This window comes from Solanum dulcamara, chromosome 11, assembly GCF_947179165.1.
Source record: "Solanum dulcamara chromosome 11, daSolDulc1.2, whole genome shotgun sequence".
NCBI lineage: Eukaryota > Viridiplantae > Streptophyta > Magnoliopsida > Solanales > Solanaceae > Solanum > Solanum dulcamara.
This window is the reverse complement of record NC_077247.1, coordinates 23,753,464-23,814,411: the sequence shown is the minus strand read 5'-3', so window position 1 is coordinate 23,814,411 and position 60,948 is coordinate 23,753,464. Positions and strand designations below refer to the sequence as shown.

At 37.5% G+C, this 60,948-nt stretch overlaps 1 protein-coding gene across 8 annotated transcripts; it reads right to left on the bottom strand.

The window, feature by feature from the left end:
* Positions 1–306: 306 nt before the first annotated feature.
* On the bottom strand, positions 307–30,950 carry LOC129872209 (vacuolar protein sorting-associated protein 54, chloroplastic-like). 8 transcript variants are annotated; one of them, XM_055947103.1, is made up of 21 exons: positions 29,892–30,949; positions 21,893–21,955; positions 21,286–21,365; positions 20,750–20,867; positions 20,243–20,317; positions 18,998–19,154; positions 18,553–18,641; positions 17,352–17,602; positions 15,606–15,777; positions 15,431–15,514; positions 15,080–15,349; positions 14,926–15,011; positions 14,510–14,663; positions 9,263–9,344; positions 7,668–7,747; positions 6,886–7,047; positions 2,236–2,303; positions 1,858–1,902; positions 1,649–1,729; positions 1,185–1,421; positions 307–631 (listed from the first exon to the last, which is right to left on the bottom strand). In XM_055947103.1, exons 1-20 carry the CDS (start codon positions 30,660–30,662, stop codon positions 1,289–1,291), a joined length of 3,021 nt encoding a protein of 1,006 aa, XP_055803078.1. In that variant the 5' UTR covers positions 30,663–30,949; the 3' UTR covers positions 307–631; positions 1,185–1,288. The 8 variants fall into 8 exon arrangements, with proteins under 8 accessions (XP_055803078.1, XP_055803080.1, XP_055803079.1 ...); XM_055947105.1 differs by lacking the exon at positions 6,886–7,047 and having other exon boundaries at positions 29,892–30,950; XM_055947104.1 differs by lacking the exon at positions 1,858–1,902 and having other exon boundaries at positions 29,892–30,948.
* Between the last annotated feature and the right edge of the window lie 29,998 nt (positions 30,951–60,948).

Sequence of the window (60,948 nt, the reverse complement as noted above, 5' to 3'; positions counted from 1 at the left end):
ATTCCAACTCCTTGCAGAAGCTTAGCTTAATAGCTCGAAAAGTTGTATTAACAAAACCAAACCGAACTTTTCAAGGTGGAGTCAAATTGCTAGCATTTTCAAGAGATGGGGACCGATTGAATGAGTTTAGCCAACTCCAAGTCTTTTTTTACAATAGAAAACTAAAAGTAACCTGAATAACAAAAAGTCAACGAAAAATTGTTCTCATCAAGGGCGGGAACAATTAAAAGAAAAACAAGCAACTTTCCAACCCCACCTCATTTCAAGAGAACGGCTGAGAGGCTACAAAAACAGTTACCATTGATATTTGATACAGAAGAAGACATACTCAAATTAAGCAAGGAACTGATACATACAATTATTTTCACTAGTATACACTACAACTGCACTCTATAAATATTATTATTCTGCTTCCACTCTCTGCTGATGTCTTTTTTCCTTTCTCTCTAAAATCTAGGGAAGAGAAAATAATCTAATGTCCAGGCCAAAAGAATACAATCATTAAAAAATATCAAACATCTGACAGATCAAAAGCTGTGTATGATAGCTCCAAATTTGCTGTTAAAGATTCTTGCTCCCTCAAAACTCAATTCAACCGTGGTATTAAGACACCCAGTAAGAAGCTACGCATCTGGGAGCATTGCAGATTGATGTAAAGAGAAAATAAGAGAATTATCCAACAATAATTATCTTAAAAGAATTCTAGACAAAATGCTGATAGCAGTAATTGACACAACTTGAGAAAATCCAACAATTTGACTACAGAAAATAAAACTACGTTACTCTGAATCAGTTAGCAAAGAAACTCACATGAAAATAAAATATATGATTGTGCAAGTGTGAATTAATGAACCTCTGCAGTTCACTTCCATAATTGTTATAAACTTGGGGACATCTTCCAAATCTCTAAACAAGCTTTTATCTCATCAAACATACTCTCCCCTCTTAATTACTAGACACAAATATTTGTTTCAGTTAATCATGGCGCAGTATGAGTTGAATGTAACTGATTAGATGAGCAAAGGCATTTTTGTTAATGGAGCAACAGGAGATGCAACTCATGCACAACTAAAGGAGTTTCGAATGCAGTTTATCCATAATAAATTTTCAGATATCTGCTTCATTTATAGTGTCTCTTACTATTTATTCACACAGATAAAGAATCCAGTAACACAAGATTTTACCTCAAGTTAATTGTACAGTGTCAATGCGTAGTCTTCAGGTGTCCTCGGATTGTTCCAGCACACCTATTCAATGTTTGCGAGAACAGCCTAGTTTTACAAGGAACCTATTGACAAGCTTCTGCACCAAAATTTTGTTCCAGAAACTCATCAAGATGCCCCCAATTGGGAGGATTGGATTTACTATCAGAAGGTAATGATCTGATACATCCAAGAAGATGCTGAACATCACGATACACTCTGTTCCAAGAAAAAACAAGTTAAGTCATAGGAGGTAACAAGTAAGGGAATGGATAAAGAACTCCCACAGAAAGGAAGTAAAAATCAGAAATTTTAACTTATATATAAAAAATAAGTTACCTTGATAAAGAAAATTTTTAGAATTTCATCATTCAAAGACCATTGAATAGTACAAATTATTGAATTATGTCTCGTCTGAATTAAATTTCTGGTTATATAGACAGTACCTTTGTCTAGCGTGTTGACTGCTAATATCCAATCGTGAAAATGCCTCCGAAATTTGTGAGTGAAAGATGATAACCACTTGCCTGCAAGTATCACATTCTTAGGACTATCTGATGGAAGCAAGGACTATTTCCAAGACATACTTATGCATAGTATCTCACACTGAATATTAGTAATGATAATCAGTACAAATATATTTGGTCTCGAATACCTAAAGTCCTTTTTGGAAGCAAGAGTGAAGAGAGAGAAAGCACTTCTTCCAGTTTGCAAAGCCAGCATCCAAGGCATAAAATTAGTTTAACCAGTAAATATAATAAGGAAAGTAGTAACGGAAAGCCATACTTGAGGATGTTGATATCTACAAGAGTTAAAATCACTGCCAAAGTGAAGCTAATATTCTAATTGTAAGGTAAAGTAATCAGACATGTTACTCTACCCTCCACCCGCTTTCTTTGGAAAGAATACGTGAAGACGGATTACTGTAGAAAGAGAATCAAAGGAAGGACATCACTGCTGGTGCAAGAAATCCATGCCCCCCACCCCTCCAAAAAAAAAAGGCTAATTTTTTGTCAAAGTTTCGAATCCTCACCTGAAAATAGCTTGAACATCTACCTCATGCAGAGTACGACATAACACACGTTGGAGAAGGCCAACCTCCTTCAAACAAATGAAGAAAGTAAAATCAGTTTAAGGGAGCTTTCTGATAAACTTAAACAAAGAGAAACAAACAAAAACAGAAGTAACAAGAATGTAAGAGCTAAATAAATACAGAAAGACAGTGGAAACTCACTAGCAAGATTACGGAAAATTAAGAGATAACTCAAGCTAGGAGGACGAGAAAGACAGCCACAGACCATTATTATATCAGATCGAACTATTTCGAGAATGAGCCAAAAAACTCGGCTAATCTAATTAGAGGGTAAATATTCCAAGAGGTGATAGAACTTGGCCGTCATTAATATATCAACTCAATACGGTGATGTTCTGATTCACAGATTGGTCCGTCCACATTCAAATGTGGAAGTTAGTAATCAGTCTTCAATAGTTTCTCTTCCTCAATTCAACTGTTCTTCTCACACCGCCTTTGCACCAATACATTTCATGTTGATAAGCTAGGACATTGTCAATCACAGAAATACCCGCGAAAGGGCTGGTGTAGAAGAGATGAAGGACTTCAGGCCACTATGATTAGTAAGGAGCTTCTGCAAAATTTTATCCAAGATGTTGGCAGCACGAATTAAGAGGTAGATGAATGTTCTGATAGCAGATACACAAATGCCTTCTATCAAAGGAAAGTAACTAAAAGACGCAGTCTTTATTGCTAATGAATACCTACCTATTTCTTAAATGTCGAAAAAACAGAACCAAACCAATCCAAATCGAAAACAACCAAACTGATGGATATGAATTATGTTTGGGTTGGGTTGATATGAATAATTGAAAAAACCGACTTAATTGGTTTGGTTTTACCCCAAAACCGAACCATGAACACCCATAGTCATATCTACTCACATCACTAAAAGATATGAGTTGCGGAAAGTGGATTGGGTGGAGTGAATGTTGAGACGGAGATATTTTTCTTCATCGCCACTGTTTGGCAGTCATGCAAGCACCACAAAACTTCAGTCGCATACCCACACACACGTCTAAGTACTTAGACTGTTTCGTAGGCAACGTATGAACAATAAGAACACAACAGTTTACAGGAACAAGTCCCAACCTTATATTAATCTCTCAAATACCAAAAAGGATATGCTCACGAATTTTTACGGAACACACTCTCTACTGCCTTAGAATAATCCTACCAAGATGAATAAGAAGGAGATACGAGACTGCCTTAATCCCTTAAAAGTAGGAATTAACCCTTGTGGTGCACCATTAATAATTACAAAAAGCTTCACAGTGGTGATTTTTTTTCTTCGTCGCCACTGCTTGGCAGTCATGCACACACTGTAAGACTTCAGTCACACACACGTCTAAGTACTTAGACTGTTTCGTAGGCAACGTATGAAGAATAAGAACACAACAGTTTACAGGTACAAGTCCCAACCTTTTATTAATCTCTCAGATACCAAAAAAGATATGCTCACGGACTTTTCGAAGGCATAGAACACACTCTCTACTAGGAGGAGGTGGACTGCATTATGACTTGATAAAGGAAGCGCATGATGCTCCGTGGGCTGATCATCTGGGTGTAGAACGAATGCTAGCCTTGCTGTCACGTGTGTACTTCTGGCTGAAAATGGAAGATGATATTGAATCTTATGTGAAGACTGGCCATGTTTGTCAAATGGACAAGACTGAACGTAAGGAGGAGGTAGGTTTTTTGCAACCTCTTGCTATTCCAAAAAGGCCATGGTTATCTGTCTCAATGGACTTCATTTCTGGATTTCCTAAAGTTGTAATGCACCTATCATGGTGGTGGTAGACAGGTTCTCAAAATATTCTATCTTCATTGCTGCTCCGGTTGTTTGCTCGTCGGAAGTTGCTGCCAGTTTATTCTATAAACATGTGGTGAAACTCTTTGGTGCGCAAGTGACAATGTGAGTGATAGGGATGCACAGTTCGCTGGTCAGTTTTGGATGACTTTGTTCAAGCCAGACCAAAAGGATCAACCACTTTCTCGAAGAAAACTTGAGGTATTTCGTGACAGCAAGTCAGGGGAACTCGGTAGACTTGTTAGATACGACACAGTTTTGGTATACTCTACACAGCTCTTCACCAACAGAGAAGAGTCCATTCGAACTTGTTCAAGGCATGATGCCCCTTGATGTTGCAACATAGAAGAGTCAAGGACAACCATGAGATGCTTGTCGAGGCACAAGACAGTTTGAGGAAAGCACAGAAATGCATGAAGAAGTATGTCGATCAGCATAGACGTGCAGTTGAGTTCAATGCCAGAGACAAAGTGTTGCTTAAGCTCACTCCCCAAATCTGAAGCAGATTGTGAACAAGAAAAGACATAGAGGGCTGATTCCAAGGTATGACGGAGCGTTTGAGGTAGTTGAAAGGGTAGGTGAAGTTGCTTATAAGTTGAAGTTGCCAGAAAGATTTAAAATACATCCCACCTTCCATGTAAGCTATCTGAAATCGTATTTTGAAGATGTTGATTATCCGGACAGAAACAAGTCTAAGAGGGCTCCTCCTCTGGTGCCAATGCAGTTTGAGGCAAAGATTGAGGAAATACTTGATCACCGGGTTGTTGGAAACAATAAGAAGAATACGAAGACAAAATTCTTAGTGCAATGGAAGCGCAAAGCTAAGGAAGATGCAGTTTGGGAGAAAAGAAAGGATCTGTGGCAGTTTGACAAGCAAATCGACGACTACCACAAAACAGCCTTGATAAGGCCGTCGAGTTCAACTAGTTGGGGTGGTTTGTTAGACCCTCAGTCTCAAAGATAGATGTCGGCAAGGCATGTCAAGGCTTGTGCATTGGTCTTGGCATGAGCTGTGGAAACAATGTACATGGCTGTGGCGACTAAGTGTTGGTGGACAACAAAGTTCCAAGGTGCTAGATTGTTGGCAAAGCAGCCTTGGGCGCAGTGGGCAAGGACAGGCACATGGCACCTGATGAGCATGCGTGCGAAAGTGGCATTGGCTAGGCAAGGCAGTGGCATTGGCATTGGCATTGGCTTGACAACGGCAAGGCATTGGAGTTGGCTTGACGATGGCATGGCATTGGCAAAAGATGAAATAATTCTAAGTGCTGGAAGGACACTGAAAATATTCTAAGTGTTAAAGGCATGGAAATTCGGCAAAGGCTGACTATGTGTGTGGCACATGGAGTTGTTAAGTTCAAATTGTTGTCCAGATGTTAGGATAATCAGTTTGTACTTACTTTTATTTGGATAGAATTCTGTTAAAGTCATGAGCCTGGCATGCTGCTAGTTGTAACTGGTTGTAACCACTGTGTAACTGCCTGTGTACAAATTTTATATGTTGGCAGAATTATTCTAAGACAGTGTAGAGTGTGTTCTATGCCTCAGAAAAATTCGTGAGCACATCCCTTTTGGTATCTGAGAGATTAATATAAGGTTGGGACTTGTTCCTGTAAACTGGTGTGTTCTTATTGTTCATAGGTTGCCTACGAAACAGTCTAAGTACTTAGACGTGTGTGTGAGTGTGAGAATGAAGTTTTGCAGTATGTGCATGACTGCCAAGAAGTTGTGACGAAGAAAAAGAATAACCACTATGAAGCTTTCTGTAATTATTAATGGTGCACCACAAGGTTATATCCTACTTTTAACGGATTAAGACAGTCTCGTATCTCCTTTCTTATTCATCTTGGCTAATGTAAGGGTCTAGTTTGATGCTCAAACAAAGCAATGACTTTACAATGAATTAGGGGCTCCAGAGCTGGGGCATCAAGCTACAATAGAGTGTAAGTCTCTCACATACAATTGCAGATGATCCACTTATTCAATGCAGAGCTGAGGAGTCACAACGAAAGTATCTAAAGGTGCTTTTAATCTTATTTGAAGCAGTAATTCGACCGACGATTAACCTGGGAAAGAGCTCTATGTTCCCTGTAAATATTTTGCAAGATTTACATAGGCTGAGTAATATCTTGGATTGTCAGACCGGTAAACTACCTATGGAATACCTAGGAAGGTCATTAGGGGCTAGATTCGAGTCAACACTAGCGTGGAAAATTCTCTCCCAATTTACCTTATGTCTTCTTTTTTCCAATGCCAGTTTGCGTGAAGAAGAAATTGGACAGGATAAGGTAAAATTCTTTGTGGGAATGTAACAAGGAAGGCCTGTCACTTGATAAAGTTGGATACAGTGGTGAAGAGAGTCCAGGACATTCACACTGTTGGATTAATGCTTTTTGCAATTTCTTGCTTCGACATAAAGTGGGTGTTGATACAGTGTTGAAGCAAGAGTCCAGGACTTGATAAAGTGGGATACAGGTAAGTAATATTTATTATTAATAGAGCATTACTTACCTGTTTAAAAAATCTGCAAAACCTTTAGTTTCTAATGTTTTCAAAAAGATCTTTGAAATGATGAAAACTTATATATCTTGTATTTGTTTTTTGAAGCTGGTAACTTAACTTATATATCTTGTATTTGCAAAAAGCAAGTGGGAAATCATTGAGAAATGATAAAAAAATGGGTAAGTCCACCCTTCCTTTCTCTGTCACAATTGACCAAAAAAATATATATAAAAAAAAGGTAGGGAAAATGGGACAAGAACTGGGGTAAGAACGCAGTCAGACATGTAACAAACTTCTACCTTTGTGATTGAACGAGCAAACTGACTTGGCTGTGAGTCAGTATCTTCCTGCCTATTCCAACTCTCAACAATTTGTGGCAAACTCCGAAGGTGTACCAGCAATCTTTCTCGCATTATCTGAACCAACTTCGAATGTATTTCATCACGATGAACTTTGTAGTCCTAATTCCAGAAAGAGATCATGGTCAAGGATGTCCAGCCAAAATCTTCGATTATGATGCTTTGAAAGTACAATGATCTCAGAATAGAAAAATATTTGACTGGGGCACAGTAAAACCTAATAGCAGTTGATTATCTATTGAGAATGAATGAGAAAAGCAGATAAATGTTAATAGATACAACAAATAGTGTGGGATAGGTATAGCTCGATACGGTCCATACTTGCATAACTAGCAGTAAGCCGGTAACATCTAAAAAATGCCCTCAATTCTTTGTTTTCTTCCACACAATATCATACTCGCATATAGTACAATTAAATAGGACATCCAGGTGGTCCAAAAATACAAGCTTAACAAGAGATAAAGAATAAAACCCTTGAAGTTACACTCCCTCCCTACCCCAACCCCACCCTCCCAAAAAGGAGAAAAAGAGAATCTACATCAAGTTTGCAGACAGAACAGAAAAATGAAAAATACCCAAGGAACATTCACAAACGAAAATGGAACCTCGTTAAAAATCTCGAAGGCTGGCGAAGAAACAGAAAATATTCATTCTTCAAGTAGCTACTCTACTAGGATGGAAGGAATATGCTGGAATGAATATAAGCAAAATTTCTTCATTACCTGTGCTACTCGATCAACCTCCAGCATTAGCAATCCCTTGTGTGTCTCAGGCACTCTCAGAAACAGTATTCTCTTGATTTCTTTCAACACAAATGTCCGAAATAAAAACAAGTTACACAATAGGTAACGAAGAAATTTTTAAAACTTATTTAAGCATGAAAAATACTTCTACGCAGTTCCTTTGCAGTTAAGGGAGAGCATACAGTATTAGCGTATCCAGAACCATATCATGTTTCAAACAATAGTAATAAGAATCATTACTCAAGATGATTTCTAACATCTGCCCTTGTCAACAAATTTAGTTAGACGAACTTGATCCTCCTCTCCTTTTCAGATAAAATGAAATACTTTTGTCTCTTAGGTGCCCCTTGCCAATTTATCTTGGGAATCAGGAAGAACAGCAACTCTAATATCAAGACAAGAAACCCTTTATGGCCTAAAGAAAGTAACGGCTTGGATAGATGGAAAGCAATCACCTAGTATTTTTGTCTTTGCTGGGATTTGAACCTAGGACCTCATGATTCAGCCCCACTAAGTAAGTAATCTAATTTAGAAAGGGTGAAGAAATTATATGTAGCACTAAAGAGCCTAATGAAAAAAGGGTGAAAAAAGAGATGTAGCACTAAATAGTCTAATGAAGAAAGGGTGAAGAGCTGGAGAAAATGAGCACAGTCATCAGAGTTTCAGGTTTGTAATGACTGCATATGGGACAGAGAGATGAAAGGAATATAAAATGGCTGATGAGATAGGTGAGATTCTGCAATTAAAGACACAGGTTCAAGTCGGAAATCAACAATTTTTGACATGATTGTGGTAAACCAGGAGTTTTCAGTACGCATAAGGAATCATACAATATTAAGATTTGATGGAATTTGCTGCTTTCAGAATTGCCAACTGACAGAGATGATCATGTGTAATGCAAAAAAAACCAAGGCAGGATGCATTCACAGATGAAAAAAAAAAAAAAATCTACCGAAAACCTGAATGGATGGTTTCCTCTGAATACTTATTCAGATACTCGGGTAGAAAGATGCCAACACACGGCTTTTTGTATAATGGGCAATGGACTTCCCACTGTTAATGATTTCAACTATACACTGACAGAGGTAGAAAGATAACAATGTAAATAAACAGCATACTTTCCCACCCTTCGGGTGGCCCAGTGGTTTGGGCTTGGGACTTTCATGTTGGAGGTCTCAAGTTTGAAACCTCTTGCCAACGAAAGCAAGGGTATGCCTTCTGGGTCAAGCTCATCGCACCGGGCTTGCCTAGTGCGGGTTACCTCTCCTGTGTGGTTTGCGAGCTATTGCATAGGAGCAGGGGTTTTATCTTGTGCACACCCAAAGGGTAGCAGCTGCGGGTTTCCCTGGTCATCAAAAAAATAAACAGCATACTTTCCCCTTTAAATTCCAACCCCAATTCAGGTAGAAACTTTACACAAATGGTAATGGCATGTTATTACCAGTGGAACAATGTCAGCACATTAATATATCTTAAACCGAAGATCAACAGAATACAACAGTAGACAGGGAACTAGACAAAAGCCAGAAACAGTATAAGAACCATCAGTAAACAGCTTCGTCATCATTGCCTACCTGGAATTATAGTATATGTGAAACCGATGACTTGGCTTGTCAAAGCCAAGTGCTTGGAAGTAATAGACTTCAAACCTGAAACCTGCAAAGTTTTCTCCAATTAACGGCACCAATACTGCATATACAAGATAGAAACTAGAAAGTGCTTAAAGAGAAGAAATTGTGGGGAAAAAAGGTAGAGATGAAAGGAAAATTAAGTCAAAAACATTAGTTCAAGTTACAGGCAAACTATAGAAAAGCTGAAAGCTTCTGCTCGTTGATAATGATTCAGAAGAAAACATCAGTGTAATACTTTTTCTGGCAAGTTTGTGATCTTAAAAACCACCAAAACAAGTCCCAGACCAGAAATATGTGCTCACTAACATACACCCCAGATCCTTCAAGTGGGATACAACAACAACAGAAGTCAATAGTCAATGAGGTGAAATGGCAAGATAAGAGCCTTTATTATTACAAGAAGACATCTTTTGAAGGGAGTAGCTGCAAATTATTGATATGAAATCATCGAGCACAAAAATAATTTTTAGTGAAGTTACAGAAGATTGAAATAGCTTTGATGGTGTACCCATCTCCTACAAATTGACATCAAAAAGGAAAGAAAAATCATGACCATGCTAATGGAGTAAGAGAATAGAGATCTATGATTATCATATTGTGAGAAGACCAATTTTTTAGGCAGATTGTATTAAAATGCCTCGGGAATTAAAAAGATCACGTCATCAACATCCACCAGGAGACCAGAAGGATCGAAATTACTGCAATGCAGAGAGATTCGCAAAAAAGTCATCATAAGATGGAAGCCTGAACATGTCAGAAGAATTATTACAAAGCAGTGGCTATCAATCCAAGACTACCAAAAAGTTCAAATCAGCTTAGCCAGGTCATTGAAGTGCACGTGATAATCGATAAAGCAAGTTCAAGATTCTTGAAAAGTTACTTATCTGGACAATTTGGTGAGTCAATGCAGAAATGGCAAGTGGAGAAGAGTACGCATGTGAGTAATTGGAAACTTTATGTGGGATTTTATGCAAGTGATATGAATGATATGCACTTCCTAGAGGTTTAATGGAGGGTCCTTGGGTAGTATGTGGGGACTTCAATGTGTGTAGGTTCCCCACAGAGAAGAGGAACTGTCAAAGAAGGTCTTCTGCAATGGTAGAATTCTCAGATACCATAAAATACCTGGAGCTTATTGATTTTCCACTTGAAGGAGGAGCACCAACATGGTTCAGGGGAGATATGAGCACTGCTGCATCAAGGATAGATAAAATTCTATTCACATCTGAGTGGACTGAACAATTCAGCAAAGTGAAGCAGATTGCTCTACAAGGACTGACATCAGACCATGTGCCTATAGCCTTACACTTTGGACCATGGGACCTGAACAAATCTTATTTCAAATTCAAAAATTGGTGGCTAAACACATACGGATTTATAGACAAAATCAGGTCTTGGTGAAATTCTTTTGCATATTCAGGGAAACCAGACTACATTTTAGCATGCAGATTAAAAGCTCTGAAAGGGTGAACTCAATGAGTGGAGTAGGGAAGAAAAAGGAAACCTGTCTTTGCAATGGTCCAATCTGTTAAACAAGATGGCAACTCTGGACTCTATAATTGACAGAAGAGCCCTAACAGAGGAAGAGGCTGCATTGAAGTCAACAACCCTCCTGGAGTATGAAGAGCTACTCAAGAATGAAGAGACAGCATGGAGGCAAAGATCCATAATTTTGTAGCTAAAAGAAGGTGACAACAACACCAAGTTCTTTCACAATTCAGCTAATGCCCATAAAAGAAGCAACTGTATTGACCAACTGGAAGTACCAAGGAGAGATAGTGAAGGAACCAGACAGAGTAAAGGAGGAGATCATACAGTTTTATAAGAAGTTGTACACAGAAACAGAAAGATGGAGACCAGTAGGAAACATGATAAACTGTCCTACAAGTTCAAAAGCAGAAAAAGCATAATTAGAAGCAAAATTTGAGGAGGTGGTGCACAGTTGCCTGAAGAAGTGTGCTATAGACACAGCCCCTAGACTTGATGGATACACAATGGGCTTTTTCATCAAATGTTGGGAGGGTCTAAAACATGACATTATAAATGCCTTTCACATCTATGAACATGAGATATTTGAAAAGAGCTTCAATGCAACATATATTGCCCTGATTCTCAAGAAAAAAGGGGCCAAGGAGTTGAAAGACTTTAGACCAATTAGCTTGATAGGCAGCTTCTATAAACTTTTTTCTAAAGTATTGACTGAAAGGATCAAAGGAGTAATGGATAAGTTGGTAGATTCCCAGCAAACGGCTTTCATTCAAGGTAGACAAATTATGAATGCAGTATTGATAGCTAATGAAGCAGTAGATTCAAGATTATCACAAAAGATGCCTGGAATCCTATGCAAATAGGATATAGGAAAGGCTTATGATTATGTGAATTGGGGATTTCTTCTCAACATTCTCAGGAAAATGGGCTTTGGGAGAAGTGGATCAGATTCTGCATCTCAACTGTATAGTTCTCAGTAGTGATTAATGGAGCATCTGAAGGTTTTTTTGCAGCACAAAGGGGAATAAGACAAGGGAACCTTGGTCCCCTTTTCTGTTCATCCTAGACATGGAAGGGCTGAACAATATGATTAAGACAGTAACGGTCAATGGCTGGTTATCAGGTTTTGAAGTGGCTAAAAACAGTGGAGAAAGACTGGAGGTGACATATCTACAATATGCAGATGATACCTTGATTTTCTGTGGTGCAGAAGACGAGCAATTAAAATACTTAAGAGTAATCCTAGTACTCTTTGAAGGCATCTCAGGTTTGCACATTAATTGGGAGAAGAGCCACATCTACCCCATTTACACTGTCCGAAACATAAATCTCTTGGCTTCAATTCTGGGAGAAGTTGGAACCCAACCCTCTATATATCTAGGGATGCCATTGGGGGCCAAATCAAGGTCTAAAGAAATTTGGGACAATGTTATGGAAAGATGAGAAAGGATTTTATCAAGATGGAAAGCCCATCTATTGGGGGGGGGGGGGGGAGGGATTTGATCAATGTTGTATTAGATGCTCTCCCAACCTACATGCTTACTCTTTTCCCCATCCCGGCAGGGGTAATACAGAGGCTAGACAAGACAAGATCAGGAGATCCTTTTTTTGTCAAGGAAATAAAACCAGGAAAGGTAATCACTTAAGTCAAGTGGAAAGTGTTCATATCAAGCAAGAAACAGGGAGGTCTTGGTATTAAAAACCTGAAGAACCAAAGTAAAGCTTTGAAAATGAAGTGGTTGTGGAGATATGCCCATGAGTCACACTCTCTATGGAGAAATGTGATCAGAATAAAGTATGGAGAATTGGATGGGTGGATGACTAAAGCAGCAAACAATCCTTATGGTGTTACTGTTTGGAGATCTATCAGAAACTGGTGGCCCATCTTACTTAGCCACACCACCATTAGTGTCTATGATGGTAATAAAACTGTCTTTTGGAAAGAAAGGTGGCTAGGTAATTGGAGTCTTGCAGAGAAGTTCCCTGATATATTTGATTTAGCTACTCATTAGGACAGAACAGTAGCTGATATGTGGTCTCCCCAAGGCTGGGAATTAAATTTCAGAAGAAGCTTGAATGATTGGTAGATTCCAAGACTGATTGAGTTCTTCAAAATTCATGAAGCTTTCCAAGGTTTAAAGAATGGGATGGACAGACTATGGTGGAATGGTCACAACAAAGGGGCATACAAAGTAAGTTCAGGGTACAAATTTTGAACTTGACAGTGAGCACAGAATTCTTTATGGCCATGGAAACAAATATGGAGAGCCAAAACACCTTTGAAGGTGGCATGTTTCTCATGGTTGTTAGCAAAAGAAGCTGTTTTGACACATGAAAACCTTAGGAAGAGGAACATTATCTTAGTCACACACTGTTGTTTAAGTGGAGAGGCAGCTGAGACAATGGGACACTTGTTCCTGCATTGCAGAATCACTGAGCAGCTATGGAAGATTTTCATCAATCTCAGAGGCATACAATGGACAATGCCTAGCAAGATTGTTGACACTCTATCTAGTTGGGAAGAAGCTGGGAAGGGAGCTAAAAACAAGAGCTACTGAAGAACCATCCCAGCCTGTATAAGGTGGACCATCTGGAAGGAGTGGAATGCTAGGTGTTTCCAAGACAGGAGTAGAACAGTACAGAAAATTAAAACAGATTCTATTTTGCTTTCGTGTTTTTGGTGTACAAAGAACTATCCTACAGATGCAGAAGATATTAGTGTTAGAGTCATGCTAGGATAAGGAGTTCTTTGTTTTATTGCTATGCTCTTTATCTGCTGTAAAAGGGTTTAGCACTACCCAAGTGCTGGTTTATAAAACAAGTGTTACCTATTCAAAAAAAAAAAAAAACTTGGCCTCCAAGTCATTTAATTCCTAAAATATCTTATAAAAAGAAAATCAACTAATCAATATACTATTGTGACGATAAAATAAATGGTTTTATTAATGGTGGGGAAACTCCTGGATCAAAACCCGTATCCAAGTCATATACCAAGATTATGAAAACCTACACAAACATATGTTTCTCAAATAAGACAATCTTTTATACAAATAAGACCTTATTGCTTGCACCAAAAAGAAACTAGAAATAAAAGATTTCTTTAATTGTACAAAATCATTTTTAACCCCTTCAAACATTCTCCTATTTCTCTCCTCCCATACTACCCACATAACACCTAAAAGGGCTAAAGTCCATTAATTATACATGTAATTGGCATTGCTAAGCCCGAGGTACTTGAAATGCCAATCAAAACATATAAATATGAGATGTTTTGAAAGGGATAGCTCAACCTATACATAGATAAAAAGATATTTGTTTGCAGAGATGTATATGCAATAGATAGTCCAATAGATTTTTAAAATTCCCTACGGGCTTAGCCTGCTTTAGTACGTAAATTTCATCTATAAGTGCTCTCTTTATGTTGCTTTTTACAGTAATGAAACATTTACTTTGCCTATCAAGAATAGTATCAATCAACCAATCAACTATCCTCACTCCCAAACTAGTTGGAGCCTGATATATGAATCCTCCATACATGCTCTAGTCTGTTCAGGCCCATTTTATTCTATAAGGCAACATAATTGATGAATAGGATAGGGAGTAGAAGGAATAATGGGCTTGTGGAGCGCATCCAAATTGTTTGATATATCCAAGGAATGATCCATAAGGTACACATCATTGATTTAGAGAGCAAGAGTATACCTGCATGGCTCCAGCTCCAAGTACAAGTTGACAAGTTCTCGTATTGAAAAACTTCAACATGTCAACAACCCGGTGAACTATTTCTGATGATAGGCCAGTTAAACTATTATTTATGTCAATATATTCTGATAACATCTTCACCAAAATCAAGCCACTGAAAAGCAACAGTATGATGTTATTTTTGCAGGTTCCAGCCTTGAGAAGAAAAATGACAAACATGCTAAATGACCAGGAAACAGTAGCAATAAAGGAAAGGAGTAAATATTAAGTACCGGGCAGCATTAAGTATTTAAGAACAAGAGGGCCAAGAAGAGAAACGTTTGAGAGAGAAATAATGACAAAGAAAACTGGAAAAAAAGCTGCAAATTAACTCAAAATAACAGATGAATTTGTCAGAATAAGAAAGAATCACTGACCAGTTTACCATGTGATACGCAACACCCCCAAAGGAAAGCATTCTGGGAGATGATCTTCCGCGTTCTCTTGATTTCGTGTCATTACTCTGAATTAAAATAGTCTCAAATCAGCACTGCTGCCCTTAGTTTATCAGCTCAATTGTGAAAGACTAACCTGTGCTGTATTATCTGGATGTGTTGAAGTAGCATCAGTCTGCTCTGTATTATGTGATAGATTTGGGACTCCAGCATCCACCATTGAAGGATCACTGCTTTTTCGAACCACTTCAGTCTTGCTTGTTGCAGTGTCAGCAGAATCATCATCAGCATGTCCACTGGTCCCTGACTTGGAAGAAAATAGTGATGTGACGATAGTCTGGAACTCGTCGGGGAAATCAATCTCAGCCCAATTTTCCTGGTCAAGTATAGCCTTCAATTTTGCCATCTGAATTAACCAACAAAAACATTTAATAATCCAGGCAAGAGACAGTGGAACCACATAAATTCAGCTGGAAAAGGAGCAAACTCGAGATTCATGTTGGAAATCAATAAAGGCCTTGGCCTGTGATTGTATGGTTCCACGGATACTATACCCCAGCCTTCCACCAATCTGCTTATATTTGAATAACAGAGAATTATAAGCATAGAAACACAAATTAGAATTTGATAAGGATATACTTCATAGAAAGATAAAGCTTTACTTTCTCAGTGGCAGTAATAAATTCCTGAGTGATGTTATATATGTTTAGGAACTCCTGCAACCTCAACTTAGAGTGAATAGGAGCACGGACTCCAAGGATCTTTGCCCATCTTCCATGTGCAGCATCACAAGCTGCAAATACAGCTTCTGTATTCTCTCTCAATATATCAGCTCTATCAAAGAAATAGATAGATGTATAAGTATCTGGCAAATCTATCTGTGCAATTTAAGTTGTCTTCGAAAATAAGACACCAATTTAAAGCACAGAATAAAATAGTTAGCCCATTTTAGTGTGACAAGCAGACTTTGCTAACAAAAAAAAAAGCATGCTTCTAAAGTAGTCAAATTACTAGCAGGGTTATACTAAAGATGAACCAAGTTCAAGCATACTGTGTACTAGCTCAGCTCGCCAAGTAATCAAACAACACTAATGGATGAGTTTGACCTAGGTTGACACGATCCACATAAGTGCTAGTGGAGAAACATCCCACATTCTGTGTCGTTCTCTTCCTTCCTCTAAAAGTCCAGCCAAACAAGACTTCTTTGACTGTACCTGGCATAACCCATTGAACACCAAACCAACACAGTATTTCCCGCCACAAACCAGATGCCCTCCGGCAATGTAGAAGGAGATGATTCGTGTCCTCCTATTCCTCAAATTATCCACCATCAATATTACCCCTCTTGCAGCTAACCAAGAGATAAACCACACCTTCCTTTGTACCTTAGGGATCCACACTTAGAGGTATGAAAATAAACCCTCCCTATCCAAAAGATTCACATAAAAGGACTTAACAGTTCCCCATCCCCATTTTCATACATCATGGCTATCCAGTGTGATACTTTGTTTCCTAAGCAACTCATTCAATCATTGAAAATCTGTTATCTCTCAGTCTCCACCTTGAAGCTTCCGTATATCATTGTACTGACATCTCCTTTTGGCATGAAATCCTCAACATATTAGGAAAAGTAATACTCAAAGAATTGTTCCTGCACCACCTGTGTCTCCAAATACTTACCCACTCCCATCTCCTACACTAAAGATGTATTCCTGTAAAACTCCTCCCGACCCTTTAAGATTTCCCTCTAAAGCCCACGTTCACAATGAAGAGTGATATTTTTAGCTCTCCATCCTGCTTCTAAAACCCCATATTTCTCTGTTATCACTCCCTCCATAGAGCGCTCTCCTCTATCCCAAATCTTCATAACCACTTTTCCAACAGCGCCTTGTTGAAAACTTTTAAATCTTTCATCCCAAGTCCACTCCAACACTTAAGTGTCGTGACAGACTGACAGTCTCCAAATTTACCAGGTGAAACTTTTTCTCCCTACTTGAGAATCCCATAGAAAGTCCCTCTAAGAATTTTCCAACTTCTTTGTAACACTAACTGAAGCATGCATCAAAGACAAAGTATGTAGATGCTCGAAAGTTTACATAGTGTATGTCTCTTTTCAACCCTCTCAACAACAGGGTTCCAAGTTGTTCCTTTAGATGCTCCTAGTGGTTGACCAAGATGAGTAGTAGAAAGTGCTCTCACCCTACAGTTTAACACTTGTGCTAAGATCTCAATGTTCATCATCTCACCAACTTGGATTATTTTCAAATTTTCTGAGATCAATCTTTAGTCCCAACACCACACCACCTGGAACCATGTCAATAAGTTGGTTTTCCCTCAATACAGGTTCCAAAAATAAAAACATAATAGCACAAACATCTAAGAATAACAGAAAATGAATGTACATAAACCTGAAGTTTCTCGATAAATTTGACATGGTTGTTGCATCATTTCTCTTCTCCTGGATTGAGAAAACCCTGGAAAAGTTGCTTGAGGGAGAAAATTGTGAAAAGGTTTGACCGTCACCTTCACTAGCAGTTTCTGCAGCTGCTGCCCCAAGTGCTATTGCAGCAGCTACTGAGTCCGCAGCATAATGATCATCAAGATGGCAGATAATCCACTCAATTGTTTTTTTAACTTCAGAAGCCTGGACTAAGTGCGCCTGCATTCACTAAAAGAAAAATATCAAGTTACATCATACCAAAATTAAATTAAAGAAAGAAAGAAAAAATGGCAAAAACTAGATTGGTAAAAGCAATCTAGTTTGGGTGTAAGGGTAAAATTACCCATTCTTAAACACCAACCAAAGAATCCCCTGCAAAGTTAGGGTCCTTAGGTTGGGCGTACAACAGTTTTAAGAGAAAATATCTTTGAAATGAAATGTTTTACAGGAACAACTATCTTAATCATTTAGGTCTTTAGTTCAAATTCAAGCTATAGTAAATTTTGGCAGCTATGATGGTAGTGAAGAGGTAGTGAGGGGTGAGGGGTGAGGTGATAGTGGTAGCTGACAAAAAGAGTAAAGAATAGTTAGTTGGACTATGATGAAGTGAGTCATAGTCGAAATGACTTCTACTTATAAATGACATTTTCAAGATAACTACGCACCTTAAATGGGATCATATTCATGCCCCAAGAAATGAAGTTGTAAGAAAAAAAACTCGGAAAAAAGTTAAATTGTAACAACTTTAAAACATCATGATCAAGACTAGACGCAATAAGAGATGCAGTTTACCTATAAAGCAGAGATGATATCTCATATAGTTCAACTTATCTACAAAAATCAATATAGGCAGCCATCAGACACCAAATCAACTAATTGTTAAGAGTCTGAACCAGATGAAGGATCTCAGGTACTTATCACCAGTTAGAACAAGTTAACATGTCAAGCATTCATCCTATGGATCTTGGGATCTTATTAACATTGCAATAGAATCCTTTTAGGAATATATATTGCATGAAAATGAACTTTATATGTTTGATTGCTGGGTTTGTTCCACAGTAACTAAAGGAGTTCCTTTGTACATCAAAAAGTGTAAAAAGAAAAGCAACATCACCTGGTTGAAGCACAAATCAAAATAAACAGAGAAAGGTATGGCAAGTACACATTACCTGCACTATCATAAAAATAGCCTTCAAAAGTTGAACAAAACTTTCTGGTGCCAGGCTTCTCAATCTACTGGCAAGAGATGAGCTCCCACCTAAGTCAGAAGATACATGAAATCAGAAACCAAAGCATCAATCCTCCCTTCCCCCCTCTCTGTGCAGACCAAAATGAATCAGCCTCCTGGAGCACCCTTTGGTTTCTAATTAGAAGTCTAATTAAAAGAAAAAGGAAATAAACCCTTTTGCCTATTGAAAATCTATGCTGCTCGAATCCTCCAAAATTGACACTACACTGTGTCGGATCTTTCACAAAAAGTGCATTTCTGGAGGATCTTACAGGGTGGGGATGCATCTTTGGAAGATCCGCGTAACATAGTTGAAAATTTACTTTTCTATCAAAGCTCTTCAAGTCAAAGTCAAGTAACTGTGATATATTAAATTGTTAACCCACCATCTGTATCAACTACTCGCTCTCCTGCAACAAAATCTGAATCTGAAGGTTGGGCAACAAGAACACGAAGCAGCTCTTCAACTGCTGTTTTAATGGCAGTTTTCATGTCAGCTGTAAGAGTGTCACGATATATTCTCAACACAGCAGGGAGTTTTGCCTGGAATTTATAAAATTCAAACATAAAATGTTCGTACAAAAAATTCTCTGTGTAACTCCAAATTCTCAAAAAACATTTATGATAATAGATCCATAATTTATTTATTTTTTGATGAAGAAATTTCATTGATGGCATCAAGAGGATGCAGAATTACAAAAGATATAAGTTAGCAAATAACTAACAAGAAATTAAGCAGAGAAACCAAAAGTAATTAAGCAATTAACAAGACAAAAAAAACCAAAGAAAAAAACCAGTAGTGCCTTTTTTACATTATAAATTAATATACATTTAAAAGTAAAATGATAGGGGTGAATGTGTAATTTACCATTTTAATACATGTATAACTTATACCCACATTAACTTATTTCACCTTCTTTCCCGCATAAATTATACATAGAATAAGTTATGTAAGTATTAATTATGTAGGATTACAAAAAACGCAACCAAACACCGTATAAAATTAATACATGAATAACTTTTATACAACATTTGGAAACCTAACAACCAACATTGTATAAAATTGATACATGAATAACTTTTATCCTATATGCAAACCAAACATGGTATAAAAATAATACATGAATAACTTAGGTGTAGCTTAAACCAGCTACCGAACGACCCCATGTGTTTTAACAACAAAAGATGAAAAGTTTGGCAGATTCCAACTTTAATCTCCATCTATCCAGAAGCTTTTACCGTTTCTAATATCCTCTTATGTTATTCTCTATGTTCAGAGCTCCTTCACATCCAATTCCTACCTTTTACCTTATGACCTACATACCCCGATACTTCACCTAACATGCTAGAGTAACAATTTAACACTTCTCAATATGATCTGATCCAGATTTATGCAAACATTTTTGCTTCATCAAAATTACCCCAGATTCTAAGAGAGGGTATAAAGTGAAGTGGCGTGTGTGAGTCGTTGGAAGAGACTGAACTATGACCTAGTCACCAGTACATGATATGACATTGAATAGTCACCACCTCAAGGAAATTGTGATCAACCCAAAACTTCAACAACTCATATAAGCAATGATGCCACAGATTAACCATAGAGAAAACTCACAGCCATAGAGAAAACTCACAGTTCTAAGTAATCCAATAACAAATGGAAGAAGCCGGTCACGAAAATTTGAGGTTTCTTCTTCATCCAATTTAACCTGCAATACTTCAACATCAATTTAGTTTGACCTGTTGCAAGTTGCCTAAGGCGCAGCCTTCAGCCGTAGAGTGCATTGCTACAGTAGGCATTAATACCACAACTCTCTCATCGACAGATATTTTGAAATTCAGGATGATATAAAGAGGACATGTGTAAACCCTCCGCCCCCTCTACCCCCACTTATTTGGATTATTGAAAAACAGAAGATATATAAACTACTCAAGCATGAAGCAAGTTTTGAACAGTCGCTGTGTAGGATTCCTTCATCTTCTGGCTAGAGTTTCATCAAGACTAAAAACCTGTTCTTTATGCAAACTACTGGTTACTGTATCTTTTATGAAAGTGAGACAAGTTTTCCAGTCTAACAAACAAAATGAAAATAATCTGCAGCAACCACCTCAGAAAACAAAATATGCAAGTTAGTGCTTACTTCATGGCCTTCTCCATTAATTGCAACGGTCGCCCGTGCTTTAAATTTTGATGTAATTGCCGCATCCATGTTGCCAGTTTCTTGTATGGTTATACGCAAAAATTCTGCTGAAAGAATGCTACAAGATTGAATCTGGTAAGTAACAATACTAAAGTATGCTGATTGTACCTTTTTACACGGAAAAGTATGTCATAAGGTGCTTAAAGGGAAAACTAGCACAATAGATCTGTTGGCCGAAAGAAGTGCCTGGGAAAATAAGAAATAAAGAAGCAGTAGGGACAACTTTCAATTCTGAGTAGAAATAGATGGGCAAATTAATTATGCAAAGGATGGCTATGTCCTGAACTTAGTTTGTTTGTTGGATTAACTATTGAGTCCTATCTTCACAAGCACCTCAATAAGAACTTATCAAGAGATAAATGCACTAAATTTTACAACTACAGATGTAACTTTGCTTAGAAAAATTGCAAAACCATAGTAAAATGAAGTCAGCAAATCCAAGAAACTGATTAAAAATCTAACTTGAATAGACTAACCTGTTGATAGAATCGATTGAAGCAGCTAAATCATCACGAAGGTGTCGAAAGCAATGTAGACCTGCCAATTCATCTCCATCCTATCAAGAAGTGAATCATTTGACAGTTAGAACATCTTCCATCATAAGCATTTGCAATGTTCAAAATCCATAGATAAATTTTAGGGATAGTTACCAGTATATACCATTAGACCATCTAGTTTACTAAACATGGCCAAAGTATACACTACATACACACTCGGTTGTATAATGTGTGTATATGGATTTATATTATATGTATATTATAGGTATATTAGTATAAAGTATACACTACCTATACATTGTGAACATATTTTGTAAACTAGATGTGGCCCAAAGGTATTGGGCTGTAATTTTCTCTAATTTTTTTATGTAATTTAGCATTTTAAGCCAACAATAAAGCTCAAAGCATGATAACCAAACGTAATTCTGAAGTTTGATGTATTGCTGCTTCGAAAGGATAGAAAGAGACTGTGAGAGAGAAAAGGTGCAACCTCAACGAAATCCAAGAAGAATCTACAGTGAGATAGTCAAAATATAGAAAAGGCTAAGAATGGAATTGAACACGAAATAAATGAGTTTTAACATACCAATAAATGTTGCAAGTCATCTGTAACATCTAAAGCTCCAGCACAATCTGCAGATGCAACTAGCTGTATAAAATAGCTGTTAGACAAATATCATGAAGTTGAAAATATTGTTTTTAATTAGATTAAGGATAAGTCGGAACACAGATGAAGAACTAACTCGGCTTGATACTGAGAAAGGTAACAGTGATATCATCAACACAAAGGTTGTGCTGAAATTCCATAATTACATATCCAGTACAATCTGTCCTTGTTCTTCTTACAAGGATTATAAAAACTGTATTAAAAAGGCAACTCACACACCAACAACAACAACAACGAACCCAGTGTGATCCCACCATGTGGGGTCTGGGGAGGGTAGAGTGTACGCAGACCTAACCCCCACCTTAAAAGGTAGGGCGGCTGTTTCCGAAAGACCCTCGGCTTAAGAGAGAAGAACAAGGGAGGAGAAACAAGGAAAAACAAGACATAGGTCAGTAAAGCCAGGCATATAACAGACAATATAAAGATATAAATAATGAGAGCGATAAAGCGATAAAGTCAGGGTAGGAAAGATCGGGGATAAAGGGGCATTAACTACTATAGATAAAATAGGATACCCAAAGTAGACTGGGCCAACTAATATAAGCAGTAATCCCATGCAAAATCCTATGTTAAGACAAATGAGCGCGACTACGACTACTATGGAGAACCGATCGGCCACCTAGCCCACTATCTTAGTCTGAGTCCTCCATAGCCTCCTATCTAAGGTCATGTCCTCGGAGAGCTGCAACTGTGCCATATCATGTCTAATGACCTCTTCCCAATATTTCTTCGGCCTCCCTTTGCCCCTCCTGAAACCGTCCATAGCCAACCTCTCGCACCTCCGCACTGGAGCATCTGTGTCTCTCCTCTTGACATGCCCAAACCATCTCAGTCTCGCTTCCCGCATCTTGTCCTCCACCGATGCCACTCCTACCTTGTCTCGGATATCTTCATTCCTAATTCTATCCATCCTAGTGTGCCCACACATCCACCGCAGCATTCGCATTTCCGCGACTCTCATCTTCTGGACATGAAGTTTCTTGATTGGCCAACACTCCACCCCGTACAATAGGGTCGGTCTAACCACCACTTTGTAGAACTTGCCTTTGAGTTTTGGTGGCACTTTCTTGTCACACAGCACTCCGGAGGCGAGCCTCCATTTCATCCACCCTGCACTGATGCGGTGTGAAACATCGTCGTCGATATCCCCATCTTCCTGTATAATAGACCCAAGGTATTTGAAGCTTCTTTTCTTTTGAATGGCCTGGGTACCAAGCCTCACTTCCCCGTCAGCCTCACGCGGCAGGCCACTGAAACTGCACTCCAAGTATTCTGTCTTGGTCCTACTCAATTTAAATCCTTTAGACTCCAACGTCTGTCTCCAGCCCTCCAGCTTGTCGTTAACTCCGTTGTGAGTCTCGTCAATCAGGACTATGTCATCTGCGAACAACATACACCAAGGCACCTCACCTTGTATTTGTCTAGTCAATTGATCCATCACCAGGGCGAATAGAAACGGGCTAAGAGTCGATCCCTGGTGCAACCCCATCGTAACAGCAAAGTGCTCTGAGTCCCCCCCTACCGTCCTTACCCTGGTCTTAGCTCCATCATACATGTCTTTAATCGCTCTAATGTATGCCACAGGTAAACATTTCGCCTCCAAGCATCTCCATAGGACCTCCCTTGGAACTTTGTCATAGGCCTTTTCTAGGTCAATAAATATCATGTGTAAGTCCCTTTTCCGCTCCCTATACTGCTCTACCAATCTCCTTAAGATATGAATGGCTTCTGTAGTCGAGCGCCCCGGCATAAATCCAAACTGGTTCTCTGAAATAGACACACTACTCCTCACTCTCATTTCTATCACCCTTTCCCACACTTTCATAGTGTGACTTAGCAGCTTGATACCTCTATAGTTGTTGCAGCTTTGAATGTCTCACTTGTTCTTGTACACGGGAATGATTGTACTCCACCTCCATTCTTCAGGCATCTTCGATGTCTTGAAAATGACATTAAACAGCGCAGTCAGCCACTCCAATCCTACCCTACCTGCATTCTTCCAAAATTCCCCAGGGATCTCGTCAGGTCCGGTCGCTTTTCCCCTGCTTATCCTACGAACAGCTCCCATAACCTCCTCAACCTTTATTCTCCTACAATACCCAAAGTCGCGACGCCTATCCAAGTGCTCCAAGTCTCCCAACACAAAGTCTCTGTCCCCTCCTTCGTTCAAGAGTTCGTGAAAGTATGACTGCCATCTCTGTCTAATGCGGGATTCCTGTACCAGTACTTGACCATCCTCGTCCTTGATGTACTTCACTTGATCCAAGTCGCGTGACTTCCTCTCTCTCGCCTTGGCAAGCTTAAATAGCTTCTTATCTCCGCCTTTTTCCTCTAGTTCTGCATAAAGGCGTTCAAAGGCTGCCATTTTGGCCGTCGAAACTGCCATCTTCGCCTCCTTATTCGCTAACTTATACTTTTTCCTGTTCGTTCGCTTCTCTTCATCATCCTTGCTATATACCAACTTTACATATGCCTGCTTCTTTGCTTCTACCTTTTCCTGGACTTCTCCATTCCACCACCAATCAAAACATGAAAATCAAAATAGAAGAATAAGTAGTAGTAATCACTCCTGTGTTATGATGTCAATAGACGAATGGAGTAGCATCCCAAATTTCTCATGCCAAAAATCATTAAAATTACTTAAGCTAAAAGCCTAAAATTCAAATGGCTGTCACACAGTGACCTGGTAAAAAATGACCACTGCTTGTCCATGCAAGCATGAAAAAATAAGGGAAAATATCTTAGAATTTTGAATGATATGAGGAGCGAGATGGAGATAAGATCTTCAACCTCGCACTACACCATCCAAATGGAATACCCATAGTGAATTTTCACTTGGCTTAAGAAAACCCTCTTCTTCACATAATTGATATAAAGAGTCAAAGTAGTGGTTGTGGCGCGTTGAGGCACGTCTGGTTCCCATACGCCCTTCCTTCTGGCCCGATCTAGAGAATTCATGACATATATGTTTCAGGCTGATGAGAGATAAAATGATGCCCCTGTTCCAACATTTCCCTCTTCATCCAGGTCTCCTGAGTTCTTTTTACATTTTATTCAAGACCCAACACACAGACGTTTAGTTGGCCAACAGAACCTCCTCAGTTAACCGCTCAAGGAACAAACATAGCAATCGGTTGTTTCCACTTTGAATACAATAGAAACTTCTCAATACCTGAATGTCTCCATATCCCAGTGAACATCCTGCTTCCTTTCTCAGAACCATGGTTCTCATTCTTCTGCTAAGTTGTACCTAAATTCAATGCTCTGTGCATTCACCTTTCCTTTACACGTTCTTTCCTTTCTTTGCAAACGCTCGTTCACACTAACCAAAAAGTGAAAAGAGGGAAAAAAAACTTTTGGCAGCTACTTAGGAACTATCTCAGGAAATAAAATACTATTCCATGTTTGATATACAATACATCAGCTCTTTTCTACAAAGGTCCAAAAGTTCCTAAAATAATCTAGTTGCCAAAGCATCGCACAAATAAGATATATGTTTGCTCCTTTTTTCATCGCCTTTCGAATGATGTGTGGATTGTTCATCAACCTTTGAAGATTGTATTCCCTGAAATATACCTTCTGAATCAACAACAGAGAGCAATAATACTGGAAGTCAGGGATAATCAAGGATGGAATCTCAGCTTTAGGAGACTGAAAAGTTCAATGACTGGGAAGTGGAAAGGTTGATAGACTTCTAACATATGATTGAACAGTTCAAGGAATTTTCAGCCAAGGTAGCCAGTTTAGTGTGGCTGAAGGACAAGTAGGGGAGATTCTCAGTCAAATCTGCCTATAGATGCAACAGCAATACAAATCCTCAAGTTGGTTCCTGGCCTTGGAAGATGATCAGGAAAGTTGAGATCCCTTACAAGGTGGCATGTTTTCTCTGGTTAATGGCCAGACAAGCTGTATTAACACAAGACAAACTGATGAAAAGGGGTTTTCATCTTTTTTTGTGAATCTGAAGCTGAGACCATAGTCATCTTTTCTTACACTGTAAAGTGACAGAACAAGTTAGGCAGTTCTTCATCAGGTTGAGACAAAGTTGAGAGGGCTCAGATGGACCATGCCAAGGAACATCAGAAGTTATGGCTTTATGGAACAAAGCTGGTAATTTGTCAGGACACAAAGAGAGATGGAAGATTGTCCCAGCTTGTATCTGGTGGTCAATATGGAAGGAGAGAAACCAGAGATGTTATGAAGATAAGAGTAACACTTTCTAGAAATTGAAAATGAATTGTTTGGTGTTTATCCATTTTTGGTGTATTCGTGAATTTCCCCAAGAGGCAGAAAACATTTCTAGTACCTTAGGTTGTTTATGCGGTTATTAGGTGGTAGGTTTTGTTTTCTTTAACTACTACTTGTAATTATTGTTGTGAGTACACCTTTGGTGTAGTTATTTTGTTGATAATAGATATGTTAACTTCTCAACCAAAAAAAAGGAAGAAAAAAGAGAACCACACGACTCCCAATAGACAAGTATTGTCTCTTCCAAGCCAACAACTTCCTCTCGCATTTTTCCAAAAATATTCTCTCCGACATTTTAGGGTTTGTTTAGATAGAAATAGATATGTTAGGGTTTTCCAAACAAACCCTAAAATGTCCCTCATAGAACTAGTATTGCTACACCATGGGTTGTTCCATAGAGCCTGGTCTTCTTCAATGTATCTCCAAAGCCATTTGATCAGGAGGCTATCACGTTGTCTCCTCAGATTATTGATACCTAATCCTCCCAAGTACCTATTTTTCATTGTTACTTCCCATTTCACCAACTTGTATCCTTTGTTCTCCTTACATCCATGCCACAGAAAATCCCTTCTGAGTTTGTACAGGTTCTTCGCAACCTTCGGAGGTATAGGGCATAGAGACATTATATAAGTAGGAAAAGAGTCTAAAACTGAGTTTATAAGAGTGAGTCTTCCTCCAAATGATAAATATTGCATCTTCCACCTTGTTAATCTCTTTTCTGCCTTCTCTATTATGCCATCCCATATCACTCTCTTTATGTTTATAGCCAAGTGGTATGCCCAAGTAAACTGTAGGCAAATGACCCACATTACAGCCAAGTATGTCTACCAAACTTTGGATGTTGAGTACCTCCTTCATTGGAAAAAAACTGCTCTTGATCCAATTTCTCTACAAACCTGATGTGGTTTCAAAAAACAATAGTAGCAGTCTGATGTAATTTATCTGTTCCTCATTAGGTTCACAAAAAATAATAGTATCATCAGCATAAAGTAGATGGCATATCCTTGGTTTGCCCGGTAGCACCTCTGATTCAACAACCTGTTTGTTTATCATAATGTAATTACAGTGTAATTACAAGTGTAATGTTTGGTTTCACGAGTGTTTACACAGTTAGATTAAATTATTAACATAAAAATTAATATTTGACATATATGTGCTTTCATAAATGATATTAAGTTGGTATTTAACTTAATATTTGACAAAATATGTGCCTTTATATATGATTTTCAATTTCAACATAACTTAGGTAAATATAATTCAAAAGAAAAAGAAAACATAAGTGTATAACCTCATTCAACAATGAAATTCTTCAATTCAAAAACTAGAACAATAGCACAATTATGCTAAATGAAGAAACTAAAGAAAAATAAATAAGATATTACATGGAATCACAAGAAGTAAAGGTTGAAAAATGAAAAAAAAATGAAAGATATATAATGTAAAATTGAAAATATATTTTCAAAATTAAAATAATAAAATAAAAAAGAAATTAAGATAAAAAGGAAAAAAAAGAAAAAATTAAAAAGTAACATTGTAATTATCGGCAATTCTCACCAAATGTGCAAAAGAAGGTGTTTTTTTTCACTTGGCTAGCCACTAGATGGGTGATTTAACAACGGAAAATATTAGAAAGCAGAAGGCTGTTTGTTATTACATGTATAAGGAGGCAGCCGAGGACATTTATCACTTTCTTTAGTCTTTGTGCTAGCATTTCTATTGTAAGGAAAAGAAGCAGGCTTTGCATTAACATCTTTTTATAAGGAAAAGAAACCATCTTTGTGCTAACATTTTCGATACAATTTTGTAGAAACTTCAACCTCCCTATCCTTCATCTCCACTGCACCAGCCCATTAGGGAATAAGAGTTGTGAAAGAAGCATTAAAGCTTCTTTTGAAATTCCTTGTGCAATAAAAAAAAATTATACAGTCGTCGTAATGTCCTCCTTTACACTGCTACTAGTGCTTATAGAAGGCCATGTTAAATCCATCTAGATTCGAAGCCTTTTCTCCTTCACAATTTCGAATGGTTTTCTCAACCTCTTCCACAAAAAAAAAGTCTGTGTAGCACTCGATGTCCTCTTCTGATATGCTGGAATATTCTGAGTAGTAGGTTGGCCTCCACTTCTAATACTCCATGTACAAATTGTTGTAAAAAGTGATGATTTCCCTTTGATCTCCTCCTAGTCTCCCACCAGTTCCCTAAAATTTTGGGTTCTCAATTTGTTGTACCTATATAAGCGTTTGCAATCTTGTGAAAGAACTTTGTATTATTATCACCAACCTTTATCCACAAGAATTTGGACCTTTGCCTCCATGAAATTACTTCCAGCTTTGCCAATTCTTGAACATAGTAGTTATCTAGATACAATCTGCTAATTTCTATCTCACTATCTCCTCCCAAAAACTTGTTGGCAGAAATCTTACACTTGGCCAAATTGAAGTATAAGCCATGTAGAGATTAACCTCGGGTTTTTCATCGATACTTCTCTTCCATGGAAGACCCACCCAAAAACAAGAAACAAATTACATTTTTAATCCCCTAATTATAATCCTTCATCACATGTTCTGAGGCTTTGGTTCAGTAGTAAGAACACAGCACGTAATTTGTGGATTAGGGCACATTAATGGATTCGATCACTATTGCATGCTAGTATTTAAGTTGGGAGGAAGGTAGAGTGGTGAGGTCATACTCCTCGAGATTTCAAACTTTGAGCCAACTAGAGACAGGCAGAAGTCAACATGGAATTTCTCCAATTATCAAAACAATTATTATCTTATATGCATGTATGTTTGGCATCTCCACGAAGAGCTTTAATATTAGTGAAGTTAATGTTGACAGCACACTAAGAAAGTTCTATGTATTCCTCCATTTGACCGTCACTTCGCTTTAGTGCATCAAAGGGTCATTTTCTAAGTGCAAGATTGTATTTTTATGAAGTTTTCTTTTTGCTCACCTTTTGATTGTAACTAGTTTGTTCTTACTTTTCTTCCATGGAAAACCTCTACTCACTTTTATTATTTTTTATTAGGGCCTCTTCTCACTCTTTCATTTTTTATCACGGCTTTTCTACTCACTCTTTCCTATCTAACCTTAAATTGAACTACCACAACCTACCAAATCACCATTGAAATTCAAGTTGCCACAAAAAAAAAACAAGATTTCTGAAAGCTAAGAGTTCTATTGTCATAATCTTATATCCTATTCTCAAGCTACACCTAAGAAGAAATTGTGAATCCTAATGTTTTCATAGTTTTATCATAAATCTAATGTTTCAAAGAGTATCAACTAGAGAGTACATTTCACTAACACTATTCTAGCAACGTCATAAAAGAAACTATCAACTAGAGAGTACATTTCACTAACACTATTCTAGCAACGTCATAAAAGAGGGTTTCCTCCAATACCTTCAACTGTTGGCCCGTGTTATGCATGAGGGGCTACATAAGTGCAACTTCTCTCCTCTATCAAAAAAGATCATAATAACTGTTTATCCACTATCATTTTCACGTAATTCCCTTAATTTCCATGAAATTTTTCCGACTTCATCTATTATCTAAATTACAGTTAGTGGCATTACCAATAAGAGTACCCAAAGTTAAGCATAAGTGCAAATTGTTCGCAGAATTAAGAAATAGATATAGAACTAAAGAAGTTCCGGAATCAAACATACCAAATTGAGAGTTGATAAAGCTTGATTAACGTATATAAGGAGGTTCAGCTTGTTCTGAAGAGCAACCAAATCATTCCTCTTTACATTCAACTCCTCCAACTTTCTTGCAGGCCCCACCAAATTATTATCCAGTAGCCTTATTGTCTCTTTCAGTTCCCTGATCCTCTTACACCCTTCAACTATCTTTGAATTCAGATCCTCCAGTTTCCCTTGCGCCTCAAAAAACGAGCGTGAACGCAACGAAATCTCCCTCACTAAGTGCAGTTCCACTACATCCAAATACTGTGACAACTTTTCTTGCATAACCGAATTCTCAGCCGTAGTCCTAAATGGACAAGCAGCTTTAAACGTGGCACCATCCTTTAACTGAAAATCTTCTTTGAAGTACAAAGCGGGCACTTCGCGAAGACATGCGACAAGGGCATTTTCACCATTTTGATCGTCGAGGAGGCTGAATTTACTGTGCTTTTGGATATCGTGAAAACGGGTAAAAGGGTCGGAAAAGGATGTTATGTAAGGGAGAAAATCGGTTCTGGTTATATCAGATCCGGGTTTTGGAAGTGGGTTTAGTGGGGTGAATTCAGGAACGACGGGAAGGGATGAGGAATTTGATGGCCACCACCATCCATCTGATTTTCCAGCGTGTGGGTTGTTAAGAATTGATGCTAAGCTTTGGTTGTGGGTATTAGCATCAGATACTGATTTCGACAAATATGGTTTTTTATTGCTGTTTTCGTACCTTCCAGATGATGAGGAAGGCTTTGAATCCATCTTTTTGTGAAGGTATGGTGGGTGGGTGGGTGGGTGTGATCTATACGAGAATGTGTATAGATCTGAAGACAAGAACTGTTGATCGTAAAGAATTGCGTTACCGTTTTTGAATCGAATGCATGGAGAGAGAGAGAAAGAGCTGAATGAATGAGTAGGTGGATCTGCACTCTGCGAAAGGAAGGAGTGAGAATGAAAGCGCCACCCAGTGCCAGTGGGCGGGTAAGGAGGGGAAATGAGCAGTACAGTAGGAAGGAGTAATTATTTGGGAACCGTTGGTTGCAAGTAGGACCTCAATCGTTTTGATTTTGGACCTGCATGTTGAAGAATCTTGCTAGAAAAAGAATTGAGTTTGAGAATTTTAATCAAGCGTAACAAAAGAGTTTTAAAATTAAGAAAATGTGATAAAAAATTTAATTATTAAATAGTGTTGATAAGTTTTTAAATTAGTGTTAATGACACTAAAATCTTTAAATTTTATTATTTACATAAAAAGCCTATCTTTTTCATCCCACCCTTCTCCATTCCCCCTTTCGACCCTACTATTCTGCTGTTGTCATCCCCTCTCTTTCTGCCGTCGTCATCATATCCATCAATACCAATTCTTCATCTACTTCCTCCATCACCACCACTTCTTCATATTCCATCATCACTGTTGCCACCTCCTTCTCCTTTATCGTCGCCACTACAGCAATCACTATTTTCACCTTCGTTGTTACCATCAATATCAACACATTCTATTGCAACATATTGCTAATATATTGCAACATGCAACCTGTTGCAACATGCAACTTGTTGCAACATCTTGCTAACATGTTGCAACAAGTTATAAAAATAAAAATCAAAACGCAAAAAAAAAAAGCGTGATGAAAATTGATGAACATCGGCGACAATTACGGAGGCAACAAAGACCATAAAAAAAAGAGAGAGAAAGAAAAAAAGATGAAAGAGAGAGAATTTGAAAAGAGAAAAAGGGAGAGAAAACAAAAATTAAAAAAGATAATGAAGGGAGAAATATCAAAATTTGAAATTTAAAAGGGGAGGAAAGACTTTTCAAAATTTTCGAAATATTAATTTACACTAAAGTTTTTAATTACTCTAATCAAATTTACTTTTCATATAATCTCATTTGATCAAGTCAAAGTCACCAAAAACAAAATTAAGACTTAAAAGACACATTTTATTCAATCTTCACGAGTTAGTTTGGTAAAAAAAAAGAGTTAACTATCAAAAATACGTCTAAACGAGTTAAGTTCATAAATAGTTCTCTTAAGGGCTGATTTTGATATTTTTTACAAAAATAGTCTCCTTTTCATTTAATAAAAATTCTTTGGACAAAGTTGTCATCCAAATCTAACAAAATAAAGGAAGCTTGTGTTTAAATAACTAAATGAAACTAAAAAAGTTATATTTCTTCTTGTTTTTTTCCTCTCGTTTTTGTCTCTTTTTTATTTTCCTTTTTTTTTCTATTTTTATTGCGTTGTTTTTTTTACTCTCATTCTTTTTCTTCCTTTTCTTCTGTGTTTTTTCTTTCTCTTTTTTTGGTCTTTTTTTCCTTTCTTTTCATTTTTTCTTTTTTTTTAAATTTTTTTAAATGCTGGAACTAAATTTTTGTATCTGTTTTATATATTTTGTATATTTTAAAAATATATATATGGTTTAAAATCTCACAAGATACTCTATAATTGTTGTCTTAGAGGCAATACTTAGCCCAAAGACTTTCAAACAAGTTATGTCCCGTGGGTAAGAGTTGGCACTGTCTTTTTGTGTATTGATTTATGAGATGCTCTATAATTCTTGCCTTAGAGGTAAGACTTAGACCAAGAACTTCACAAGTTAGGTCCTATGGGCAAGACTTGACACTACTAAATTGTGTCTTGATTTATCATATGCTCTATAACTCTTGTTTTAGAGGCAAAACTTAGACCAAGAACATCACAAGTTAGGCCCCATGGGCAAGATTGACACTACTACATTGTGTCTTGATTAATCATATGCTCTATAAATCTTGTCTCTTCGCCCAAGGACTTCCAAACAAGTAAGCTCCATGGACAAGACTTGACAATATCACATTATATTTTGATTTATTAGATACTTTATAACTATCCCTACAGGTGAGACTTGTTAGTCCAAGGACTTCCAAACAACAAGGTAAGCCTCATGGGCAAAACTTTATACTACCACATTATGTATTGATTTATTAGATGATTTATAACTCTTGCATTAGAGGCAAGACTTAGCCCAAAGATTTTATAGAACAAGTTGTGCCTCATGGAAAATATTTTATACAATTTTTACTAAGTCTAACGTATGGGTAAGACAATAACTTTTGCCTTAGAGGAAGATCATAGCTCAAAGGTTAAAAAGAATAACATACGCCTCATGGGAAATAGCTTACACTATTTCATTATGTCTAACTTATGAGATTTTCTATAACTCTTGACTTATATGCAAAACTTAGACCAAGAACTTCAAAATAATAAGTTAATCTCTGTGGGCAAAATTTGATACTACCATTATGTCTTCATAAATGAGATGCTCTATAACTCTTGCCTTAGAGGCAAGACTTAGACCATGAACTTCACATGTTAGGCCCCATGGGCAAGACTTGACACTACTATATTGTGTCTTGATTTATCATATGCTCTATAACTCGTCACTTAGCCCAAGGACTTCCAAACAATAAGTAAGCTCCATGGGCAAGCTTGACAATATCACATTATATTTTGATTTATGAGCTGCTCTATATCTATTGTCCTAGAAGTAAGACTTGTTAGTCCAAAGACTTCCAAACAACAAGTTAAGCCCTATGAACAAAACTTGACACTACCATATTATGTATTGATTTATTAGATACTCTATAACTCTTGCCTTTGAAGCAAGACTTAGCCTAAGGATTTTAGAAAATAAGTTGTGCCTCATGGGCAATATTTTACACCATTTTTACTAAGTCTAACTTATGGGGAACGTAATAACTTTTGCCTTAGAGGCAGAAAATAGATCAGAAGTTAGAAAATTAACATATGTCTCAAGGGCAATAGTTTACACTATTTCATTATGTCTAATTTATGAAATGCTCTATAACTCTTGACTTAGAGGAAAGACTTAGACCAAAAATTTCAAAATAACAAGTTACTCTCTATGGGTAAAACTTGATACTACCATTGTGTTTTGATTTATGAGATGCTCTATAACTCTTACTTTAGAGGCAAGACTTAGACCAAGAACTTCACAAGTTGCGCCCCATGGGCAAGGCTTGACACTTCTTCATTTTTTCTTGATTTATCATATGCTCTATAACTCTTGCCTCTTAACTTTGAGACTGGTCTTTTAAAATAAGACCAATCATGCATCAACTCGACCCTAATTAGAGTTTTTGCAATTTCTTGAACTTAAGAGCTCCATTTAAGGTGATTTCAAGTGTTGGGTGTTCATTTTGATTGTGGCTACGCATTTGAGTGTTTCGGGGACTTCGGGAAGCATCGTTTCAAGGTAATTCTCGCTTCGAAGGGGCTGTCATGTCTCTTTAATTTGGAGAATTATTGCATGTTTTCATTTGGGTTGCTTTGAGCATCAAATTGTGTCCCATATTGGCACACAAGCTCAAGAAGTCAATTAGGACCTTTTAAAGAAGCCAATTTCAGGATTTCCAATGCGTGTCCCATAATCCAATTTTAGACTCAATATTGGGTCCAACTCTAATTATTGTGATTTTGATATCTAAACGTCTGTATTGACGTTTGTGATCAATATTTTGATAGTGTGATAATGATTAAAGGTGCTAGAAAAGCGAACCTTTAATTCAGTGAATTTGGAGTGTGCGTGATCGACTTTGAGGTTATCTACGGTCTACTTTGTTGATTGGTCTCTATTAGATAGTGATTATTATGAATTTCTTCTCATATCGAATTGCAACACCACAAAAAATTCTACCCTAGATCAAATCAGAAAAGCCCAGAAAAGAATTCAAGTTTACATAAAATTAATTTTTTTACGGACACCATCTACGACCCGTAGAAGTAACCACAGGTCATCGATGGGATCGTAGAGTCAAACTCCTAAAACTAAAATTCCAAGTCCGAGTTCCACGAATTTGACTAAGTTTATTTAAATCATATGAAATGTGTATCTCTTTTAAAGTTTTTGCATGTATGTTTAATCTTCCGCTCAGTAGTCAGCCAAGCTAAGGGTTCGCATGGGACTAACAATGGCTTCTGAGTGCCGCTACATCCATGGTATAGGCTCGGGCATGACAAACTTTGTATAAGAGCATAGAGTTTAAGTGTCCTATTATGTCTATAAAGTGTCTAGCAGAGTCTTATTTATAAGTGTGTTGTGTACCGTAGTTATAATCAGGAGGCTACAGGGCATATAGAAGGTGTTACCTATTCTTTTATATTCTAGATTGTGTAATAAAGTTATGCCATAGAAACTTATTTAGATTCGTGTGTAGCTCAAATTAGTTCGACTACCCCTCATATAAGTAGGTGGTTGGAACAATAAAGCTAAGATACTTATCGATGAGTTACTATCAGGTAAAGTCTCCAGAAAGTAAAGAGACTATACAAGGTCTTGATAAGGGCCCATTATTATGCTTAAGTTTATTACTCGAAAGAATGCACCCTTATTTGTATGAATCCTGCATTTGAGCCAAAGTAAGATGTGCTCCCATACTCTCTTCTTTAAAACCTTTCTTCAGATGTTATCCTTGAGAAGGGAAGTATGTTTTAGAATGCTTGGGTAGTAATGTCACTCGAAGGATAGTGTGATTTTCGATGTTATGAGCCAATAGTAGAGTGCCCAGAGTTATAAATATGCATTTAGAAGTGTAGTAACCAAAAGAGTCGAGAAATTTATTGAGTCTATAGTTGCAATCATGTACCTAGTAAGTCACTAGTGCGGTAATAGTCCCTTATGTGTTGGCTAAGGAGTAATGAGTTTTGTGTGGATTTCATGATAGAAGGTAGAGCAGGATTTGATGGTTAGGATGCGTTAGAGTATACTTGAACTAGGAAAGGAGTTTATGATGAGGTATAAGAATAGGTAGATAGAACATAGGTTGTGAAAGGGAGTGTGATGATAGACGATAATTAGGCAGATCGTGAGATATAGATCAGTGACTTGTCAGGATGTTTTAGGGGTATAATGTTTCACAATTTTATCTAGTAGTTGTAAGTTAGTATAGTATGTGAGAAGGTTCTCTCTTTAGTGTTCGCGTATCAAGCGTGCATTGACCACATTAATGTACATATTAAATACTAGGCATTAAGCTTAAATTTTTGAAGAGCATTGTGAAAAAGGGATAGCATTATGAGAGTGATAGTGTTAGTTTTGAGATTTTCTTTAGTAGGTTTAATGTAGCGTATGCAAAAAATTAAGATATTAACTTGCAAGAAGTGTGATGTTACAGGTGTGATGTATGTAACCCTTGGATGAAAACAAAAAATTATGGCTAAGTCATTAGTTGTATGAGGCTTTAAATTTATGATTTTCTATGTGTATCTAGTTAGTATCCTTTAATTTCTAATAGAAAGAAGGTTGAAGTAAAAAGTACATTTTTTATATAGTATCCATAAGAAGTGGGTTGAAGGGGTCATATAGTTAGATGATTATGAGGCACCCGTTATAATTCAAGTTTCCTTTAGTTGGTATATGTGAACTTGGAAGATGAGTGTTGACGGGAAAAGGTTAGATCATAAAAGGTTGAGAAAGCTGATGTATACGTCGTTAAGAGTAGCAGTAATTGGAAGATGCCTATAAAGATATAAGGAATTTAAGAGAAGTATATCAGAAGGAAGTTCTAGTAGCGGTTTTGCATCTAAGAATATAGTTTAGCAGGAGAGTTTAAGTATTCTTGTGCATAGTGATGCCTCGACTGTGCGGAGTGTTGTGCTTATAGCTTAGTGTAAAGAATCGGTCCGCAGACTTAGGGTGGTGACCTTTGAGCTAAGGGGAGATGATGAGGTAATGAACCAAAGTAGGTTGATATTCAGGTAGTGATGAGTTGACCAAGATGTTAAATCAATGCTTTTCCATCTCTATATATTCCTTATACTTCAGTCGAGATGATATCCTACTCTTGTCTTACATATTAGTGCCTTATTCATGGCCTAGATTCATGCACTTCTTGTTGATTCATGTTCATGCTAAGTTCTTAGAATGAGAAATGGTAATTCAGTCAGCGATCCTGATCTTATTCCGTGAATCTAAGAACTTCCAGCCCAATGTTATGTGAATCATGATATATACACTTATGTTTCACAGTATGCTCAACCCTATGAACTTGTGATGCACCCTAAATGGCTAGTGAAATCATGTTACGTCATGTATGTTTTTAGATCAGAATTCTTGAATGAATTGTGCTTACGATCTTTCACTTAACTCCCTTCCAGTGATCCTTTCTTTTCAGTTTGGATAGCAATGTTGATGGTAGTAATCGAGTTATGGAAGATGTGAGAGAGTGAATGTTCCTTATTGTGATAGTTGTGGTGTGCTTATTCCTATTAAGGTTATAAATATGGAGGAAGAGGGAGATGAGTTTTGTTATATGTAATAGGTAGGTAAGACATTTTAGAGTAAGTTAATGAGATTGCGGTTGTAGAAATTCTAGTGAAGACATGAGAATTTTTAGGTGATGTTGACTACAAAGAAGCCATAAAGTGACTAGAATGGTAGGCTCGAATGTTGCGTTTGTCTTTATGAGATTTTGTTATTAGTGACTTTTGTTAATAGTTTAAGGTAAGGGTATTCAACAAGTAAGAAGAAGTAACATCCTCTAAATGAAAGTCTTTACAAAGGTATAGAACATGCATCCCGTGGTTCTGATTTGTATAAGTATGATCATCTTATGGGTAGCACTTTGTGACTACGAGTTAGGCTTGAACATGGTAAGAGTATGCAATTAGATTTAGGCTTTTGTGGGAGTTATAAGTTTCAGCTAATGAATTGTTGTATTCACGAGGAATAGCATAGTTGAGAAGAGTTGCTAAGATCAAAAGCTATCAGTCGTATCGATTATTGCATATTACTCCTATTCTTATATCATACATGTAATTCTCTTTCCAGAAGTTATAAGAAATTTTGATGAAAGCATTTGAGATTATAGCCCTCCTCTCATTTCAGATTCAGTGTTTATTCGTGTGTTTAAGTGTTTCAGTTTCAGCATTATATTCGTGCCTTGTGCAATTTCCTAGATTGGTCATCAATCAAAGACGAATGATCCCAAGGGGGAGATATCGCAACACTCCAAAAATTCTACCTCAGATCAGATTAGAAAAACCCATAAAAGAATTCAAGTTTTCCTAAAATTGTTTTTTTAAGGACATCATCTACGCCCCGTATAAGTAATCAGGACTGTATATGGGCTCATGGAGTCAAACTCCTGAAACTAAAATTCCAAGTTTAAGTTTCATGGACCGGACTACGGATTGAAGATCACTCTACGCACCGTAGAACGACCCGTGAGACAAATTCCTAGAAGTTGAAGTTTCACTCAGACTTTCGTGGACCATTCTACGGACCATAGAAGTATTTATAGATCATTGAATGTATTATGAAGGAAAGTTCTAAAAGTCTACATTTCTTGATTTCTATGACCTCTCATGACCCTACAAGTGTCTACGAACCATAAAATGATCTGTATATCCCAACTTTAGAAACCCAAGTAAATTAGCCAACTTTCTACGGTGAGGCTTCTACGACCCGTGGAAGTTCCTATAGACCGTAGCAGATTCTGTAGACAACCCTGTATAGTTTTAAAGAGGGTTATTTTTGTCTTTTCCAAAACCTAATAAGCCTAAATGCTGATGGTTTTACACCTACCTAAGGTCTTTATATGTATTATTCCTCATACTTTGAGGCGGTCATAGAGCCTTGCTCCAATCTAGAGGACTAATTACAAAGGCTATCCCGGATGTGTCGTGGTATATACCTGGCTAAGAAAGCCTCTGATAACTTATCCCAAGATACCGAAGGCGATCCAGCTAGCCTAGACTGCAAGTATGAGTACCACCATTACTTGAAAGGCTTACAGAACTGATGTGCTGTTAAGTCGGCTCCTCTCAACTCCACCTGGCCTAAGGACTGAAGTTACTACTTGCATGTAGTCAAGAAATCATGGGCTTCCTCCCCAGTCACCCCAGTAAACATCGGTAGTGAAAGCCTCTTAATTACCCCGAGCATCTTCTGCCCGTGTAGTGGCATGATCCCATTATCTATACCCGGCTGTGTGGCTAAGTGAGCTGGTAGTGGCTGGCCCTTTGGGCTACTGCTATAGGGTGGCCATTTGGTGCCGGGGCTAGAGCTGGAGTTGGTTCTTGCCTCATCTCACCTATAACTGCTAGAATTTGGGTGAACATAGTATGAAGCTCTGGTGCTGCAGCTTGTGTAGGTGGTGGGTGGGCTGGTCCCTGCTCCACTGGCTTTGGAGGTACAAAGGCTGCTTGAGGCTCCTCTTCAGGTTCTATTGTCTCCTATCTGTAATGGGCCTATTCTGCAACCCTCACACAACTTCTACGTCAGCCTCTACCCCTAGTTGGGGCTCTATCTACAGGCTCGAGTGCATCACCTCCGCCGTTGTGCCTCGCTTGTGAGCCATTTTGCAAAAGAGTGAAACAAGTGAAATTTCAGGAAACTAATTAGACTCATGCTGCAAGAAAGAGAGAAAAATGAGAAATTTTCCTAATAACATCTTGTAGCCTCCAGAAGATAAGTCACGAACGTCTTCGCACCGATCCATGAAACTCTACAAGACTTTAGCTCTCTACAAGTGAGACAGGTGAACCTGTGACTCTGATACCAACTTGTCACGACCCGATTCCTCAGGTCATGATGACACCTACTATGACCCATCAATAGATAAGCCAACCCGTAATTCAGAACAACTAGTAATGGGTTTAAGGATAGAAACTAAACAGGAATAAGCAATTCTACATAATTAGCATATAGATAAGCAGAAGACAAAACAAAAATTAATATATACAATTGGTCCCTCCCAGAACATGGAAGTCATTAGTACATAGCTAACTAAACAAAAGAGTACAAGTTTCAAAAGTAGATCACGGAAACAAGACCTATCTCAAAAGGCAAAAGACTAGTCTATATATACAGATGGAGACCAGAATTGTAAAATACACCATGATATCACCCCTGTCTCTAAATCAGACTGCTCTAAGCTCAAAATAACGTTGTCCATTAGTGCTCGGACCTGCATCATCAAAACAGATGCAGAGTGTAGTAAAAGAAAAGTAAAAGAAATATGAAAAGAAGGAATAGGACAGAACAAGGTCAAGTGCGAAAGTCTAAAATAATGTAAAGAAGTGCATACAAGGGTACAAAGAACTAACTAAAATAATCTATAACCAAACTACACCTAACTGGACCCCCTTATACCAGAAGGTACACACATGCGCTAGTTTAAAAGATAACCCAACCAGACCCCCATAAACCCGATGAGTACACAGAATAACAATAACTATTGAGAACTAAAACCCTTGACCAGAGAATAGAGAACCAGAATCCTAACCCAATTCAGTAGAATATGACAGTACGGAGGCTGGACCTCTAATCGGATGATCAACAAAAATATCCAAGTAACAGCTTAAGTATCAAGTAATTAAGGTCGGGCTTCTAATAGGATGCTCTTTATAAAGATCTGAATGTTCAAGGTTGGACCTCTAACCAGATGCTCATCGAAAGTGTCAATATGGTCGAGGCTGGAGCTTGAATCTAGATGCCCGTTAATGGTGCCCACTATAGCTACTACAAATGATCCCAAAGATCAACTATTGCCAAACTCCATACATCGCCGTTCGTACTTACTCAATCAATAAAACCATCTGAGATGAACCCCAAACCAATCTTGAATTGCAGAATGGAACCTGATTTTGTCTCCAAAACTCATGAAGCCGCAAAATCAAGAGGTAAGGATAGAATTTCATCGGAGCAAGTGTTTCGCTTAACTAAGGCCCAAAGTATTAGACTCAAGTTTGCCACACCAATCTATAGGTATCTAAGCTGATCGAAACAACATCGGGGTAAAACCACGGCTTATTTGGTCTGAATCATGCATCTCTAAAGCAAGCACTAGTCAAACCTAGACTAAGGCAAAACATGCTCCAAATAGACAATAAAACAAGTATACAAATACACCACAAGGCATGGATGATCAACAAGGCAAGTAGCACGCTCACAAGTACCTAATAATTCTCTAGAAAAAGACCTAAAATATGACTTCTAAACTTCCAAGCACAATTCAATACTACCCAATCCCAAATTCCAACTAATCAACAAGTAATCACATTCTCAAGCTCAATCTAAAGAGAGAGAAATCATAGCCTACCTGTAGGCCGATCACGCGCGCTCCAAAATTACAAAATTGGAGCTTTCCCCCTTCCTAACATACTTTGAATGCTGCCACGCTATCAAGAATAGATACACAATGTTAATATTATCATTTTGACAATGAAATTACTAAAATCAGAGAAGAACTAATTTTAGAGTTAAAAATTAAAATGTGGGACTCGCTCTAAAAATTCCAGAATTAACTTCGAAAAATGGTCCTAAACACTCTCCCAAACTTGTGTTCCAAAATGGAACACATTTCAAGCTCAAAACAGCGGTAAACAACACATGCAAAAAACACAATTTCCACCGATAAAGCTTATGGGATAGCAGTATTTCATGAATTTTACCTAACACGAAGCCCTTCCGATACTTTCCTATCTCTAACCCAAGTAGCCATAATGATTCTAGACCTATAGAACTTTGAATCACTAAATTTGGACTTGAAACGAGAGAGAAATTAATGTTTGAACTTTGGAAATAAAGTTGAGTTGGTCCTTGATCTCTTATTAAAAGACCAAGGATTCCTTTTTCATGAACGTGACTATAGTAGCTTGCGATCGCGGAGAAGGAGAAGCTAGACCTTCGTGAACGCGAAGGCCTCCATCCAAATGCCGAGATGGAGCAAGTAAAGCTCCGCTAACGCGGAGCCTGGCCTGCAAACGTGGAGAAGCAACCATCAGGCCTTCGTGAATGCAGCCAGTGATCCGCAAACATGGAGAATAAAGGGACTCTCCTCAGCGAATGCATTTAAGGGGCCCGCGAATGCAAAGGGCAAGTTGTCTTGCACCAGCAACTATTGCAACTTAGTTATTTTAGCAAAGTCTAAATCTCCGACGGGGTGCTTGGAATTCATTCTAAATCCCGTGTGCGCAAACAAGATATGTTACAACACCAAATTCGATGTTGTGGACTCAATGACGCATTCAAAATTTCCATACGAGATCATTTTAATGAAAATGTAGTGCCATACCCAAGTGCCATTTTAGCCAAATTCTACAATGGGCCTTGAGATTAGACGGGAAGCCTTGGAAATCAAGTGAACGGTCATTCTGGACCAAACTCAATATTTCAAAACTAACCACGCTGACAAAATTTTTATCCGAGCATATTTTTCGAGAATGTTGACCAAAGTCAACCTTAGGCCAAATTTCAAAGGATAAAGCGCCAAATAGCCTTAAACTCGTACCGATTGCCTCAATATTCATGTTGACCATGACACTAGCCTAATTTGGCTACTTTGGAGTTGATGGATCCCTTAGAATTCCATTCTAAATTTGTTCACCTAAAGTTATGACCGAAGTCAACTTTTCAAATTATAAAAGCTCCATAACAGAGAAATAGACCTAAAATCCAAACAATCCACTAGGCGACTGAACAGTCAGTTCCAGCAAATCATAAATGACTTGAAGTTGCTATAGAAATGCTCTAAATAATGAAAAGGAGGCATTAAGGCAAAAATTGACCTGGAGGGTCATTACAAAATCCTTTCTAACGATTATACTACTCGTATATATATACGTAGAACTATCCTAACCAAGTCTAAAGAAGAGACCGTAACTTAGCTCAAGGCCAAAACCGCACCCAAACCTCTATTCTAGAGCTTTTCCTTTTGGAAAGTCCTCCAAACAGTGCCACACTATTATATTAGCAGAGAAATTTAAAAATAAAACAATTTATACCCATATTACAATTAATAAATCCAGAATTGGAAAAGGGCTAAAATCGGAAAATTAGATAGGTGTACAAAATTGCAAAAACAACTCGGTCACAAGGTCCCAATGAGCTCAAGGAACTTATACTCCAAAAATGGGCACAATCTGAGCTATATTCGACCCAAAATAGTCCAACCATTAAAGGAGCTCAAAAGAATAAAAATTTGAAATTTAGAGAGAAGTTGACATGAATTACCAAGAGAAACGGAGGATTCAATGACCCTAAAATGTGCCCACGCAAAATTCCAACACCCTCATACAAGGATCACTTAATTTGGCCAAGAATTCTCCTCAATATCATAATTTTTCTAAGTTGAGAATGAAATGTTGGGATCGGTCTTTTAAAAGACTGAACTGCTAGGCCTATTGGCCTTCGCGAATGAAAACATGTTGGTAAGTTAATTGACCTACCGTGAAAGTGGAGGCTACCCTATAAATGTAGACCACTAACCCAGCGGCCTCTACGATTGCGGTACCGTGAGTGCAGAGCTCCTCGACCTATCACGGAGAAAAGACCCATTGGCCTCACAAATATGGAGATCATCCTACAAAAGCAGAGAACAACCAGCTAAACCTCCACGAATGTAGCCAAGGGCCCATGATTGTGGAGAAGAAATGTCAGCTGCACCAGTAACTGAATATCATCAACTCACAATGATGGAGATTTCCTCGTTGGGGGTTCGAAACTCGTTCGAAACCCTGTCGACACAAACAAACAATGCTATCCTATTGGAAACAACATTTTAGACTTAACAAAATCGGCAAAATGACCAACAAAGGTTGTCTTGTCAAAATGTTGACCAAAGTTAACACTTATAAAGAAGAGCCAAATAAAACACTAAAAGCTACAAACTCATCCTGAAGGCATCAAGATTCAAAACAAAGGTCGTTCTAGACCAAACTTGGCATTTCAAAGCTAACCATCGTGATAAAATTTCAATCCAAGCACGTTTACAAGGAATGTTGAAGTCAAACTTTGGCCAAAACTTCAAAGCTAAAACGCCTAATCACAGAAGTTCAAAATGAAAGCCCCAAAACCCGAGCCAATCATCAAACTAAACCAAAATGAAACTTTTTGCACTGAAGGAGGTTGTAGAATATTCTTTCGAGATCATAATCTCCGAATTTTGACTAAAGTCAACTCTTTTGAGCCTTAGGCCTCAAAATAACCAAACTCACTCAAAACTTACCCAACCTTTTTGAGAAGCATGCCACCCATCCCAACACCTCAAAAATGCAATAAAAAAGCTACAGGAAGGGGCAAAATAGTAAAAGTACACAAAAATGCAAAACTAACCACGAGGGTCATTACACTTACAAATTCCAAGTTCATTGTATTAGTGGGTAAACTACTTTTCTTATCGAGTATTTATAGTAAATTTATATAGTTAAAATATGGTTTAACTAATCATGGTTAAATAAAAGTATTTTTTATTTAAGCTCATGATATACTTGTATTAGCTTGATAAATACATCGAGTGCAAGTTAATTTTTATCATAAAAGTGTGTATATTAAAAAAGTTTCAAGTTGAATAGGCTTATCATTTACATGGTATTGTAAAACTGCTAATTTAATAAGAATATCTTTAAAAATAGTGGCAGTTATAAATAGAAGTAGTTTTGGTCAATGATAATGGTTGTAAGATATTGATGATTCGTTACACTTTCTAGTTGTCACTGGTTATTGGTGGAGAGGTTTAATTGACATGGTAATTGCGTTGTGTTGGCAAGTGATGATGAATGTACAATGATAACTTTTAGCATTTATTGTTGAAGTATATCTAACGTATATAGAGAAACTAGAAAAATAATCACAACTTAAAAATATGAAAGATTTTATAGGTAGCCATTTTTCCCCCAGAATATAATCTTTATGAAAATCCAATAACTGTTGCATAAGATTTACATATAAAAATATAAATAGATTTAGCAACTAATTAGAAGTGTCTTCCAAGGTCAACAATATGCGATCTAGTCCAATGGTTTCTTCACCAACACGACATGTTGGTCAAACACAACAAATACATACTTTGTCAACGCATTGTCGAATCCCAAATCTGCATGACTTTGGGCAATCTGAAACTATAAAACATGTCTGTCCCATAACATTATCTAAGAAATAAAAAAACTTTATTAGAGTGTTGGTTAATGAGAAATTAAAAGTTATTGCATTATGAAGGGAGACCTTAAGGTTGTATGTTTAGAGATGGAACAGTTACTTATTTATTATTTGAAATAAAAATCTAATTTTAATGCTTCAATTCAAAAATTGTGGATGCGATTGTGCTTGGCAAGTTTAATCTACCAAATTTTGTAAGTTAAGATTCTAACAAATTTTTGTTATAATCTTCTTAACTTTATAAATTTATGATTCAAACATTGTGTGTGTTTGTGAGAAAATGATTAAGGTACAGAGAGCGAGAGATAGACGAACCATATGAAAATGCCACTAATGTGGCTTTGACAAACAAATGGATTGACGCTTTAGCCATGTTTTCTGCAAACAAAAGTCTTGACTCTGTTTTAATTATATAATATTTCTTATTGTGATACTTTATATAATACCTTATTTATTAAATGTATTTCCAATTGTGACTCATATATGTTTGATCTATTACTCATATGGATATATCCAAATGAATTAGTATAGCTTTTGACTACAATTATTCATGAACCATATGGATTTTCTCAGTCAATCTTATCATTAGTGTTCAAGATGTTAGTGTTTTGAATTTGCCTAACCTAACATAGAAAATAAATAAATGTATTTCCAATTGTGACTCCTATAAATTTACTCTATGACTCATATAGATATAGCCAAATAGAATATCTAAAGCTTTTGACTAATATTATTCAAGAATTATATAGATATTTTCTAAGTCACTCTTATAATTAGTGTTCAAGATGTTAGGGTGTGTTTGGAATTTTTCTAACCTAATTAGGAAAATAAGCTAAGAATATGACATATTTATTTATGCTAAAACTTTTATAAGGCTCATTTAAATAAGAATATGTCATTGATCTGACAATGGATAAAGAAAATTATGTTCTCAATTTTTAAAATTTATAATAAGGTGATTTTAGGGATAATGTGTCCATTAATTTAGATAAATTTCCATTATCTACGAAATAGATCAAAAGGGCATCCAAGTCTCAAAAGATAAGAAGCCTTTTATTTTTTAATTAAATATAAAACCTTTTAATTCACTCTATTAATTCACAATATAAAACTAATTGGTTTGGGAATCATATTATATTAGAGTCATACATGCATATATTTGAATTAATTTTTTCTTTATTGAGGCTTACAAATTCCAAGCTGTAATGACCCTCCAGGTCAATTCATCCATTTTCTGATCTTTTCAGCATTTAGAGCTTTTCTATAGTGACCCCAAGTCATTTATGACTATTGGATCTAATAGTTCGGTCGTCTGGTCCTTCATTTGAGTTTTATGCCAGTTTTTGTGTTTTGGAGCTCTTGGAGTTTAACGGGTGACTTCGGTCAAAACTCTAGGAAAATGGTCTCAGAATAAAAATTCTGAGGGTTCCATCAGCTCTAGAAGGTCATTTTAGGCTAATGGCATGGTCATCTCGGTTCTCGAGGCTTTTGGTGCGAGTTGTGCTATTAGAGGTTTTAACATTTAAGCTATGGCCTAAATTTGACCTCGGTCAACTTTTTTGGTAAAGTGCTCGAGTTGAAATTCCATTAGTGTGGTTAGCTCCAAAACTTCGAGTTTGGTCTAGAATGACCTTTTATATGCATCCCGATGCTTTTGGTCTCAATCTGAGCCCATGTTGCTCCTTACAGCACATGCAAGTGTACTTGGTCAATCAAGTAATGTAGTGACACTTTCAAGTCAGATTATCAAACCAAAAGGACCTTATCTTGACAACTAATCATTCTCAAATGCAATTAAGTAAATGTGCTAGTGCTAGAGGGTTGAAAAATTGGTTGTTTAAAACTAATACTTTTAAAATAAAGACTATTAACTAATTATTAACAGACAATTCAATTTCACTAGAGAATATTCAAATTAAGAAAGATTCTAGGGTTGTACTATAAAATAAGTGCAGGCTTAAGATTTCCCACTTTAGTTTCCAACTGGTCATTAGATTACTAATTTAAAAGGTTAATTATACGATCATGATCTTCATATCTCTAATTGCCTACCCCTGTTGACAGCCAAACTATATCGTTGAGTGGGGACAGACTTAAATCAACAAAGGTGCACTAAGTTATCTTCTTGTTTATCAACCAAACGCAATATATAGGTATATGTGACAAGTATTCTATATACGAATCATTTTAAGTCTCATTTCCTAGAACGAACATATTCCCTACATTCTTTGTTCTATCCTCTTATTCGTCTTCTGAGTTCAAGGCGAACAATAGATGTAACCTAATATTGACCAGGCATTATAATAGTCAAACTAGAATGCAAGAGTAATCATGAATAATAACTCATCTTCAACCAAAGAAAAATAATCTTATACCATCATTTGTAGCTACTGCCCTATAATAGGGATAATTATCTACTTATTGTTTGAATCACAATAATAAAACATTTAATGAACATTCCAAGACTAGTTTAATGAAAGAGAGTGAGACAAAGTAAAAGCAATATGAAAAGAAGGAATAAAATAGAACAAGGTCAAGAGCGAAAGTCAAAAATAATGTAAAGAAGTGCACATGAGTGTAGAAAGAACTAACTAAAATAATCCACACCTAAACTACATCTAATTGGACCCTCATAAACCCAGAAGGTACATTCATGCGCAAGTTTAAATAAAAATCCGACCGAACACCCATAAGTCCGATAAGTACACATAATAGCTATAACTACTAAGAACTGAAACCCAAGACCGGAGAATAGAGAACTAGAACCTCAACCCAATTCAGTAGAATCTGACAGTACGGAGGATGTACCTCTTGCTGGATGCTCAACAAGAGTATTCAAGTAATAGATCAAGTATCAAGTAATTAAGGCTGAACTTCTAACCTGATGCTCTTTATTAGGATCTGAATGTTCGAGGCTAGACCCCTAACCAGATGCTCGTCGAAAGTGTCAATAAGGTCGAGGCCAGAGCTTGAATCCAGATGCCCAACAAAGGAGCCCAATATAGCTACTGCAAGTGCTCCCAAAGATAAATAGTTGTAAAACTCCATGGACTATCGTCCATACTTACTCAATCAATAAAACCATCTGAGATGAACCCCAAATAAATCTTGAATTATAGAACGAAACTAGTGTCATCGCCAAAACTCGTGAAGCTATAGAATTGGGAGGTAAGGATAAAATGTCATCAGAGCAAGCGTTCCACCTAATTAAGGCCGAAACTGTTAGATTCAAGTCTACTTCACATGACTTGTCACGACCCGACCTAGGGCCTAGTCATAACATGGCGATCGAAACCCCGAAGGGCTCCAACCAAGACTCTTGTACATATCATAAGCATAAGTAAGGTGAAATATAAAAGCGAAAACATCATAAGAGAGTCTTAAACATGAATAGAAATCTGAAAATGTCTTATGACAACATAGACTAAAACATATGTCCAACGAGATGCCTCTAAAGATGAGTATGGGTGGGGGCTAAGACATTTCCTTATCTCACCCTCAATACACAACATAAGCAAAAGTCTTTTAACAAGAAAATAGTAAGTAACTTGATACTAGTCCCCGGTCAATGAGGACTTACCACAACACCTTGGGATAGAAACGCCTACTAGTTACGTGGACGATAAGAATCTTCAACCTCAACCCCTACATTATGAGACAATGTAGGCAAAAATATGCAGTAGTATGTTAGAATGTACTAAGTAAGAAGGCGTGACATACAACGTAAATCATGGAATGCAAAGGTCAAGTAAAATACATGATAAGTTGGAATACGTAAAGTCATGAGAAAATCATAATTGACCAAGGAATTTAAAAACATAAATTCGAAATCATAATATACTTAAGAGATCATACATATGTGGAATAGGAACCATAACCGATAATAAGAACATACGAGCTATAACATGGAATTCGATGATACCCACATCGAGAAGGAGGAGGCTACTTTTCCAAGGTAGACTCCTAATCATGAACATGTGCTATTTGTGGATCCACTAGTTAGGCCATAAAGGCAACCTATAGTGGCATATAGTTTATGGGACATGAGGCTGCTACTAAGGCTTTTGGTAGGGCCCCCACCTCAAGTCCACTCGGTGCTAAGTCAAATCCCACGGAATACATACATAACATAAGATCATAATTTCATATATCATAGTCATGATCATAGACTTGAAATCATAGAGTAGCTTATTTTCATAACATACTTGTAATGTGAGAATTGTCCTTTCATCATTACAATCATTTTTGCATAATTCATATCAATAGGCCTTAGGTCACCACAAAGGGCCCTAAGTCACCTTACTTCATAACTTGCATGAAATTCATACCTTGAAACATACTTATAATTCATGATCATCATGGAAACACATAGTCATAATTCATACTTTGAAAATTCATGACCATAGCTTGTACTTGAAATTTGGGTATGACATGGATGAATGATCAATTAACTTGAAAATCATGAAATTTACATGAAGATATGCATGATCATAAACTTTATATCAGCCCATACATAATTCATATAGATAATATCCTTTAGAAGTATAAATCAAAGTACTCATAATTTACATCATGAACCCTAGAAATCAAAATAGGAGAATTCATGGAAAAACTCTTCAATTTAATTCAATAATCATCAATTTATATCAAAATAGTCTCATGATCATACTTTAAATCAAAATTCATGCAATTGGAATAGAGATCACAAAACCCATAAAATACCATAGAAAACCTTGAGAAATTGATTGGGTTTCATGGATGAAAGGATCCATGAATCAATACTCACATACCTTGAGTAAGAACGCCAATTAATTTGAAAGAATTTGAGAATTTTGATGGAGAAATTGAGTGAATTTGCTTGAAGTCTTCAATGGAAACCCTTGAGAGCCTTTTTGTAGAGATATAATTAGAGGTTTAAGTTAATTTATAGAGTTGAATTAGGTCCTAAAAACCTAGGTTCATTAACTAATAATTTGGGAAAAGTCTAAAACACCCTAAAAAAGACTAAATTCGGCCAAAAAACCTTTCTAGGTCCATCACGCGGTCCTATCGCGACCAACTCGAACGGAACTGCTTCCTAGGTCACTAACTACTTCTAGGAGAGACATAATTGACTGCATTTGATTGATCAAAATAAGAATCTACTTCAACCGATATGCTGAATCGAAGTGAGAGGGATGAAAAGGAAGCTCACATTCAAAATTTCCATATGAGGTCAGTTTAATGAAAAATGGATCCCCCACACAAGTGTCTTTTTTTACCAGATTCTCGATGGGCCTCGGGATTAGACCGAAAACCTAGAGAAGTGAACGAAGGGTCATTCCAGACAAAACTCGACATTTCAAAAATATCCACATTGATGGAATTTTCATCCGAGCGTATTTTCCAAGAATGGAGATAAATGTCAACCTTAGGCTAAATTTCAGAGGCTAAAGCATCAAATAGCCTCAAACTCATACTGATTGTCTCGATACACATGTCGACCATGCCTTTAGCCTAATTTGGCCATTTTAGAGCTGATGGAGTGGTCAGAATTCCATTCTGAGTTAATTTACTTAAAGTTATGACTGAAGACAATTTTTTAAATTATAAAGATTTAAAATAGGGAAATGGGCCTAAAACCCAAACGAATGACCAGGAGATCGAGTAATTAGTTCCAGCAAGTCATAAATGACTTGAAGTCTCTACAGGAATGCTCTAAATAACAAAAAGGAGGCATTAATGAAAAAATAATCTAGAGGGTCATTACAACATCCACTACTAAAAAGGATTTTGTCCACAAAAGTAAGAGTCAAGAAATACGTGAAGGCTTAAATAAGCTGGTGAATTGCTCCCATATCTCTTACTCAATCTCCCAGGTAGCCTCCTCGATTAGAAGGTGCCTTCAATGGACCTTAACAATAGGAATGACTCTTGATCATAACTGCCTGACATCTCAATCTAGAATGACCACCGTATCCTCTACAAAGGTCAGACAATCATCTGACTCAAATGAATCATAATAGAGCACATGAGACTCATCTGGAACATACCGGCGTAACATCGAAACATGAAAGGCTGGGTGGATAGCTGATAGTTCTGGGAGTAGGCCTAACTCATAGGCAACCTCTCTGATTATCCTCAAAATCTTAAACAACCCTATATATATAGGGTTGAGCTTGCTCTGCCTCCCAATTCTCATCACGCCCATCATGGGGGATACTCGAAGAAATACCCAATCATCAAATGCAAACCACAACGGTCTATGCATGTGATTTACAAAACTCTGATGTCTACTCTAAGCCTTCCTAAGCCTATCCTTAATCACCTTCACCTGATCCAAAGCCTCCTTAAGCAAGTGTGTACCATACGGCCTAGGTTCTGTTAACCCAAACCAACCAACTGAAGAGCGACAATGCATACCATATAAGGCCTCAAACGGTGCCATCTGAAAGCTAGAGTGGTCGCTATAGTTGTACATAAACTCCTCCAAAGGAAAGAACTGGGCCTACTAACCCTTAAAATCCTTAACATGGGCCTGCAACATATTCTCAAGGACCTGCACTCTGACTTGCCATCAGTCTGTGGGTCAAATGTTGTGCTAAGGTGAACACGGGTGCCCAACTCCTCTTGAAAATCCATGATGACCCAAATATTGTCAACACCTTTGGAAGTTTGAGGAAAATAAACAATGAAGTATAAGGTGATACATTCCTATTTCCACTCTAAAATGGGTAATCTCTGAATTTCACTACTAGGCGTCAGCCTTAACCATATGGAAACACAAATAATGAGGGACATAGTCTGAAATGTTTCTCCTAATCTTGCTCTACCAGTAGTGCTGCCTTAATTCACGATACATCTTACTGTGCTTGTGTGGATGGAAAATATAGAATCATAGGCCTCAGTAAGTATCAACTCAATTAAACTCCCAACTCTCGAAACACATAATCGGCCGATAAATCTCAAAACCCCATTTAAATCTAATATAGCCTGACCAATATTACCTGCCAATACCCTATATCTGAGTGACATCAAAGACTCATTCTCAAACTAATGACCTCGAATCCGATCTATCAAAGATGACTGAACCCCAATATGGGTTAATACCCATTTGTAATCGAAGATGTCAAGTCAAATATCCGATTAGGTAAGAATCAAATGTGAAAGGCCAACGATCGCTCTAAAATAGAAAGAAAGACTAGACTACCCATACTCACCACCTCCTGATTAAAGGCGTCTGCTACTATATTCACCTTGCTCGGATGATAGAGAATAGAGAGGTCATAGTCCTTCATTAGCTCAATCCATCAATGTTGCCTCGAATTAAGGTCCCTCTGGTTCGTAATGTACTGAAGGCTTATGTGATCACTATATATCTCATAACAGACTCCATATATATAGTTCCTCTAGATCTTAAGCATACAAACTACCACTGCTAGCTCTAAGTCATAGGTGGAGTAGTTGCGCTCATGCAACTTAAGCTGCCTCGATGCATAAGTTATGACCCGGCCTCGCTGCATCAATACACAACACAAACCTACACCGAATACGTTATAATATACCGTGAAGCCCTCACCCTGAATTTGAAGAGTCAAATAGTTACGGTGGTAAGTTATTTCTTGAGCCTCCAAAAGCTCATCTTATACTCCTCCGACCACACAAAAGGAACATTCAGGCAATTAACTGAGGTAATGAGGCTGCATAGTAGAAAAGCCCTTAATAAAGCGTCTCTAGTAACTCACTAACCTGATAAAACTATGAAACTTAGTAATAGAATTAGGCCTTTCCCAATCTCGTATAGCCTTAATCTTTACTGGATCAACTATAATACCCACCTTGGACACCACATGCCCCAAGAATGCTATAGGCTCAAGCCAAAACTCGCACTTTGAGAACTTGACATAAAGCCACTGATATTTCTAAGTTTGGAGCACTGTCCTCAAATGCTGCTCATGCTCACTCTAGCTTCGCGAGTATACCAATATGTCATCAATGAAGAAAATAACAAATAAATCAAGGTAAGCCCTGAACACTCAATTCATCATGTCCATGAAGGCGGCATGGGCATTAGTCAACCCTAAAAAATATCATAAGGAATTCATAGTGGCCATAACGAGTCCTAAATGCGGTCTTGTAGATATCCGCTGCTATAATCTTCAACTGATGGTAATAGGATATCAAGTCTATTTTAGAAAATACTGCGACACCCTGAAGATGATCAAATAGGTCATTAATATGAGCCATGAGGTAACGGTTCTTCACGATCACCTTTTTCTGCTGGCTATAATCAATGCACATCCTCATTGTTCCATCTTTCTTCTTCCCAAACAGAACATGAACACCCTATGAAGACACACTAAGATGGATGAACCCCTTACCTAAGAAGTCCCTAAGTTGAACACTGAGCTTTGTAAGCTCTGTAGGGGCCATCCAATAAGGTAGAATAGAAATAGGCCAGGTGTTTGGATCCAAGTCTATGGTAAAATCAATATCACACTCTAAGGGAAGGCTAGGTAGGTCCGTAGGGAACATATCCACAAAATCTCTAACCACAAGAACTGAGTCAACTGAAGGTCTCTCTCTACTAACATCTGACACATAGGCCAAGTAAGCTAGACAAACCAAAGCAACCAACCATCAAGCCCGTATAAAAGAGATAATTCCCATTGGTGTGTGATTGTAAGAGCCTTGCCACAATGCTAGAGGAATGTGAGGTATGTCTAAGGTAATGGTCTTGGTGTAGCAATCCAAGATAAAGGGATAACCAGTCTATGCCCAGAATCATATTAAAATCGAGCATATCTAGCAGAATAAAGATAACTCTAATGTCATAACCCTAGATTGTCACTAAGAAAGGCAACAACACCTGATCCACTACTAAAAACTCACCCACCGGGTTCAAAACATGAATCGTCTCTGCCAAAGACTCGTACCTCATACCCAATCAGGAAGCATAATAGATAGTTGCATATAAAAAGTAGATCCTGGATCAAATAAACATGTGGTAGGCTGGTGGTATAATAGAAGCTACTTGCAATGATATTGTTGAATACCTCAGCCTATGTCCTCACTGAAGACACATAGAAATGGCCTTGAGCACCCCTTCCTGGTGCATCTGACCTGCTTCCCAGTGTTTCACCTCTAACACCTTGTCGACTACCCTAACAATCCTGATCCTGAACTCTGCCTCTAAGTAGAGCACAATTGTTACTGGTGTAGCTGTTGGAGGAGCTAGTACAATTGCTCCACCCTTTACCGAGTGTACTCTAGGGACCAATAATCTAAGATGCCATAGTCAAAGCAGCCTTGAGAAGTTCGACTTGTAAGAATACGACCACCAAGGCCTGAAGAACCCGTATCCACTCCTCTCTAACTCTGTCCCATGCTAGGACCATCGAGTTGATGCTGACTACTCTTAAAAGAAGGTAATGCCGTATGAACAGTCCGACTAGACTGGCCCTACTGAAATCTTTAGCAGGGTGTATATAGAAGTCTCTCTCTATAGTTTGGGACCCACTGTAGCTTTCCTGGTAGCAACGACTCTTATTGCTGTCCTATTAGGCCTAATGATAAATATGCTTCATGGACTAGGCATGGTCGACCACATCTAGAAATGAATGGCCTGCAAAGGCCAAATTCTTTGTATCAACTCTTAATCTGTATCATAACCCATGCACAAAGCAACAAACTCTCTCCTTCTTTATGGGTAAAATCATGGTGGCATAGCGAGACAGCTCATAGAACCTTGACTCGCACTCTAAGATGGTCATAGAGCCCTACTCTAATATTAAGAACTAATCACAAAGCCTATCTCAGATGCTTCATGGGATATACCTGGCCAGGAAAGCCTTCGAGAAATCATCCCAAGATATTAGAGGTGACCCAACTGGACTAGAATGCAAGTACATGCTCCACTATTGCCTGGAGGGCCCATGGAACTAATGTGCTATAAAGTCGGCTCCTCTTGACTCTATGAGGACTAAGGACTAAAGCTGCTCCTAGCATGTAGTTAAGAACTCATGGGCGTTCCTCCCTAATCGCCCTAGTAAACATCAATGGTGAAAGCCTCTTAAATATCCCGAGCATCTTCTACTCGTACAGTGGCATGATCCCATCATTTATACTTGGTTTTGAGGCTAAGTGAGATAGTAATAGTGCCCTCTAGGGCTATTGATGCAAGCTCACCTTGTGGTACCAGGGCTAGAGTTGGAGCTGGTGCCTACCTTATTTCATATAGAACTGCTAGAATCTGGTTGAGTATAGCATAAAGCTCTAGTACTGCAGCTAGTGCGGGTAGTGGCTAGACTGGTCCTAGCCCCACCGGCTCTAGAGGTACAATGGCTACCTGAGGCTCCTTTTTGGTCTTTGTTGTGCCTTCTCTATAATGTGCATCTATTGCAGCCCTCATACAATCTCTAGATCGGCCTCTACCCCTTGTTGGAACTCTATCTATGGGCCCGAATGCATCACCCTAGGCTGCTGTGCCTCGCGTGTGAGCCAACTTGTGAAATAGTGAAACAGGTGAGATTTCATGAAATTACTAAGACCCATGCTGCACGAAAGCGAGACAAAAGGGGAAATTTTCTTAACGACATTCTAGAGCCTCCTAAAGATAAGTCACAGATGACTTTGCACCAATCCATATCACTCTACTAGATGTTATCTCTGTATAAGTCCCAAAAGTGGACCACAGAAAGAAGACCTGTTTGAAAAATCAAAAGACTAGTCTATATATATAGATAGAGAAAAGAATAGTACAAAATGCTAAGATCTCACCCCATCTCCGAATCAGACTACTCCAAGCTTGAATCAATGCTGGTTGTTGGTGCTCGGACTTGCATCCCAAAAATAGATGCAGAGTGTAGTATGAGTACCAAAATAACAGGTAGTCAGTAGGCATCATAGGCCAACAAATCTTGAAAAGTAAAAATGATATGAAAAAAAGGAATATACAAAACATGGTCAAGCGTGGAAGTCTAAAATAATGTAAAAAAGTGCACACGAGTGTACAAAGAACTAATTAAAATAATCTACACCTAAATGGACTCCAATAAACCTAGAAGGTACACTCATGCTCAAATTTAAATAAAAACCCAATCAGACCCCTATAAGTTCGATGAGTACATAGAATAACTATAACTACTGAGAACTGAAACCTTAGACCGAAGAATAGAGAACCAGAACCTCAACCAAATTCAGTAGGAACTGACAGTCCGGAGGCTAGACCTCTAGCTGGATGAGCAACAGAAGTATCCAAGTAATAAATTAAGTATCAAGTAACTATCTCCAGACCTCTAATCGGATTCTCTTTATAAGGATCTAAATATTTGAGATCGGACCTCTAACTGGATGCTCATTGAAAAGGTCAATATGGTCGAGGCAAGAGCTTGAATCTGGATGCCCGACAAAGGTGCCCAATATAGCTACTACAAGTTCTCCAAATGATCAATAGTTTCCAAACTTAGTGGATCACCGTCCATACTAACTCAATTAATATAACCATATGAGCTGAACCCCAAACCTATCTTGAATCACGAATACAAACCCGGTGTTGCCACCGAAACTTGGGAAGTCGTATAATCAGGAGGTAAGGATAGTATATCATTAGGACAAGCATTCCCCCTAACTAAGGCCCAAACTATCAAACTCATGTCTACTACATTAGTCTACAATGATCTAAGTTGGCCGAAATGATATTGGGGCAAAACCAAGGCCTATCAGGTTAGAATCATGCATCTTCAAGGAAAGCACTTGTCAAAACTAGACTAAGGCCAAACATGATCCAAATAGATGATAAGACAAGAATACAACTACACCACAAGGCATGGATGATTAACAAGGCAAATAACATGCTCACAAGTACCAGTAGTTCTTTGGAAAAGGCCTAAAACATGATTTCAAAACGTCTAAGCATGATTCAACACTACCCAATCCCAAATTCCAACTAATCAACAAGCAATCATGTTCTCAAGCTTAATCTAAAGAGGGAAAAATCATAGCCTACCTGTAGGCAGATCATGCGCCTCCAAAATCACAAAATCAGAGCTTTTCCCTTCCTAATGACCTTTGAATGCTGTCATCCAATCAAAAATTAGGTATAGAATGTTAATATGGTCATTTTGATATTAAAATTACTAAAATAAAAAATAGACCAATTTCGGAGTCAAAAAGGGCAATGTGGGATCCTATCTGAAAATTCCAAAATTAACTCCGAAAAAGGGTCCTAAACACTATCCTGAACTTGTGTTACAAAATGAAATACAATTTAGGGCTCGAAACAATGGGAAACAACATATGCATAAAAAACATAATTTCCACCGATAAAGTTTATGTGACAATAGGTATTTCATGAATTTTACTTCAAATGAATCCCCTACAACACTTTCTATTCACTAACCCAAGTAGGCAAAATGATTCCGGACCTATAGCACTTTGAATCACTAAAATTATACGTGAAATGATAGAGAAATTGATGTTGGAATTTTGGAAATAATGCACAGTTCATCGTTGGTCTCTCATTAAAAGACCAAGGATTCCCTCTTTACGGACATGGCTATAGTAGCCCCCGATCACAGAGAAGGAGAATCCATACCTCTACGAACTCTTAGGCCTCTACATGAATGTAGAGCCTACAACCATCAGGCCTCTGCAAAAGCGGCCAGTCTCTTGCGAACGCGGAGAACAAAGGGCATATCATCTGCGAATATAACCAAAGGGCCTTCAAATACGAAGGGCAAGTTGAGTGCACCAAAAATTGCTGCAACACACCTATTTTGGAAAAATTCAAATCTCTAATAGGGTGGTTGAAATTCGTTCGAAATTCCGTACGCGTAAACAAGATATGCTGTCCCATAAAAATTGACATTTTAGATTTAATGGCGCATTCATAGGAGATCATTTTGATGAAAAGTGGGTACCATATGAAGTGGATATGAAAAACGAAAGGATGACTAACCATATGAAAATGCCACGTAAGTGGCTATGAAAAATAACAGGATTGACGCTTTAGCCATGTTTTTTGTAAACAAAAGTCTTTGAGTCTGTTTTAAATATATAATATTTCTTATTGCGACACTTTATTAATACCTTATATATTAAATGTATTTCCAATCATAATTCATATAGGTTTGATCTATGACTCATATGGATATATCCAAAGAGAATCAGTATAGCTTTTGACTATTATTATTCATGAATCATATGAATTTTCTCAGTCAATCTTATCATTTGTGTTCAAGATGTTAGGGTGTATTTTGAATTTGCCTAACCTAATATAGAAAATGAATAAATGTATTTAAATTGCGACTCCTATAAATTTGATGTATGACTCATAAAGTTTTACTCCATTGGGTCCAAAAAGATGAACCCCATTATAAGTTCCATGAGTTGCCACATAATTTGCGTGAACTCCCTAGCCAAGCTTTCATCATCAATTGGCACATCATGAAAGTTTTTGGACTTAGTGTGGAGCTTGTACCAATTTTTCCCAGCTTGGTTTACCAGCCTTAATCCATAGAGGTTTGGCTTCCCTCGTGGGACTACAGACGCGAGTTGTACTGTGGGCATAATTTTTTCTCTCTTGCGGCTGCTAGTGGCCAGCTATTTTCCTGGTCTGCAACTTGAAGACATGATTACCTACACAAGACCATCAAACAAAAAAGTTCCTCTAAATTTTTTACTTCAAACAAGAGATATAAGAAAATAACTGATCACCCCCTACTTGAACATTATCATGGGATGCATAACATTTCAAGGTACTTATACTTCCTTTTTTTTTCATGATTGAACAACATACATTCTCAAATGCCACTTTTCATTACACTTCCCACAAAGGTACGCAAGCTTCGCTTTTGTCATTATAATAAAGTACTCCACATCCTCAATCCATACTTTACATATGACTTAGAATGCATCCTATTGTCTCTACTCAAGAGTTCAAGATAATCCCATTTATAACTCATCAACAATCCCATGTTAAACATGTATGCTACTCAAGACTTCACATAATTTTAGCATATGAGCACAATTTTCCTAATATTCCATAATTACCCAAGTTAGGGTTTCAATTAAACAAGGTTGAACAATCATAAGAGGGAAATAATAGATTCATGGAGTTAATTCCTTCCCACATGAAAAGTTTGAACAATTTTCCAACAAAAAATCAAGAGCAAGGGCAAAATTTTCGCATCCCTCTTTGCTACTACCATGAAATTTGGCCAAGCGAGAAGAAATAAATAGAGAGATATATAGAGTGCTTGAGAAGATGAAATCACAAAGAAACCTTGTTGTATACCAAGTGAGCAATGTGGATTTGGGAGAAGAAAAATTTCTAAGGCTTTTGGGAAAGGGAAATATAAGTGTTTTGTTAACGGGAAATAGGATTATGGGACAGATTTGGGGAATAAAAGGGAATGAAGACAGGTTATTTGGGTAAAAATGGGTTAAAACCCATATTTTTAAAGAAAAGAAAAATCTGGGCCTTAAGTCCGTGACGTAAAGAAATCGCAGACTCAACTCTTTAGTGCCTCAAAAATTAAAATAATAATGACATTGAAGAAATTGAAAATTTCACCTAGATCCGCGATGCAGAGACGTTGCTGACTTCTCTTAGGACCTCAAAATATATAAAATTTTGAAATACTTATGTGGGCCTATTTGAACTATGAGGGAATGAGTCCATGACGCGCTCCTGTCGCACACTCCACTATTTCTACACCATTTTCTTCTTCTTCTTCTTCTTCTTCTTCTTTTGTTTGTTTTTCAAATAAAAGTCCAACTAAGCCTAATTTTACAAGAAAAACAAAATAAAAATAAAATCTATCCTAAAAGGAAAGTTACAAGAATAAAATACTAAGAAATGCACTAAATCACCGATTGCCTCTCGTATAGTGCCTAATTTAACATCGCGACACGACTCTGCTTAGCTCATTCATTGTTGAGTTTCAAGACTTCCTCCTCCCAATCGATATCATTCCTGAAGTAGTGCTTTACTCTCTGCCTATTTACTAAGAACTTGGACTGTTTTATCGCGCTTCACAATTCTTCTGCTCTAAGTGGTGTCATTTGCACAACTTCAAAAGGACCACTCCACTTGGACCTCAAATTTTCTAGGAAAAGTCTAAATCTAGAATTAAAGATTAGTACCTTTAGACCCAGTTCGAAGGTGCGAGTAACAATGTGCTTGTCATGCCATCACTTTGTTTCTCCTTGTATAACTTGGCATTCTCATACACATGGAGACTAAACTCTTCAAGCTCATGCAGTTTCCCCATCCTTTTCTTTTATGCTAACTCTGGATCAAGGTTCAAATTTTTAATGGCCCAATAGGCTTAAAGATTTAACTATACTGGAAGGTGACATGATTTTCTAAAGATTATATGGTATGGAGGTATCCCAATAGGTGTTTTGTAGGTTGTTCTGTATGCCCACAATGCTTCATCTAGCTTCATAGACCAATCTCTGATGACCTTGAGGGTCATTTTTGGAAATTATTGAGAAAGTACCATTTTACCCCTCTCATTAGTACTCAAGTGCTATTTGATTAGTTTGTTTAGTTGATTGTGTTAAAGTATTAATAGTTTATGAATTGAGCATGTTTTTGAGTTTTAATGAATTAAGTTGCTAAAAAGTGATTTTCGATACTAATTAGAGCTACGAGTTTCAGAATGGAATTCCATCTGTTCCATCAGCTCTGAAATATGGAAATTGGTCTAGGAGTATCTTCATTTTTGAATTTGGAGTTGTATCATGAAATTAATGTCCCAAGTTGGAAAATTTGGTTTTAATGAGCTAAGTTTGACTTTGGTCAACAAATTGAGTTCGGAGACTCAGATTGGATTTTTGATGATTCCAATGGATTCGGGGGTGATTGTAATGCTAGAAATGGCTCCATTGTAATTTTTAGAGGTTTCGAGGGTATTTTTGTCGACTTTGGGATGGGTTCGTAGTGTAAATTAAGATTGTTAATTACTTTGAGATGCCCATGTGGGGGATTTTTTGTGGTGTGTAGTCAGTGTGGGGGCCTTCTTTCCTAACTTATCTGTTTTGAGCATATGTGATTCATGACTTGCCCGTAAGAGAGGCGTGAGGAGACTATTTGACTTGCAATGCGCATCTGAGGGGTTGAGTGGGG

Bases quoted from the DNA above. Each gene is read 5' to 3' on its own strand.
- LOC129872209 (XM_055947103.1), bottom strand. From the start codon at position 30,662: ATGGATTCAAAGCCTTCCTCATCATCTGGAAGGTACGAAAACAGCAAT. The intron at 18,642-18,997 runs GTGGGTTAACAA...CTTCTGACTTAG, and splicing joins GCGAGTAGTTGATACAGATG to GTGGGAGCTCATCTCTTGCC. The intron at 15,350-15,430 runs GTTTGCTCCTTT...TGGTTAATTCAG, and splicing joins ATTTCCAACATGAATCTCGA to ATGGCAAAATTGAAGGCTAT.